The sequence below is a fragment of the Vigna angularis genome, chromosome 10 (assembly GCF_016808095.1).
Source record: "Vigna angularis cultivar LongXiaoDou No.4 chromosome 10, ASM1680809v1, whole genome shotgun sequence".
Lineage (NCBI taxonomy): Eukaryota > Viridiplantae > Streptophyta > Magnoliopsida > Fabales > Fabaceae > Vigna > Vigna angularis.
This window is the reverse complement of record NC_068979.1, coordinates 27,060,390-27,117,573: the sequence shown is the minus strand read 5'-3', so window position 1 is coordinate 27,117,573 and position 57,184 is coordinate 27,060,390. Positions and strand designations below refer to the sequence as shown.

Below are 57,184 nucleotides of genomic sequence, written 5' to 3'. Positions count from 1 at the left end.
CTTCAATTGATGTGGAACAATACAATATATTGTTGTCCAAGGCTTTTGATATGCGACTCTAAAAATTGATAGACTGATGAAACAGGTTGACACCTAAGGTCAACTGAAACATTTTGTGAGATCAATGCATGCTCACTGTTCGTGATTGTTGTTTGAATTTGTGTACAGTGAAGCAAACAAAATTTGGAACTGTGGAATATGGATAAACCAAGACTAGTAGCTAGAGAAGAGTGTGTGTGTGTTTTTCATTGTTAACAGAAGCTCCATGTCATAAAGTTCATATCTGCAGTAAGAGAAGAACATTCAATTCTTGCCAAGTTCCCTTTCATGAAATATCAAATGCACCAGTATTTTTCTTTCCAAAGAATTCACCTAAACTCAGTCGTTGTTGCAAGCAAGCTAACAAAAGAATGCGCGACCCCTTTGTGCCTTTGTTCATTATACCATGTAGTAAGTTCCTGAATCTATATCATTATGTAGTAATCGCATCATCTTCCGGTAATCCCTTAACTAAAAGTATACATTCTCTAAAACCATTCGGAAACTAACCTTATAGTTATAGACAACAAAATTGAATTTGGCTCTTATTCAAATATTACTAGTAACAAGCACAATGAACATGTAAATTAATTCACTGCTATATTGTGACAGAAGCACGTTCAATTCAATTCATGTATAAGTTCCATTTCATGCAGCACTAGTATACTTTTCTTCTCCAAATAAACTCACCAAGACCAATGTTGTGTCAGCTAGAAAATACGTAGTAAAAAAAAAGAAGAAAACAAGAAAACATAACAAAGAACAATTCAAGACCGAATTATATAAAACTACAAGAACAAACACCACAGAACACACAGCTAATGAAAAACAGAGAAGTGGTAATGCCCTGCAGAATTTCCCTCACCGTGGCGGTTGTCATCATCAAACTCGGGAGAATGAGAAGACACTTCATGTTCATCGTAATCTTGTGCATCCGTAACCCGATACGTGTCATGCTTTGCATGGTGATGTTGTTTCACATTGTGACGCGAAAAAACGTGTTGAAAGCCATGGACCACGAGGCAGTCACCGCGAAACATGTCGGGAAAAACGACCTGCACACCATTGAGCAACAAAGTGTGAGTCTTGGACACGATGACATTGAGAGAAAACCCTTTCTCGTAGGTCCCAATCAAGGTTCCGTCCCTGAGCTCTGCAAGTTCGCGCCAGACGATCTTGCAGGGGACGAGGTGGTGGCGAAGAAGCGCAGAGAGATGGGTGAGGTTGTGCGCGGCGTGACTCAGCGCCTTGTCAGGTGGGGCGAAGAGGGTGAGTTTACAGCGGTTGCAGGCGAGGGAAGCTGGAGGTCGAGGAGGGAGGCGACGAGGGAGAAGCGGTGGGAACGGAGGAGGCGGGCGGCGCGGGAGAGGTGGTTGTGGGGAGAAGGGGGGCAGATGGTGGGAGGGTTTGGTTTTGGACGGGGGTGTGGGGGTGTGAGGTGGAAGCGTGGGTCGAAGAAGTTGGTGGTGGGGAAGATGGTGAGGTTGGGGTGATGGAAGACGCGGGAGGGGACGAGGGTGACGTTGTTGATGGAGATGGTGATGGTGGGGCTGGTGGTGGTGATGGTGAGGGAGTGGTTGGGGAGGAGTGTGAGGATGCTGGCGCCGAAGGGGAGGGAGGTGAGGCTGTGGAGGGAGAAGGCGTGGGGGAGGAGGTGGTAGCGGAGGAGGGAGAGGGAAAGGTGGTGTGGGAGGCGTTCGAAGGCGGCGTCGGTGGGGGCGAATATGGTGAGGGAGTGGTGTGGTTGGAGGGTTTGGGAGGCTAGTTCGAGGTGCAGGGCCATGCATTGGAAGCCCGAGGAGGAGAGGAACTCCACGGCGTCAAGGAGGGTGGTGGAGGTGGTGGAGGAGGTGGAGGAGAAAGGGAGGGGAATGAGGAGGAGAAGAGAGAGTGAGGAAGGAGGTGGTGGGAGAAGCCATTGCTCCTTACCCAAGGAATTGTGAGCCAAGAAAGGAAAGGAAAGGATGGCAGGGTTAGTTTTATTTTTGGCGGGAAATATCGTTAGTTATGTAAGATATTGGGATTTAGTTAGCTTTTTTTTTTCATCAAACCTTTGGACTAAGTAGGTCTATGTAGGTGTAAGATTGGGTTAGTTTTGCTCACGTGGCCCAACTCATGTTTTGTAGTTCGGTAATTCTTCCTGCACTTCCAAATTCTTTTTCTTGCACTTCCAAGTACAAGTACTGGATATACACCCCATAGTAAATGAGTTTGATAATTCAGTAAATGAGATTGGTCAACTGCACCAACTTCGAACAACCTTCTTTCGATTTTATACACTCTGTATTCCCAAAATTCTTTGAAAGCTTTGTTTCTTCTTTGGTGTGTGGTCCATTCTACTTCCATGGCTTCCATTTTCATTTGGTGGTCCTTCTTCTTTGTTTCTTCTCTCTCGTGGTGGACCTTCTTTTTTGTTCCTTCTTTGTCGTGGTGGACCATTGAGTGGGAGGTGTTCTTCATTGATGGTTGGTCGTGCTTTGGTGGTATATGGAGTTGAACTCACTTCGTTGAACAAGGTGTACTGTTTTTATATTTGGATTTTCAACTAATTTTGAATTTTATTGAAGGAAATCAAAATACCTTTCAACGAATTTCAAAATTGGTTGGGTCCTTCAACGATATTCGAATGAATTTTCGAATATTTTGATTTTAATTTTTAATTTTTAGTATTTATTTATAATTTTAATTATTTTGGTATTTTTATATGTGTGTATTTTTTTTAATTTTTATTTTTCTTAGTGTATGCATATTAGATAGATTTTAATTATTTTATTTTGGTGTTTTATTATTTAGAATTTATTTAAAATTTGTTATATATTTTTTAATAAAGTTGTAGATTATAATGAATAATGTTAGATAATCATGAGTGAATATTTTGTGATTATATAAAATGGAAGAATATTCATATGATATAGATTCTCAACTAAATTCTAATTTCATATCAAAATTTTCTTCTTTTATGTATGTAGTGGCAGAGGGAGATCTAACAAATAATTTTATCACAAATGAATTTTTTTTCTCTTGTGATGCTTTGATTGAATGGGTAAGAAGGATTGCATATCATTTAGGATTTGTCGTGGTTAGTAAGATGTAAAAGAGGTGGAAAGTATAAGAAATACAAGCCTAATGTTCAACCTAGTATATACGACACTCGAAAATTTGAGTGTCTTTTTAAGTTAAGGGGCAAGTCATCTTCTAATGGCGACGAATGGATATTGAAGGTCATTTGTGGATATCACAATCACAATTTGGCAGAAAGTTTAGTGGGTGACCCTTTTACTGGGAGGTTAAATGAAGTTTAGTGGGTCAAGTTGACTTTATCCAAAGGTTGTTGTACACGAACAAAGAGAAAGCACAATAATCAAGACCAAAAGCTTAGTCTAACGAAAATTTATCCAAAAAGCCTATAAATACAAGAGCTTTCAAATAAGAAAAAAAGAGAGGATAACAAGAGAAAAACTTACAACGAAATATTCATCTTGAGAAGTGTTCAAAAAGAAAAGAAAGAGCCCAAGAAAAAGAATACATCTGAGCAGAAAAAGAGAAGAAGAGAAAAGAGAAGAAAAGAAATACTCTCGAACTTCATTATTATATCGCTTACTGTTTGTAAGAAAGAGAGAAAGAGAAAAGATAGAAACATCTGCGAGTGTTTAGACTTAATTGTATTATAATTACATCCTCTCTATGAGAATAATAGTTTGAACGACTCGTTGATTGCAATTCTGAAGAGAATTAAAACACTTGTTAAACTCAGTTGAGTTAAAGGAAATCTAGGTAAGGTTGTTTAGTACCAGAAGTGGTGTGAATACTCATCCAGTTTAGGGTAATAGGAGATTATTCGTTGACTGAGGATACCAACAGTGGTGAGAATACTCATACAGTTTAGGGTAATAAGAGGTTATTGACTGAGAAGACCAGAAGTGGTGCAAATACTCAGTGTATTGTGAAGATTATAGTGGAACCCTCTACGAAGGAGGCTGAACGTAGCTCAGTTGGAGTGAACCAGTATAAAATATCTGTGCAATTACTTCCTCTCTTGCCTAAACACTTCTCTAACAAAACCTGCAGTGTACATTATTTCTAAACACACGAACTTTCTAAGCTAAATGATTACTATTAAACAAAGTAAGTCCTATAAACCCTGTAGTGTACATTATGAATAGTACAAAAAAAGTATTTCTTGAAACAATCTTTTATTAGGTAGAGTGTCTAAACATTTAAAAGAAAATCATAAAGCTTTACAACGTGCTATATTAGAAGGGTTTCGAAAAGAATTTTTTTCATTAACACTATTCAACCCCCACTCCCCTTCTAGTGTTTTTCAAGTACTTCAGCCATGACATTGTTTGTCATGTTTCTTAGAGTCACCATAGGGTTTTGTTGGTTGTTGAATACTCGGTCTTACAGTGTACACCAAAATGTTTCGAGGTATAGGATCGAGTCCAATGCCTAGTAGATTGCTAAAGGGTCCAAAGTAGTCTTCAACTCCAAGTCCTCTTGTAGTTGTTCGTCCAGACCGTTCGAAGGGTACCTGCAGAAGGTACTCCAATGTCAAAGTTAACTCAACGTTTGACAGTTCAAATATTAATGGCACAGTAAATGCATATCACATACCTTCTTACCTCAAACCTATATATATATATATATATATATAGATTTTGGAGTGGTATTTTGACCGACCCAATTGTTAGTAATCACATTTTACTTTTAAGTTGTTCAGCATTAAAGTTAATCACCTGAAACATTAACCGATTGATCCAACTTCTCTATCATCTAGTCCTGATGAAAGTTTGTTTGTGTTTCAACAATAATTAACCGCCTGATCTATAACTGACCGGATGGATATACGATATAGTACCTACTTGCTCATTTTGAACACCTAGATTCATGGATTTGAAATATATAATTATGCCTCTTTAACCAAATCCTTAACAAATACTTTTCCAATATAGACTTGGAGAGCAAACGAAGACTTGACTTTAGAATACGACTTCATATTCTTCCACGTAGACCAAAAGACACAAAGTCTTTAACTTGACTATATAAAAAAGAAGGATGAAATTTTATTAATATAACTTATGCTAAATTATACTAAATTTTATACAATTTGATTTTTTGGCTTAGTTAAAATTTAGATATTTTTAACTATGTACTTATTAGAAAATTGTGTTATATTAAGTGCTTAAAATATTTATTTTATTTTTATTTAACTATCCTTTTCTTGCAATTAGGTGAATGACGAGTTAGAAAGAAAATTAAAAAGTGAAAAATATGAGTTAAAGTAATTAAATTAAAATAAGAAATGTTTTATTTCAATATAATAATTCTAAAACGTAAATATTTTATTTTGCATTAATAAGTCACATTACAATTATCTCTTATATGAAAATAGTAATATCCTTTTGTGAAAATTGTTATTAACTATTGTAATTCTTTTTCTGTTTCATTAAAAAAATATGAAAAAGAAGTAAAACAGTTCTACTTATGGTTGAAAAAAGGGCATCTATTTTATATATACATAAATATATATTACTTTTGGCTTTGGAAATTTGGAAGATATTGTAAATAATTGAATTTCGTCCGATTCCACGACCCCAAGTCTTTAAATATAATAAACTATTTACTGAAATTATTTAACTCTGGAACTAGAGATGTGTAAACAAGTAAAATCTTTGCAAAACTAATCGTTCTTCATTGACTTGGAAAATTCGAAGTTATAGTGTATGCAACTCATAATTGATCAATCATTTAACTAACGAATGATTAAAATTTTAGAATATTTATTCGTACTAAGTAAAATATTAACCTGAGCTTTCAAATGACAAAGAGGGTTTATTTTAAATGTACAACCTTGTATAAATTATTCGCATTATTGTCAACCACCAAAAATTATTTACTTTTCTATTAATTAATTAAAAATGACATTTTGTCAACATCTATCACGTTACAAAGTCAAGTCATGCTTTTAAATTTTAATAATTTCGATCAAATGACAAGTCACCATCCTTAACTCAGGCTTTGTTTTGTACGGGTGAAAGATACAATAATAAACCAATATGAAATAGATATTTTCACACAAATATTTTTATGCATTAAAATATTGTTAAAAAGTCTATATTAACTTATTATTGTTCTAAGAAAATGAAAAGAAACTTGGTTTAAAATAATACAAAATTATAGGTAACACGTGTTTGTATAGAAGATTTTATAATTTTTAAAACATTTAAATATATTAAATTTGAATTGATTTTATTTGAAACTATTTTATTTTTCAAATTAGATAAAAAGAAATTTAAATTTAGTAAATTTTAATATTAAAGTTCAATTACCATTAAATTCGAAAAATTATTTAAATAGTAAATGGTTTTTAAAATTAAGAAAATATCAATATCAATAATCTTTTGAAATAGATGGGCTAGTCAAGACTAAAAGCTCGAGATAGGTTGACCTAGGTCGAAGGTTAAGACAGGTCGGTCTAAGTTAAAGATTGAGACGAACCTACTCATATCAAAAGTTGGGATACTCGAACCGAAAGTGAAAACAAACTGTTCTGGGATGAAAATCGAGACGTGTCGGTCCAAATAATAGGACGAAAAGGAGTGAATAGATCCAAAGTTGAGATGACTTATCATAAACTAAAGGTTGAGATAAAATGCCTCATATTAAGACTTTTTCATAATAATCATTCATTTTGATAGATTGAGCCGGTTTCACGTCACCAAATTCATTCACTTTTTCACTTAATTTCCATTTTCACTTAATTTCCATATATGTTAAGACTTTCACAAATTATAATGGATTCTAGAATATTAGAGAAAGTTGGATTCATGAAATAACCACATATATTCTTATAAATTTTAAAATATCTCATAATAATCTATATTAAAAAAGATCTTTTTCTTAATATATATATATATATATATTTGAATTAATATATATATTTGAATGGCTTGATGGATAAGTTTGTATGATTTGTTTGCATGGTTTTAACCTAACTTCTAATGTTTTTGTATATATATATTTTTTTATTTTTATACTTCTAATGTTTTGTATTTTATTTTTCATTTTTATGGTACAGTAATATTGTACACATGAGATATAAATACGATTATACGATGAGTCAATGTCGGTATTTATAGTGAAGTAAACATTATTTAAAAAAAACTTATTCATAAATTAAATTGTAAAATTATCCTTGTGTAACTTTAAAATTATTTATGTTTTTACTTTCTAATTTGAATTTATGAAAACTTTTTCTCTGTTGGTTTTCGTTGCCTACATATGTGTGTTTGCTCTCTCTCTTTTATTATAAAAAATAATGATAATAACTATTATATGTATTAAAATAAATGTAAATAATTTAAACAATTTCATTGTAGATATGTACGCACTGTTAGTTATTTTAATTTTAAAAAATATCTAAGTTAAAAAAATGAATGATAATTATTTAAAAGGTAAAGTTAGTAAGAATTATATATATCAAAAGTAAGAATTCATTTATTTTGCTAATGTTATAATTATAATTATAATTATATATGTGTGTGTACACGTACATATTAAAAATAAAGATGGGAATAATTATTTATTTATCTATTTTAACTTTCATGAAGTTCTTTGAGTTTAAAAAAATAATTATCCAGAAAATTTAACTTCCAGAAAGTAGTACGGAGAGAATGAATTGGTCACTGGAGAAGAATATGAATTTGTAAGATCGAAGCACTTCCTATAAATTGTGAAATTATCATGGAAGATAGAACATATATACACATCAATTGCTAAATGATCTTAGAAAATTCAATGTTCACCAAACGATAATCATAAATTTATTTGAACACAATCCCTCGTCATGAACATTTTGACGTGCACACAACGAAACCAAACTTTATCATTTGCTGTTGAAAGGAAACAATGATAAGAAATATATGAATAAATTACTTTGAACAGGAGTCACTGCGGAACTTCTTCCTGAGATACTTGTACCAAATTCCGACCAATAGAATAAGTCCGACCACGCCAACAGAAACTCCGATGATGATGCCAAAGGTCGATGTGGACGATGAAGACGAGTCCAAATCGTCATCGGATGATGCGAAAAACGACGTGGGTGGTGGAAATGTTGGGAAAGATGGTGTCCATGGATTCGAAGGAATGGACGGAGGTGGAAGATATGACATTTATGCAGTGATGTTTCTTTGAATTTCTTTGTGAAACTTTTGGGAAGTTTCTTTGAAACGAAAACTCTCTATCTCTCTATTTTGTTTAGTATTACGAGTCAAGGAGAGGAAATAGTTTTATAGGCAGAATGCAAGTGAGACAAGCATTACATTCAACTTTTTTATTCTTAATTGGTTTATTTTAATGGTCCAACTAGAGGGTATTGACTTTTGTTTGTTTGTGAGTCTTCTTAAATTTATTAAGATTTTTTTCAAGTTTATACAATACTATTTATATAATAAAATTATACTTCACATTGAGAGTTTTTTAATATATATTTAAAAAAAAAACTTCATATAATATAATTTGATTTTATTTCTAAATCTTCAACATATTCTTTATATCAAAACTTCATATCAACTACATTTTCAACATTAACTGCACATTTTTTAGAGCCTTTGAGTCTAAATACTTGTACAGTTTTTACTTTTTAAAATTATGATTCGATTTTAAAACATACGAAACATATATATAAAGATGCAGTGACAATTTTAAAATTTTTATAAACTTATAATTTTCGGTTGCAAAAAATTGAAATCATACACATGTTTGACTTTGGTTCCCTAGTCATCCAGGCTATAAATGTGTATAGTGTTTTTAATTGTTATTACTTCTTTTAATTATTTCACCATGGCACATAGTTATAGGCTTTGGTTTTTGCATTTTGCTCTACAAAACAATGATCGAAAGGTTGATTAAAATTTTAAAATTGTCACTAAATTCAAATATTAAAGATTTAATAAAATTTCAAAATTGTACTGAACTTAGAGGTTTAGACTTTAAGTTTTAGTGGAACTAAGACTTATTATAGGTGTTTCAGTTTTTTTTAATAATCGAAACAAGGGTTAATTTTTGCAAAATTATATATATATATATATATATATATATATATATATATATATATATATATATATATATATATATATCTTAAAATTCATAAATATTTGTCAATTGTATATTGTATTGATATTTAGGTGCATATTTTTTTTGAAATTTAAAATATGTTGTTTGAAATTGATATGTACCAATAAATTAAAAAACTTCTTTTCTAAGATAGGATCACACCATGAATATAAAAGTGAGGTAATAATTCAATAGAAAATTATTAAAATTGTGTAAAAAAAATTCAATATATATACACACGAATCAAGATTAATCATAAAATAAAACAATTATTTGAAAAAAAGATTACATTAAAACAATGATTATATTAATAACTATTATTGTTATCATGTTATGATGACAACTAAAACATCAACCATTGTATCATAAATATGAGTTTTAATTCGTTTTACGATAACCAATATTTTCAGTTTAAGGGGTGGAGATTAAGTCTACTTCTCCAAACTCCAAGCTCGGGTCAAAGTTCTTTCTTCACTTCAGGCTAGTGGTCGTTCAGTCGAACCAAAGTGTTACTTGCAAAAGGTACTCCGATGCTAAAGTCGGTGAATGTATGATAATGCTGACAATAAATGCGTAATCAATGTAACCAACTACCTAAATATCACAAACTTGTATTTATAGATTTCGGGACAAGTTTCTGATTAGTGTTGACCTAATTACGATCCAAACAGTAATGATCTAGCTTATGATTAATATAACTGTCTTTAACACTAATTTTGTTTTTTAATCCGACTGTTCAGTTTCCCGACCAACTCACATGGGACCATGGGCTGGTTGACCACCCAGTTCTTGAGTTGACCAAACGGTCATACTATACACCAATTAATGATCAGCACATTGAATCCATTGGTAAAGAGTTTTAACTCATCATTGATTTCTTCATGAATTAATGACATGCATTAATGACAACTAAAAAAGTGTCATTATTGATTTTTTTCAATTGCCATCACATAGACTCCATGTACATATGCACATGCATGTTTTAGGAAAATAAAAGAGTTAGGTTATTTATTATGTCATTAAAAATTGAGAAATAAAGTTAAGAAAAGTATATTAAAGTTATATTTTACGTACTAAATCACGTTTGCTTTTACTTTCAACTCTTACAATAGTTATCACTAGTGTATAAAATCCTTTTTATATAAGTTAAAAATTATTTTATATATCGGTTTTATGACGGGTATATAAGTATAAAGTATAGAAAGTATTAATTTTTTATACTGGTTTCAAAACTGGTATAGAAAGTAAAATGGGACCGTGTTGTTAGAGGTGCTACTTCACGATGTTGCATGGTGATGCACGGTGGTTGTGCGCTGATAGTGAGAATCTTAGAATTATGTCATAAGGATTTCAAAAGTTGAAGGGTTTGAGTGTAACCTTGTGTTTATAAATAAAATAATAAAAAATTTCTTTCTATATCGGTTTTAATTGGACCGATATAGAAAGTTTTCTTATTCATTACAAAAATACCACTTATTCACTTTCTATACCAATTATTTACAAAAATGTCATTACATCCACTTTCTATACATATTATAACTACAACTGGTTTAAAAAGTGATATCTTATTTACACTTATGTCACTACGCCATTTGTTATATATGATGGATTATAATTAGGTTTAATGTTTTGATAGGTTCTTATTTTCGTCAAGAATTTTAAATAGGTCCCCTTCTTTTTCGGCGTCTCAATTGGGTCCTTATTTTGTGAAAATTGCATCAATTAGACCCTTACCGTTAAATTGGACCTAACGACGTTAATGTATACTTGACGTGGCACGTTGGACTATATTTTTAATTGACGTGGCTAAAGGACGTGGATTTGGGTAATTTTAAGATTAAAAAATTGAGAAAAAAATTGGGATCCTTCTTTACAACATCATCATCTTCAGTAATTTCATCTTCAACAATTTAAAAGAACAACACAAGGATTTCAAGAGAGTAAGTAACACCTATGTTACAACACAATTTCAAAGAAAAGGAAATCAGCAAAGCATTGGATCAGCCTCCAAAACCATAGAGAGTCCTTCCCTGTCTCTTCAGCGCATACACCACGTCCATGGCCGTAACAATCTTCCTCGTAGCGTGCTCGGTATAGGTCACAGCGTCACGAATCACATTCTCTAGGAATATCTTCAGCACTCATCTGGTCTCTTCATAGATCAAACCGTTGATCCTCTTCTCACCACCTCTTCTCGCCAATCACCGAATCACCGGTTTCGTCATTACCTAAATGTTGTCCCGAAGAACTTTCTTGTGCCTCTTCGCACTTCCCTTGCCAATCCCTTTCCTCCCTTACCACGACCAGACATTTTCTCAACAGTTTTTGCGCTCAAAGAGATCTACTTTGAGGATTTAGGGTTTTCTGCTAGTCTGAATTGGAACTAGAACGGGACTCTAGAGAAGGATTTCAATCGAACTAGAAAATTTAGGGTTTTGTTTTGATTTAAGATTTCGAATGATTTGTCATTGGATGGAGAATTGATCGACGATTCATATTTGCGATTCGTGTACTACAAATCCTTGGGATCCTTGTCTTCTTCAACGCATCACCACTGCACACCTCCATCACCTTCGCCAAGCTCAAAGCTGCAAACCACAAAATCAGAAAGAGCTCATCCTAAACCCCAATCGTGATAAACCCTAGTTCGCGAAACGCCACCATCGACCTCACTGTCAGTCGCGAGCCTCCATGGTCACCATGCCGCAACAACAACCATGCCGCCACCCAAACACCATTGAAGCCTCCATGGAAACCCTACAAATAAAAAAAACCACAGAGCCATCAGAGAGCCATCTCTATGCCTTCAAATCGCAAAATGAGAGATGAACTGCGCGAGAATTTCTCTGCTTTGTGATTTATGTGTGTGTGACAAAGAGGGTGGCAGCGCGGAGGAGATGACGGCAATGCCATGGTGGTTGCCAATTTCTTTTGAAAAAAAAATAAATAAAAAAGACATGTGAGAATATAACGAATTCCACGTCATTTAAAAATCAAGATGACAATGCCATATCAACTTAACAATAACACCGTTAGGCCCAATTTAATGGTAGGGATGTGTTTGTTTTAATTTTTCAAAAATAAAGACCCAATTGAGACGCCGAAAGAAAGAGAAACCTATTTGAAATTTTAAACGAAAATAAGGACCAACCTTAAACCTTATAATTAATATAAATAATAAGTACAAAAAGTATTTTTTTTAATAGTATATTATCAATTGCATATTGCATTAGATACACTTCAATTTTCGTTGTAGTTTGAGAAATATTTAATTTTCTCTTAATCTACTTACTAAAAATTACAATTTTTCTCTTAACGTAGAGTTGAACTCGTAATCTTTTCGTTATTCGCTCCTAACTATCACAAAATCAATCCCATAACACTTGAAAGTAAGACATATCTTGATCCAGAAAAGTTGATACTTGAAATAATTTTTTCTTTTTCTGTTTATGAAACATAAGGGACATATACAAAAAGAAAAGAGAAAGTAACTGACATTATGATGAAGAATTTGTTTACATGATAGAACAATGATCTGGGTTTTCATCATCAAAGAGCCTCATAAGCTTCATCTCTGGGGACTTAGGGTCAGCATTGTTAGGGACATTTCTGACGAAACCAGAGGGTGCCTTGACGTCATATGCCCCTTGCACATAAGGAAATGCCGGTAAATTGTAGGGAACAAATGGCCAATTGTCTGCAGTCTTGCCTGTTCTCCTCACTGCTTCTAGAACCTCTTTTGCATCCACATAACCTGTCACACTTACCCTCTGTAGCTTTTGGTTCACATCAAAGGATTCCACTCCTGAAACAATTCTTTTTCTCATTACATAGGTATAATTTAATTAACACTTTATTTTTTATGAATGATAAATAGTAAAATGCTACATTTTAGTGACACTAGTTCTTTTCCAATGTTATAAGACGTTAATTTAGATTTTCTGTTGAACTTTTAGTAATGATTATATTGATATTGGTACATTGATTATTGTTGGTATACTGATTATCTGTTGAACCTTTAATAAAATGATACATGTATAATAAAATAGTTTTTAATATGTTTTAAAATAGTATCTATAAAACCCAACAAAGAATTAGCACCAAAAACGTAGTAGACAATTTGAACTTCCTAGTACACCCAATTTAATTCTACATGAAGTTTTTCTATAATACATAATCATTTCCATTATTACTGGAAATCAAGTTAATTTAACTTAGAGAGGTTTCTTCTTTTAGTTATGTTTTTTTGATCTAAAAAATTCAAACTCAAGAACAATAATATACAGATCAGTTTGGGGACATATAAAGCCACACACATGTTTCTTTATTTTTTATTTCTTTCTTTTTTTCTTCTTCTTTGGTTGGTGTCTATTATTTTAACTTTATAAATTAGAGAGTTGTGTTGTCCTTAGATTGGATGAAACTTCAATATCATAGATTTTCCTAAAGATGACTTTAGTTATTTGATCCTTCTATTATTACATCTTTGATTTTCAATTTGGCTATATTCCCATAAACTAAAACTCAGATAATGATCCATGGGAAGTTGCATAGAAGAAGATCAATATAGTGTTTGACTTTTGAATACATAAAAATGAGAGAAAAAAAATCATCTCAAGCAACTTCGTACCTACCACCTCTAATAATTAGTATATATATATAAGGTAAAATGCTTAATGACAAAGCAGGTTATAACTTGCATTAGTAGTGAATGTTATAACAAGGTAAGATATATTAATGTATTTGACTTTGACATATATATAGAGAGAGAGAATAGTTAAGCATCATGTACAAGATTTATAGTTTAATGAGTTGGAAGAAGAGAAATTTGTTTTTACCAAACTATTGATCTCAAAATATTTATTGCTTAATGCTTTTATTATTACCATATTCTTAAAATAATATGATTATTACCATATTTTAACTTTTGGGTATATCCAAGATCATTGTTTGTACTTTGGTACTTGTGGTACCTTTATTGTATATTTCTTTAGCTTGTGAAAAAAAGTTTGATTATTACCATATTCTTTAAGAGAAAAAAGAAACAATGAATCTAATGGTTCTGCTACCTTCGTGTAATTAATATGCAATTTAACCTAAACCCTAAACACACGATAGATAAGATATTTTGTCTCAAAAGATACTTGATTCAGTTAAATTTATAACTTGTTCAATTCATAAACAAAGTTTCTGAAATACAGCAGCAAAAGAAACATATCTGACAGTGGAAATGCTAATAGACAACAGAATAATAATAAAGAGATAATGAAGAGATGCTAACCTTTTAACTTCTCCACTGCATGTTTAACCTTTCTAACACAACCTTTACAGTCCATTTTCACCCTGATATTAACTGTCTATAAAAACCAAATTCTTCATAAGAGAGAAGAAATGAAACAGCAAGATATATGTGTATGTAAAATGAAACAAGTTAAAAACCTTTTTGGGAACACGTTTCTCCTTTGGTTTGCCACAAGCAGACAAAAATTCTCTAAGATTATGTCGAAACCCCATTTCTGTAAAGTAGCAAACTAAGCCAAGAAAAATGTTTGTTTCTTGGAAAGAGAGAACTTAGATATGAAACTTTTAATTGTTTATGTTCTTCAAGATGTGCTTGGTTATGATTTACTCAACCATTACACATATTTATATATATAACATTTGTTAGTAATTTATTGTTACTTGGGCATCAATGTATTGATATGAACTAGGATCTCACATCAGCAGCTTCTGAATTACTGGGAAACATCTTATTTTATGTATTATTGTAAAAGGGTTGACTTGACTTAATAGTTTTGGTACTTGGTCTTCAGAGATATTTTTCTTCAGTTTTAAAAAAAAAATAAAAAAATCAACTAACAACTTTGCATGTTTTTAAATTTAGTTAATTAAATTTTTTAAACAAAATAGATTACTGGATTTCTTTTTTAATATTTATTCAACACCAGCTCAAATTATTCGAACTAGAACTCAAAATCTTGAATACTTTCAGTGAGATAATTAAAATTCGACTTTTATCATATCTCTCTATATATAATTATTTGTATTGAACTCGTATATGTCTTGGATTCATTTGTTGGCCTTCAGAAGATTTTTAAGAACTGTGTATACATTGTATTTGGAGTGTAATATGTAAAAATTAAGGTTAAAGGTTTGCGTTAAGAAAATTGATTATCTGGTTGTTATTTTTTCAGAACTTGTTTTATTTAGAACTAGTATTTAAATAGAAACTTTTTCAAAGGTATACGAAATTGTGCAAATTCATTTCTTTTTCTAACTTTCTACATTTTATACATTGTTTATATAATTTATCTAAAAATATGCGTAAATTAAAATTGTAAAAATTATAACATATTGTTTATTCAAACTGTATAAAATAAAATAAATATTAAAATATTAAAGACACAACATTATTGTTATGTATACTATGAGCAGCAACCTTGATCTCGTTTTGGTGTAATATGAAAAGTTTAATTTAAACATTTTCATTCAAAAAAAAGAGTGTTTAACTTCAAATACTTTATTTTAAATAATTTTAAGAATAAATTAGGTAAATCTATGAAGGTTTACAAACTACATTCATAGATTACGTATCATATAATAAAGTATATACAGTTTTTAGTGAGAGAACTTTAACTATTGAATAATTTATTCATGTTATTTTTTATGAAAATATAGACTATGAAAAAATTCTTGTGGGAAATATATGATTTGTTGAACTCCTTAGAAAGTTCTCGATCATGAATCATATGGTTTATACAATCATTATTTATAATTCAATCTTTTATAGGTTTGTTGGTTGTAACACATGATGTTATAAGGAATAATTTATCTTTTTATTTATCTTATATAATCTTGATATCTTCTTGAGAATTTTGGGATTTGTTAACAAAAAAAAGAAGATTGACATTTTATTTCAATAAAGAGTTTGATGATGATGACTCATGGAATAATGTTGAAGATATAAATAATGCTTGGATTCAAGAGATACATTGAAAACTTAAGAATTTAGCTGTTGAAGTATTGTAATATGTGTTTTTATTTAAATTTGTAGACCAAGAGTCAATAGGCAAAACATAAGCAAAAGTGCATTTAGGAAAAGTTTTATTATTCATAAAAACCTATGGAATAATAGATTATCACGGCTGGTAATTGAATATCACAACAACAAAATAATTTTTGTAATAGTTTTTAGAATAATCGACTATCAATGATAATTAATTATCAATGACAGTTGTAAAAAGACTCTTTAGTTTTTTAACCTAATTTTCAAAATAAGAGTATATATATATATATATATATATATATATATATATATGGATAAATGTAACTTCAAAGATAACTTATCATTTAGAGATTTAGTGTTGTGCTGCAAAAGAATACACTGTGTTTGTGCAAAGAGGCTTTGAAAAACCTAATGTGGGTAGAGCAATAACTTTCAATGAGTGTGTGTTAAATGATTGAGAGTTGTTATTTTGGCTAGAAAAGTTGTTCATCCTTTGTGTGTAAAGGAGGTGTTGTTCACTCTTTGTGTGTCAAAGGAGGTGTGGTTTATCTCTTAGGTTTTCAAGAGAGATGTTTTCTAACATTTGATATGCTATTTATGATTGTAAGTTACGATTTTTTTTTAGTGACTAATTAATCCCTTTTTAGAGAAACTAACAATTAGGCATAGGGTCTTTTGACCGAAATTGTATAAAAGTATTCGTACAACTTTCTCTTTTCTTACACTCTTTATCTTTGTTGTTTTTATTTTAAAAGAATTGATTTTTTCTATAAAATCATTTTATAAAAAAGAGAAATTTTTAAAAGGCACAATTTTATTAATAAGCCATCATGCAAATTAGATATTCAAGACGTTTTGAAAGAAAATTTTAGATATGGAAAAGAAAGATGTCACAAATGTATAAAATTTTGTTATGTTTATTTGAGTTTCAAACACGTTTCATGATAGCATTTGAATTATTTATATTGTTTAACACATTTATACTTCAATGTTATCTAATAAACTTATTTGAAACATCAAATAAACCTAATAAAATTTAGTTAAAATAACTAAGTACACACAGTTCTAAAGATGGAAGACTAAATTGGTCCAAAATTTTAGAGAGACTAATTTCAATTTCAACTAAAAGTTATGGGACCAAAAACATATTTAATGCTTTCAAAAACCACAAAAATTTTCATCAATGGTTTCAAAACCCAATTATTTATCTTGGTGACCAATTTAGATCATTATGATAGCAACAAAAACAGAAGCATAATAACCCATACCTACCACAACAATAGTATAAGTAAATGCCACCATATACTTGAGGAAAAATATACCATATGAAAGAGTTGAGGGGAGATTTTTGGAAATAATCCAAGTGTAATGTATGCATCTTGTGTCCAGAGCATTTGTAAGCTTTCGTATGATCTTTGCATCTTGAGTCCAAAGTTTTAATATGATTTGTGTTTATCTTCCTTGCATTGTTGGCTAGCCTCTAATATTTGTATTAGATGGACTCTTCTTCATACCGCACCTAAGACTTACGTCCAATCATACATATTTGAGCAATATATACACACTGTAATTTTGATAGATAACCAAAACATTATTTTTTATTATCCTCCAAACCATCGGTGTGTTTGGAAAAATTCTCATATTTAAACAATGTCTAATCATGAGTAATATGTTTGTCTTAATATTAACAACAATCAATGATTGTTGTGTTTCGCACTTATGTGTTTGTATTTTTGCTCAAAATCGTTACACCCTTGAACTAACACATAATATTTATATTATTATTTTTATAATTAGGCATTATATTTCTGCCACTTAAGTATGAAATTAACAATAATGTAATATTATTAATCACATTTTCTTCATTCCCTTCTATGTTTTCACATTTTCCTTCAATTCATTTATTTATATGATTATATAAATTTCTATTACTTTCATTGAAGCATTTGACTTTAAGCTGAGCATGAAAGTATTTTAAAATATTATCATTGGAGAGATTCAACTATTAGTTCATGTCCATCTGTTTTTGATGTTAATATATGCTGCAACCAATTCCCCACTGGTATTGTTTTGTTATTGATAACACGTACAATAGATAATTAATATTAATTAGGTACCAATCTAATTGGAATTGTAATGAACATCATGAAGATTGTTATCTTCATTATTACAATAATAGGTGATGATGGAAAGAGTCTGCCCATACAGTAGATATCTTGGGGACAAATGCATTGCTCTTTCCTTCTCAATCCATGCATAAAGCTCAATTTTGTCTATCATCGTTTTTTACACGATATTGCCATATTAAATCTGTTTCAATAATAAAATCTAAGGCTTCTTCTACATAGTCTAAGAACAAGTTCACATAACATTGCAAAATTGATGTGGAAAGATAATTCTCAATCACAGTGAAGACTCAAACCTATGAAATAATGGTTAACCTTTTCCTAATGATGTAGCTGTTACAAAAATGTAGAGCTGATTAAAATGTGGCCTTTCGCCTCGTCCATGATTTTCAGTTGCCTTCCTACTATAATTTACAAGACGCATCAAGAATAAACTACAGACCTCCCATCCATCTTTCAAAAGCACCCCCGATACAAAATATAAACGGAGCAGGGAGAAAAACTAGGACGATTTCAATAGAGATCATACCCAAGCACAGAGATTCAAGGATCAAGCAACAGCATTTAACAAAGGCAAATGAACAAGGTAAGCTCTTTTAGATATGGAGGTTCTTCTACTACTAGCCTTGAGCAGTAGCACGAACTTCCTCAGGTTCACAATCCGTTGCTGAGATCAATGAAGCAGACTGAATCTTTCCAGCATGATCAAGTCGCATCAAAATAACTCCCCTGTCATAATAAATTCTCATATTAGCATGACCTCAGTACATATTAAATTCCAACCCTGATGTAAAAGAAAAATAAGGGCACTCTAGTGCTATAAAGATCCTGCTATGGGAGATATGTCAACAGAAGGATTCAATTTATCGACATTGCCATTAATTTCACAACTTAGCATCTAGAATAGGTCCAATGAATATAACACCTGTTTTGTAGAAATTACAAAAGACAGTCTAATAAGCTCCTTGCTACAACAGATACATTAATTTAAAACATTTGTCAAACGATCAACACAAGATATGTTAGACCAATAGAGAGGGAACAGGTTAAGGTGTACTATAGGAAGAATTTATATAAGTAGTGATTAGTGTGTGTCGGTGCCTAGGAGGTATGATGGTGTGTGGGTTGTAGGTGTGTTATCTGTAGGCACATTCTTAATGCCACTATAATTTAGTTATATCTCTAGTTAATGTAAAATCTTGAACACATTTTTTGCATTGAAAAATTGACATTTCAGAACATAGAACCAAATATTTGTAGACAGTCCAATATCAGGTTGCCCGATAAGCCTAACAAACCTTTAGAATAGAGGTATCATCAAAGAAAGTGAACTTTAATTCTATCTCAATCTTACAAAATTGACTTATAAAATAAGATTTATATTTACTTATATACTGTTTGATCATATCTTTAATCAATGTGTGATCTCTAACATTATTAAACATGTCCTCTAGTATGAAGCGCTGTTATGCTACCCAGGTACACTTGTCCAAACAACATGGTCAACGAGGTCATATTGAACTCTACGTGACAATCATGAGTTTTTGTCTCAAATAGAAAGGGAAGTTCTTGGTTAAAAGGATTTTTCTTGGTTAAAAGGAATTTATATAAGTTCTTGTATGAAACTAGGTTTTTATGAGCGAGTAAGAACTCTAGGAGAGTTGTTATGGGTAGAAAAAAACATGAGGATTATCATAGGGGTTTAGTTGTAACATTTATACTTCTTTGTCTTGTGTTATTGAGTTTGCTTATCTGTCAACATAATTGTAGGGTTAGCTAAATCCCTCGTTTCTTGGGTCATGATGAAATTCTGCAAGTTATGACGCCCATACACACGATGCAACACAGGAATACAACACGTAAATACGAACATTATTTTTTAAATTAAGATTACATTAATAAAAAATTGAATATTAATAAACATATGCAAATTTCTACCATAAACAAAGTTTTAAAGGCCAAGTAAATGGATAAGGAGAGGAGAAATAGCACGCACAAAGGAGACCATTCTTTTGAAGAGTCAGATATGTTGTTTGTTGTCGGTTGCCTCTGTCCAGCGTCATTCCCCGTGTGGGGTCTGTTTCTACATGCTTTCATGAATCAAGGAGACCATTTTTTTTAAAAGTCAGATCTTCCACCTTCATTGTTTGTCATCGGCATGTCGTAACTTCTGTCGTTCGCCATGAGGGGGAGTCTGGTTCTATATGGTCTAATCTTGTCCCTGTAGTCTATTGTTGCCTGCCACTATAGGCCTCATCCATTATCGATGGCAATCTAACCCCTGCAATCTATTGTTGTCCACCACTATAGGCCATCATCTGTTGTTGATGACAACCAAGTCTGTCTTATGTTGTCACTTTCGGCCATGGCAAGTCGTTGTCCATGATGGTAATCTCCTTTGTCAAAGTTATCTTAACTGATATTTCGTGGTTATCCATAGTTGTCCAATATTATTCTCCATAGTTTTTAGGATTTCACTCTCCTGTTCATCCATGACTTTTTTCATTACCGTCTCTTCTGACCTCTCTTATATCACTAGTGCACTTGACCCGTCCATATGTTTTTTCTCCAAAGACAAGGATGACTTTTGTTAGTTTATTTATAACTGTTAAAATAAAGACATCTATGTATCATCATTAAGTCTAAGGACGGTGTAGTTTGCTAGATCATTTATTAATCGTACCTAGTTTTGCACTTAGGTGTCTAGTGTAGTCCCTTAATATTCCATGTACTCTTGTATTTTCATTACAAATAGAAGATAGTAAGAAGAATCTCTCAATGTACTCTTGTATTTTCATTACCTCTATTTGCAGCTGTCCACTAGAGTTTGTAATCGTCCAACATTATCAACCATTGTTCTCTATTGTTTCGTCGTCGTCCCTTGTCACAGTTTCATCCGACAACCACCAGATCTGGTTCGTCTCTCCATGATGTTGCGGTTTCCCATCACCTCTTTTTGGAAGTGTTCTTTCATTCTCCGAAAGTCCCTCAATTACTTCCGAAGAGCTAAATGGGAAAATTTATCTATCTTAGTCTACTATCGCTGAAAAGTGAATCCTTGGCCAAGAACATTATGACCACCTTGAGCAAGATGGAAGCCAAGTACCTGTTGAAAAAGTTGAATAATGGAACCAAATGTGTGCCCTATTGTCGCAATTCGTGAAACCACGACTTCTGATATCTCTTAGAGCGTTCAAAACATGTCACTCTTTTTGGAAGAAAGCTCAACATCTATGCTAACTATATTCAACATGTCTATGATACGGTAAACAAGCTTGTATGTCTCAAAATGGCAGACCATGATATGGTTTCCTTTATTACTGAGGAGCCCAAGGAGCTGTGAAAGAGCTAAGAATGTTCTTGGAAGTCAAATCTTCAAAGGACATCAAGAAGAAGCTCTACAAATATTATATGGTGATGATCCTTTGTACTTTACATCCAGACTTTAATCATATCAAAGATTAATTCTGACCAGTCTTTAAGTCACTTCCATGGAAACCTTAACCACACACCTTCTTCGTGTCCCGATGCATAAGTCTCAGGAAGCCCATGAACCAGTGGAACTGTCTATCATGGTTGCCACAGGAGGAAGAGGAGGATGTGGCACTAAAGGAGGAGGACGTGGAGGTCGAGGGTGTTTGCAGTGCACATACTGTAAAACATGGGTCACACCCAAGAAAACTACTACTCCTTGCATGGTTTTCCTTCAAACACAATCAATATCTCTAAGGTTGAAACTACCACAGCTAAGTTAAGATCAAAAACAAAAAAATATATTTCTAGAGGGCTTAAGAGATTCCTCGTCACTTCCTACCACGGCTTGTTAGGTTGGCCCATTGCTCTCAGAAAAGGTACTTGTTCCACTCAAAACCCTCATCCCATTTATAATTTTCATAGCTATCACACATTCTCACCCTCCTATTATTCTCTTTTATCCTCAGTGTCTTTGGCGGTTATACCCAAAAATGTGAAAGAAGCACTTGATCTTCCAGGATGGCAAGGCATGATTGCACAAATGCATGCTCTTGACCATAGTAATACTTGGGAGTTCGTGCCCCTTCTCCTGGGCAAAAAGGTCGTTGGTTTCTGATGGGGATGTATGCAATTAAAGTCAACTCTGATGATGAAATTGATCGGCTCAAAGTCCTGTTAGTTATAAAAGGGTATACTCAAGTTTATGGCCTTGATTATTGTGACATTTTCTCTCCTATGGCCAAGATGACTACCATTCGTCTTTGCAATGACAACAATTTGTCACTGGCCACTTCATCAATTAGATATCAAAAATGTCTTCGTCCACGAAGATCTTGAGGAAGAAGTTTATCTGAAGCAACCTACCTCCTGGGTTTATTGCTCAAGGAGAGTCTGGTATGGTTTCCAAATTGCATCGATCTCTATACGACCTCAAGTTATCACCATGTGCTTGGTTTGAAAAATTCAGCTCCATTGTTCAAAACTTTGAGCTAAAACATAGTGAAAGAGATCATTCGGTCTTTTAATATCATACATCTCTCGGGAAATGTGTTTACTTAATAATATATGTTGATAATATAGTCATTATAGGAAATGATACTACTGAAATATCTCAACTGAAGGAGTACTTGTGTAGACATTTTCAAACCAAGGATCTTGGAAGCCTTAAATACTTCTTAGGCATTGAAGTAACTCAGTCAAAAGATGGAGTTGTAATCTCCCAAAGGAAGTAGCCTCTTGATATTTTACAAGAAACAGACAGAAGGTCAGTTATTCTCCAATCTAGAGAGATATAGGAGGCTGGTTGGAAAACTGATTTATCTCACTATTACAAGGCTAAATCTATCTTCTGCAGTTTGAGTGGTTAGTCAGTTCATGTAGGCTCCATGTGTTGGCCATTGGTATGCTATCATTCGCATTCTAAGGAACGTCAAAAAGACTTCTGGGCAAGGGTTGTTATATGAAGATAAATGAAGAATTCAGGTCTATGGATACTATGATGCAAAATGGACATATTTTCCTATTAACAAACGATCTACTACTGAATATTGTGTTTTCCTTGGAGGAAACATTATTTCATGGAAAAGTAAGAAACATAGTGAGAGTGATCTCTTAAGCCCTCTAGAAATATGTTTTTCTGTTTTAATCTGAAGTATAGCCGAGATGGCTCTTCAACAATGGTCATTTTATCCACTAGATGTCAACAATGTATTCCCAACGACAATTTGTAAGAATAGATTTATATGGAGCAACCTTCCAAATTTGTTGCTAAACGGGAATCTTCTGGATTGGTATTTCTTCTTCTATGTTATCTTCACAAATCATTAACAATTTGGTGTCACTCGAGTGCAAAACCATATATTTTCACTAAGTTTTTATTGATTATGTAGATGATATAGTTGGCTCATTCCCATTGTTTTTTCATCTCTCAACAAAAATATCTACTAGATTATTGGTTGAAACTGGTAAATTAGGATGCAAAATAGTAGACAACTATTGAACAAAATCACTAACATAGTGAATCAATTGAAGATGTGGTTGTGGATAGGCAACCTTATCATTGGCTGGTAAGGGAATTGATCCACTTGTCTCATACTAGGCCCAACATTGCCTATGTTGTAGGGATGTAAGTCAGTTCATGCATAATCTAAAGGAGATTCATCTCAAAGTTGTTTATCGCATTCTACAGAACTTGAGGAACTCATGAAAAAGGAGTTCTCTACTTACAAACAATGATGAGATGATCTTAAAAGCCTACCCAGACACTGACTATGCAGGTTCTATAGAAGATAAAAGATTCTGATGCAAGAAAATTTAGTCACTTGCTAAAGCAAGAAAAAAAAATTGTGACTAAGTCAAGTGCACTGGCAGAATTTATAGCCATGGCTTTAGGGATTTGTGAAATATGGAACTTTCAACACACCCCATTACTGCAAAGATATATATATATATATATATATATATATATATATATATATATATATATCTTGAGCGTGGGACTAAGCATTAATTGGTCGTTCAATAACGGCCAGATAACAGGTTGAACAATAGAACTAACAAATGGACTTTAAACTTAACACCACCCTACAAAATTGATTTGTAAGGTGAGGTTTACACGTATTTATATACTATAAATTGATCTTATCTCTAGTCGATGTGGGACTTCCAAGACTATGAGACTATATTGTGACAACAAGTAAGCAATAAATATTGCTCTTATTCCAACTTAAGATTAAAAATAGAGAAATATATTTTGGAGGGCTTGAGAGATCCCTCTCAATCTTTTATTTATAACGAAAAATTGATACAAGAGTACATGGAAGACTAAGGAACTACACTAGACATCTAGGTGCAGAACTAGATACAACTAATCAATTGTTTAGCACACTACACCTTAGACTTAATGACAATACATAGATGTAATTATTCTAACAATATCCATAGAAGATTAAACTTAGGTTCTTATACTATGCACTAAAACAAAATCATGGAATGAATAAATAAGTAGCAACTATGCATACAGGACGCAATTCAGTTTTACCTTGCAAATCGAGACTGTACTGAAATATCGCGAACCTTAATTCTGTTGACTGTACCACTCTGGCTTACAAGAACCACTTGTTCATCACTTTCACCATCCTCTGTTAGAGATAATGATGATATATTACAACTCATAATAACTAAAAATTTAATATCCGTAGAAAAATTAATACTGGTAACTATAAGACCAGTAACTGAAGTTACTTAACTAATCATAGCATTTAGACAATACCTGCTTGTGAGAATCCTACCACAAAAACAGCAGCAAGGCGATCCTCTGCGGAAAACTGAATACACAGGATGGAATGCCAACATTTAAATAAAAGAAGAACATCTATTATTGCCAAAAGAAGGAATTTTCTAATATAAAAAATACCTTGTATCCAACCAAACCAACACGATTCAAAGATGATACCCTGAAACTGCTCAAAGGGACACGCTTTCCATGACCATTCTCAGACACGAACAACAACCACGGGCCTTTCTGGCCCTTTCCACTGGGAATTTAGTAAATGAATATAATAAGGACATATCTCATAAACTGCTCACATAATGCCTTCAAAAGGAAAATACTCATCACAATGTCAAAAGACTTCTCGTCCATTAATCTGGAGTCATGTTCTAGAGCTAAAGAAAGAATAAACGTATATACAATACTTTTAATTATAGCTTATAGCTTCCCAATTTAGATAAAAATATCTTAATAAAGGACAAAAAATAAAGAAATAGATCTCAAATTGCTCAATAAAGAAATACAAGAGGCCTAATCAAGCCGACGAAATTTCTCAACAATTTAAAAATGCTTAAATCTACTAGGAACTCAAATTGGAGGGCATTAGTCATTAACATTAAAAATATAATATGGTCATAGAGGAGACATGGGTATCATAGGGTGCCTAAGAGCATCTCCAACCAAGTTCATGGTTTTGACTTTCATGGTTTTAACTTTCATGAAACCTTTTCTCCAGTGGTTAAGCCCGTCAATATTTGCATTATTCGCATTAAGTCCCTAACAAGTCCTTAGTTTGTAAGCTGAATAAGGCTCTGATAACATCTTAGAGAACTCGAACAAGAGAATGGAGAGAGTATGAATAATAGAAATTGTTTCTTACTTTCTAAACAGTTTGAAGTATGAACAAGATAGGTATTTCTACTAACAGAAACTTACAGCTGTACATATAAAGAAAAGAAAATAATCTCACTTCTGGACAAACAATCTGACTTAAGACAAGTCAACTACGTCAACTATAGTATGCTAACAAGCTGCTTTTACCGTGTCAGAAAAAAAAGTCCTACATCAAGTAGCATGGGATGCATGGTGGTGTACATGAGTTTGGTTCTCACTTAATAGCTAGCTTTTGAGGGTGGTTCAGCAAGTGTTTGGACGCTTCTCATTATTACTGATACAAATTTCAGAAAAGACAGGATGCAGTCATAAAACACATGACAAAGCTTAATCTATTATTTTATTCGTTCAATGCTAAATGTTTTCATCAAGGAAACATGTAGTTATAAGCTGGTAAGAACATGATTCATATAGAATTACACAATCCTATGAGATTGTTCTCATTCAGATTAAATCTAACACCAGACATGAAAGAAAAATAAATTGAGACTTAATACTGACAGCTATCAAAACAACAGATTCAGTATTCAGGATTATATCACTACTACCTGTTATCAGGATATTTTGATAAAGTTTCCAAGTTGTTCCACATGGCCGCTGGTATAATGTCCACACTGGCCATACTATCCCCGTTTTTGAGTCTCATTGCAAGTGAACCCCGTGTATTTCTACTTAGTGTGCGGATCTGCAAGGTAGTAAAAGTCGAGAACATGGTTGGGATCATGAAGTGCTCTCAAGATCATAATTAATTTCTTAGACAGTCTCTGTCCTGCTCAAGCTAGTGGAAAGCAAGATACCTCTTGATATCACTAGTTATAACATATATTGAACACACACAGAAGCAGAGGAGAAAAGCAAGACAACAAAATATTATGGTGCTGAATTTGAAAATTTACTTCTCACACATTGTATCACACTTCATTACTATTTATACTATAGTCAAAATCAATTAGCTAACAACCAGTAAGTAAATTATAAAAAACATTAATCGCATGAGGTTCAGGATTAACCCGTCAAAAAATTCTAAACAAAAGTAGAAAGATATCACTTCAAAGCAGTAAAGTTCAATGCTTTTATTTTTTTAATTAATTTATTTCCATATTTAGTTGAGTTGTAAGTCACTTGTATTTCTATGTTTACAGAATTTGAACATTAACTACAGAAATAGAAATAGAAACTGTCAGCAACTTGCCTTACTGCATTGGCACAGCATGACCATTCCACCGTGTGAAGCCATGGCCACAAAGTCATCATTTGTGCAAAGACGGACCCATTTCAGCTCATCACCGGGAACCTTTAAATTTAAACAGTATGCATCAATAACACTCAGGAAAAGATGTTAACAGAGAAACTTAACAATGTAGTAATGTAAACAGAGGAAATTCAAACAAGGGAACAAACCAACTGAATAGCAATGATTCCGGTAGACCTGATGGATGAAAACAAATTCAAGGATACCCTCTTGATATAGCCTTGCATTGTTAGCATCAGCAAAAACTGATCCTCCACAAACTCACTCACAGGAATAATGGATGTTATTCTTTCACCATCAGATAAAGATAAAATCTGGATCACACAAAACAAACAGAAGATAATTTGTTATTTTGCAATTTCTTTTAAAATTTAAAATCCATAGGTACTGGTGAATTCTATATATAAAAATATAAAATATTTTTAATAGATACCAAACCCAAATTATAAAATGATTAGAGTATTTTTCACGTGACTAGAAGGTAGTGAAACTAGTCTCTTACAATATAATTTTCAGAGATCTCACATCAGCTAGAAATGTATCCAAATTAGAATATTACTAAGATTACTTTGTGGATTTGAGTTAAGCTTAAATTCTATTTTCTTAAAATGTTTCCAGTGTCATTCATACTCTGTCCTAGTAAAATTTATTAGGTCTATGTTATCAGGTTCTTCTTCCCTAGCTCCACACTTGAGATATCTAGTCCTTGACATGATGAGGTGCATTGGAAATCTCAAATCAAATATAGAAATGTAGCCAAAGCATAATATATATATATATATATATATATATAAGGTGCAAACCTCTCATTACTAAGTCAATTTTATAATGTTGAGTTTCATTTAACTTTTACTTTCTTAGTAATAACCTATAATGGGACAAATCCTTCACTAGATCATGCAGTTTTTCAAGCTTCTGGCACGAGCTTCCACCAGCACAAACTTCCATCTTTTATCCAAATGCCGATTTCTTTTTCCATTCCACTGTCTCTATTACAGTAGTAATGAACAGAGGCAGTTCTGCATCTTTCGATAGTTGGTTAACTTTGCTTTTATTACATCTTAGTTTGCTGTTAAATTACTGACACAGGTATTAGTAACTCTTGTCACAACCTAGACACTAGAAATTCCAATTTGTACTCCCTGATCATTGAGAAAATAAGAATTAACTTTTCCCTTTTTATACCGTCCTATTGCATTTTCTCTGAATTCTAAGTCGTCACCCATACCTAAGAAAAAGTTATCTCTAGATGAAAAATAAATTGTAATTAGTAATTCATTGGAATACTTTCTTTTAATGTTCGAATACATTTTTCAAGACTATATGTGAAAACTGTTAGAGATACGATTTTATGCTAGAGATATGACTTTAATACATTGTCATGATATGATTTAATAGGGAAATATCTTGCCAAATATTTTCTATTATTAGATATTGATTTTTGTTCCTTATTATTGTATTTCTTCTCCATTATAAATAAGAATATTCATGGTGTACCCAACAGAGTTCTTCTCTATTATTGTATTTCACCTCTCGACACAGTACCAGAGTGGTACTACCTGTCTCTATGTCACCAATCCTTTCAACAATTATATTAAGTGATTAAGTGAAGACAGCTCATTCATATAATCTCTATTCCCATTTATCTAGCAAGTATAAGAATGAGTAGAGAAAGAGAAAGGACAGATAGATATACATGAACAAGAGGAGTGCCAGCAGCAGTTCGGCTACATTCAGGAATTTTGTATGCACGAGCTGAGTATACTGTTCCCTTATCACTGAAAATTTTCACAAGCCATGTCATATTCAAATTAACTATATCAGCTGCAATATCCTCTAGAAAAAGGTGAACACCAAATTAAAACTAACTACACGTTCTATACACATCATGATGAGAAATAATGTCTATGCATTTTTTTTAATTAATGCTAACAAATATCAAAACATGCTTTGACACTCTCTCCAAGTCCAATACTAATGTTGAAGAAATTCCATGCTGAAAGCCCCACTAATACAGAATGGATCAAGTGCATTTTGATGGATCAAAATTGGATTTCACCCATTAATGAAGATTTCAAAAGTGTACTGTGACAGCAAACCTCATTGCAGATGGTTTAACAATGAAATGAAACATGTATTCCAGCAATATGTCAAGGATTAGAGTTTCCGTACATGGTTGACTGAGTTCTAGGCGTACAAATCTATTGAAACTAAACAATTAGAGGAGATTTATTCAACAGTCTTTTTCATATTCCTACCATTAAACACGCCACACTAAATTTCGAAGCATGGAAAAATATGTCATTCAAGCCTGTTCAGGCCCTGCTAAAAAGTGGACCAACTGGCTGGTCTGTGAGCCTATCAAATTTGAATTTTTTTAATATTTTAATGTTTTAAAAGATATTTTCACAGCAAACTTAATTATGTGATTACTTTATAAGTCTTACTTGGCTAATTAATGCCTCCAATTGGAAGAATTGAGTGAATTGCAGCTTTAACATATTAAATTACTATATTCTAATCATTAATTTAAACATAATTTGTAAGTATTTGTTACGTAAATTACAATTTTATTGCATATTTGGATTTTTTAAATAGGCAGACACTACTTCATTCAAGATTATAAAAAATAACCTGAAATATAGGACATGATCATGTGCACGACAAACAATAAAATCAGACATTGAATCATTCACTCGTAGTTTTCCTACAGATTTTCCAACTGTTCCACGATTTTGTAGGTTAAAAGTGCTTGGCTTCATCCGTTTCAGATAACCTTTTTCACTAAGTGCCTGAAAGTAAAAGAAAATAAAATTAAAAGAGTCCAAACAATACCTATTAATTGAAGAAAAGTGACATACCAATAACATATCTTCATTTGGAATAACATCAATGTCCTCAAGTTGACCATTATCAGTGTCCTCCAACATAGAACGTCTTGGATTGGCAAACTTATTCTTGAGTTCAATTGCTTCTTCTTCTATAAGCTAAAAATATGAGATTGAGGTCACACAGGTCAGCCCCAAAAATGAAAAATATTAGTATCAAAAAATCTCTAATAATGCACAAAAAACCTATCTATGCATATAAACTTTAAGAATTTGACATTTTAGTTTGATGGAAGACTAATGGGTTAAAATATTCAATCTTACAAAAAATTGCAAGAGATTTTCTAGTCATTCCTATCTCAATCATTGCTTCTTAATCTTCTCTTAGTATTAGTGGTCGATTTCTTACTCCACATCACAGTAGATTACACCCAGACGCTTTAGAGACATTGATGTGTGTTCAAGATTGGTTGTGGAACGACACAGAAGGTAATTAAATGAACACTTCAAATAACATATTTATATTCATTCAAATGAATGGTTGGGTATGACAAATGAATTTATTTTCCTTTTTCAAGTTCTTCAAAATTGAAAGTGGATAACATGAAGCTTAATACAATACTAGAAGAGATAATTAATGATGATGGTAGTAGTTTTCTTTTTAATATTTTAATGTAATTTTATTAATAATGTCACTATGTCATTTGTTGGTATATTGGACAGCAAACATAGATCTTAGAGTGTCATTTTTAGAAGAATTATTTTTTAAATTACTTGTATTTGGATATATGTTTTAGGTACTATTAATTTCAATTTATGTTTTAAGTTTTATTTACTTGTCATAAACTTCTACTCAGATGTATGTTTTAAATATTATTTGGTGTTTTTTCTGCAATTTATTTTGAATCTCATTTAAAACTTCATAAAATAATTTTTATAAAAATATTCACGCGTAGAAAACAGGTATCGGCGGGTTGAAAAAATCCGTGGATTTTTTTATGCAAGCATCCAACGTGTAGCGGGATGAGTAGTGGGTACGGTTTTCTTTTGTGGGTCGGGTAGCAGGTAGACACTATCTGTACCCGACCCAATCCGTTGTCATCCTTAACCACAGTGAAAGGATGTTCCAAGTGCACATCTAGAATCACTACACCTCTACCGAAAGGATTGAGTGTGTAATTGATTGAAGGTCAAAGTACACTTCACGATTCTCGAGCATAGTGAGGAAGACAAGTTTCATGTCCACAAAGAAGAGCTTCAATTTCAGCGATGGATGAACAATGTTTCTTGCCTACAATAACTGAAGAACGTTCACACAATCCTCATTGCGAACTGGCATTTCTAAACCAGCAAGTTCATCAACATCAACTTTAATTTTAAGAAGATACTCTTCCATGGTTTTAGACTTCATTTCTACAACACGCATTCCAAAGTGCAATTGCTGTGCATAAGATTTGGTTTGTAGACCAAAATATTCATGAATTATGTCCCAAACTTCATAAGAGTGAGTTGCACCAAGCACAGAACAGACTTTGAGTGAGTTGATTGAACCAAACAAGTAAAGTATGATCTTGAACTTCTCAAGCTTTGCATTCAAGATCGACAATATCAAGTGTTCTATAATGTGCAGTGAGATATTTAGAAGGAATAATCGGATTTACCACAAAACGTTGCAATTGTGAGACTTGAATATTGGTTCCACGTACTGCTGCCACTGAAGATAAATGGTATCATATAACTTTTCAGCAAGGTTGGAAAATTCAACAAACTAGAATTGGAAGTCATAACTGCAGCAGTACGATGAAGGAAACTAGAAGAGGAAGGGCGAACAATCAAAGAAGAAGTATATAGTGTGAAACGAAAACACATAACGAGAGAACCGAACATGAACACAACTACTACACTAAACACGAGGACTGCACCACCGAACGCAAAGATAGGAGCGAAAACAAAGCTCAAAAACAATTGCGAAAGAAGTGTGACTGAACGCACCCACTGCAACAAACCAAACACGATGCATGAAAGCAAAAGCGAAAAAATGTCACTGAACGCATTGATTGCACCAAACCGCTGACAGAAAAAGAATGATTACGATACGAAACGACAAAGGGTGGTTGAAGAAGAAGGTGCCTATTGAAATCACAAAGGAAGGACAAAGCGGCGAACCAATGGTTGAAGAAGCATCGAACAAGATGAAGCCGAACAAGATGAAGCGGAAGCAAGTTCAATGAAAACAACCTCACAATACCAACTTACAAGATGTAGAGTTACAATATGGTCAATTATTGACTATAGTTGACCATTTACCATAGTATAGTTAACCCCTAACTATTAGATACAAATCAACTATTAACGGTGTACACTAACAGCAAGTGAAACAGATTTAAACTGAAACTATACCTCCAATATATTTTTCCTGCTGGATAACAGTTCCTCTAACTTTGAAATTTGTTCCATCAAAGATTTACTTTCAGCAAAAAAGTTTCCACTCTGCACCATACAAAGCTTATAATACTACATATGCTGTCATCAAATATGTATTTAATTATTTATAGAAATATTGTTAAGGAAACATAAGAGTTATTCAAGTGTAGTTATAGGACTCAGTATAAGAACCTCACGAAGGGTCAATCTTCTTAGACTTATGTCCAAAACAGCTTCAGCTTGTTTCTCAGAGAGACCAAATGCTGCAAAGGGATATTCCTTACTCACGTTAAATGGTTGAAGATACCAAATTTCAAGCAATGATTACATGGATTTCATTTTAATAACAATGTTCAGAAGATAGGGATTCAAAATGAAAAGTTTCCAACTGGGTATCAAACTATGGGAAATCAGAAGCATCCTCTTCTTCATATAATGCCAGGAAATATAATCACAAAAAATCAAAAAATTAAATTTAAAAAAGAGTTTACCATTGCGCAAACCAACAGTTGCAGCTGAGTTACTCGACGCTTCACGAATTATGCGAATCACCTCATCCAGATTATCAAACCCAATAAGAATACCCTGAATTCGTGCAAACATAAGATTAGATCCAAAAAAGAAACTAAATTACACTAATTAGTCTCATCATTTCATTCAATCCTAGAGCATACAATTTTCCAAAATCCAATTTGTTTCCATAGCATCTCTTGTAACAAAGGGGTTTATTTCGGCTAAAATATACAGCAAAAACCACTGAATTGCATACTCTATTTATAAAGAATCTAAATACACTTAATATATACACTCTAGACACGACAAAAAACACAATTTCATTCGGTGAGAGAAATTACAAAAGTCACCTTTACAAAGGTGCTCCTAATATAGGAGTATAACAACAATTCGGAAGCTGACTACAATAGATATAGCTATCAATAACTGAACAAGTTACATAATTCCTAAGTTAGTTACAGAATTCCTAAATTAGTTAGAGTCCCAAAAAGAAAATACCAGTGGACGAGAAATGTGATTGTCTATGCCTCAAGCACACTATTTTTCTTTGTTTCTTTTATTCAAATTTTAAGAACAATTTGATGTTTCTATAAACAAGGGATATGGCACTATTAGTGTTAGTTAATAGAAATAGAAGCAGGTAAGGGCCTTGCACCTATAACAAATTAAAAACAACTGAACAAGATATATTCTCTCCTTCTGTGTAACTAACTTTACCACTTTTTTTTTGCAATCTCCTAATTAAAATTAGACTTTAAGTTTCAGTACACAAGTGTACATTTAAATATCCTTCGGTAAAAAACAATAGTTGGGTTCACATTTCATAACAGTTGCTTTGCACATGTGCAAACAATGGAATAATAAACCCAGTGAAAAAAAATTAACAATCAAGGATATAAACTGCCCCGTCGAGATAACGAATCTATGTCTTTAGACTAGTACAAAAAGTTGATATGAGATTTGGATCCCCTTAGAACAATAAACCCTAATGACATTTCCATCACCCCACAACTCCTAATCAATAGAGTGGAGAGTGGACAATAATTGCTTCTACCTCTATAAATAAACTTCTACATTATCACTAAAGGATATAAATACAACGAATGTTTCTGGCCTAAGTATCATTTCAGATCTAGCTAGAACAGTTTGATTTCGAAACAAGATTCGAGCAAAACAATCAAATATGTTCCGTCTTAATGATTAAATGCCCGAGCTAGGTAATGCTAGCTTGTAACCTAAATAGGGGCATTAAATATTGTATATCGGATATGGGGCGACCACTACCCCTCAGCTCTTTGCTTGTCATAGCAAGCTGGAGCCTGCCGGGCTGTGGACTGTATATGAGATATAGGTCAATAAGATACAGGATATGTACCGGTCATAGACAGTTTAATAAGCATCGGTTGATGGGCTATGGATCCCTGGTTCAACTAGGACGATAGCAGTTGGTTGTCTTGCCATTACCCACATTCATCAGTTTACACCACTCCCTATGTCGGCACCGCAAATCACAGGAGACAGTTATTATAATGGTTAATGGGCTGCATAACAGCCTAAGTGGTGAAAAATTAACGGAGGTCGACACCTACAAATATAAGGGTATTCTGAGATAAGAGAGGGAGCTTTTCTTAGAGAGAGAAGACATCAAAATTAAAGAGAGAGATTAGTCTTGAGCGTTTCTATCAGCTCCAATAGCTTAAGCAGGAACATAACCATATAGCATAGATGGCAAGTACTTTAACAATGTTGAGTATGCAATGAAACACTTTCATGAAAATCAAGCTTAGACACTTCCACTTTGTCGTGATAAAGTAGACCTGTTATTAACTACAGTAACCACTATCAGCATAACTAATATAAGAAACAAAACATGCTTCATCAGGGGGATTAAATACAATTTTTTCTTGAACTAGTTTCCACAGCTATTGCATTGACAGTAACTAAACCACAAATAATTTATAATACAACCTCTACCATTGGGACATGTATGAATGTACATTCAATGCAAATGTTAAAAGAGGCATATACAGACATATCTTGTTGTATCTGTAACGTACCTCAACAATATGTCTTCTCCCTCGTGCTTGTGATAACTTAAACAATGCACGTCTCTCAACAACAGAGCATCTGAATTCTAAGAATGCCTGAAAGGTAGAGTAAAGCTAATTTATATCCCTAATATCTATAATAAAATATCATTTTACAAGATCACAACAATAATTAAATTTAAACATTATAAAAACGAGAAAATTGATAGTTTTTAAATAATAAATAATCTACACCTATTTTGTAATTTTCATTACATATGTTTTTTTATTTAGTTATAAATTATTTCAAAATAATTTCAAAAATTGAAAAAATAAAAAATATAAACGCTAGTTCAAATTAGTTTTGGGCAGTTATGTGCAAGTTTCACCTATTCATACCAGTTCTCAAATCCTCCAGGTTTTGTTAGTTAACAGATCAGTCATCACACATTTCCCAATATGACAAGTTAGACTGGGCAGTCCAGTCCGGCTAGAATAACTATGCTAAACCTTTCAAACATATTTTACTCCACACATCTTCTTAGATCCTATTGGTGTAGAAAATCAAGACTAGAGTTTTATATAGACAGAAATTGACAAAAAGACATGAATTATGAATATACTAATTTTTAAAATTGAAATTGTATTCAATTAAAAAGATACTACAGGTTCAAAATGCAAAATAAAGTCATTAGAGCTTAGTAGAGGCAGCCCTTGCTTTGATAGAAGAACTTATGTTGTTGCAAGGGATCCAGTTCGGAGTAAGACCAGAATTTGGTTTCACCCACAAATCACGCTGTGATTCTTGTTAGAATCACATTTCATGCAGTTCCGAGAGAAATAAAACATTGATATTATATTCAATTAAAAAAATATTATGGGTTCAAAAAGGGACATTAATAATAATAAAAGGAAAAGGATGAAATTCAATTTAAAAACTTCATAATCCGTTTGTGGATTTAATAATAATGTAGTAACAATGAATCTATTTTTATTTAAAAAATAAAGGCGTATTAGTTGTTCTGAATCAGTACATGGATAAAGGATTGTTTTTCGTAGGGACAAGAAATTTATTGAAGAATATCAACAAGTTCTTAACAAGAAAACCAATATTATGCTTGATAAAAATCAAGAACGTCTTTCAAAAAAACATTTCAAGAGATGAAGAGAACACCATAGAGTTCTTGGGCAAGTAAGGACTTACCTGGAGTAATTCCTTCAGCCCCATTTGTTTAGGTTGTCCATTTAGAATGCTTCAAAGAAATCAGTCAATAAATAACATTCAAATTAAGACATGTAGCTTCTAAAGAGTAAAAAATAAATTAGAGAAGCAACATAAGAAAGAACAAAACAATAAGATGACCAAAAATTGATTGAATTCAGATTATAGAACAAGAACCAACCATATGCATTTGGCAAATATGTCTTTGCTAATATTGATGTTAATGAATATTAGAGTGCCCTATGCTCCAACAATGAGATACCAACATCATTAAAAAAATATTATGAAGTATTAACAGAAATATCAAATGTATGGTCCAAGGTTACTTTATCAATTTTCTGTTCCACAAAGTGTTTCCAACTCACTCATTCTCTCCTCCCTTACATTCTTCTCTTTCTATAACTATTTTTCCACTTCTCCCCTCCTGCATCCCTTGACAAACTGCTGGCTGCTATGCCCACATTTCATGTTTTTTATGTTGGCGAGTCTCTTAACATGCATCCCTCTTTTTTTAGCAAGATGAATAGAAATAATTATAACAGACGATACTAAATTTAATTAGTTGCACAACCTTCAATCCTTGACTAAATCATATAATAATAAAACGGAGTTTTTAAATATTTGCAAGAATGCAAACGAAATATCTATTGGGAAAAATTGCATTCACATCCTATGAAATCTAGATAAATGACACTCACACCCTCTCTAATTTTAGATCAATGTTTTCACACAAATATAAAGTTTTATATTTCGATAACCCACCCTCAAAAGCAAGCTAGCTATTGAGGGAGAACCAAACACTTACACACTCCAACAAGCATTCCATACAACTCCATGTCGAACATAGGCACCACATAATACCCAATTTCCAATCACACACTAAGAGTTGGTGTCTCGGTGGCTTTCACTCTATAACACTTCACTCAACTCTCTTGCAGGTCAAAACTCTCCTCCAGTCAGAATCCTTCATCATTATTTCTTTTCAAAAAACTGACAACCAGCTCAATTACCAAATCATAAGCACTCGAGAAACTCACTCTCAAAAGCTAGATATTGAACAGGAAGAACCAAGCGCTTAAATACTCCACTGAGTGGGGCGCTTATCAATTGTGTATTGACACTTTCAAAAAAGTGATACTGTCATGTAAGTATAGATTGTCTTATAAAAATATAAAAATTTAGTCTTAGATATTGTGAGATAATGTTAGATATTGTTAGTCACGATATATAAAAATATCTTAAATTTACCATATTTATGTGTATTTTCCATTACTAAGGTTAGAAGGGAAGAATCAAAGAGGAAGATTACGCAAAATACTTGGCAAGATCACAGAGGAAAAGTCATGATGTGATCATTGCAGAAAACCAAGCCCTTATCTTGAATACAGTTCCTGCATTTTCAGTGAAAGTTCACAGGCATGCTGCTTCAACTGATTACCCCAGCTTGAGCTCGGAGAGAGGAGGTATAGCTGTCAAATTGATAGCTGTCCCAAGCTAGTTTAAGTTCCTTCTTGTTAAGCTTTAGTAGTTAGTTGCTTGATCAGTTACAAGCTATTTAGGTTTCCCTTTGCATAAATACTGTTTTCTGTCACAATGTAACTCTTCTCAATTACATAATCTTCAAAAAAATTATATTACTTCTCTCTCTTTGACCTGTAACAAATTTCGACCAACAAATATCCAAACCAAAAATTAAACAAGTTATGTACCAGTAAGATTCACAGGCCTCCAAGGAGATCCAAGACCAAAATATTTGTAAAATATATTTATCTATCCCAATACAAATCTTATAGAGATCCGTCAAAGCATCATAAGTGTCACCACAACGAGTATCATTGACCAGAGCATTTCAGAACAGTATATTCACCATCTAAAAACATGTGTAATAGTGTAAACCACAAACAACTTACCCCACCATATTACAGCTAAACGTAGATTGCAGAGATGTTAAGCGATAAAGATTATTCAGAACAATCGATGGATCCGATCCCCGCTTCAGCTGCACAGTGACAGAGATTTGTTATATCAACCCACCCACCCAACAGTCTCTTCTCCTTTTCTTATTTTTCTCTGTTTATGTATGTGCCTATTCAGTAAGATAACAGGAGTAGAGCCATATTTATGTATAATACCTCAATGACTATTCGCATTCCAGATCGGTCACTCTCATCCCGAATATCACTTATACCGTCTAGACTCTGTTAAATAATAAAAAACAAAATTAGATTACAAAATACGCATAATAGATGCAGTATGCAAGTTAAACAAAAGAATAACTTGGAATAAAAAAAAATACTTCATAAGTGGAAACATAAAACCAAAAATCAAACCTGAGCTCAAAGTAACATATGCTTGCATATAATTCACAAATGAGAAACAACTTACAAGCTATCTGCTTGTCCAATTGTGTGTGTGTGTGTATACACAAGAATGATTCAACGTAAAACCTTATAATATTCAACCAACCAAATCCTGTTCCCACAGGTAAGTCATTATCACCAACAGAATCACTTTTCAAACATATTACATAAGAAAATAAAACCATAACTTCATTAAAAACTCCAAATGATAGTATAGCAGCAGACATCAAAGAAATTGTAAAAAATACAATGATACTGGGAGATAAGAGTTTCTTAAATATCTATTTCACCAAATGGACTAGATATTTAGTCTGATGAGTTCAATGCATCTTGGGAAGTTGTGACACCCTACACTCTTCTGATGTAAATTATGACATTCACAATACTTGTAACATACTTGCATATAATTCACAGGATTGTGGGTGGAAAATACATTCAAAAAAATTCTTTCACTTTTTCTCAATAGAATCAATAAAATACAATTTTTCAAATGGGTTGACTCTATTTCTAGTCCTTACAAATAGGAAAATGTTCACTTTTAGTCCCTCAAAAAATTTCACCACATTTTGGTCCCTCTTTTAGGGAAAAGTTTCGTATGTGATCCTTATTTCAATAAATGAAAGAGCAAACATCAGATTATTTAAACTGTTTAAAACAGTTTTTATATAACCTGTTTTCATATTTATTTAAATTCAAAAAAATACTATGCTTCTTCAACACTAGAATCATTAATGCTACTCAGAAATGTCATAGTATCCAATAACCACCACTATAGATCTTAAGGGAGAATGAGACAATGAAAAAAACAGAGGAGATATTGTTCATAAGGACCATAAAATTTTCAAAACTTTTAAATTAAAAAACTAACCTAACACCATCCAAATGTCTACTCCTAAAGAAGTTTCCAAACACCCCATAATCACCACTCCTCCACCTCTCAATATATCATTCACTATCACAAAAGTATACAAGCATGCAACTTCAAGAAGATAAAAGTGTATTGACATTACAGTATTTTGAGAAAATCTTTTTCTGCAACACGGTAATACCTTATTTTCTACAAGTTCAGCAATCTTCTCAACTAAACTTGCTTTGTTGGTCTGGTAAGGAATCTACTCCAATCATAAAATAAAATCAGTATTCAATCTTCCACAGAAAACAAAGCAAATATAACAAATCTTCTAATGTCAAATCTAGTATAATCTTGTATAATCTAGAACGTCACCTCTTTTATGATTATTGCAGTCCGTTTAGTCTTAGAATCAAGTAATTCAATATCAGTTTTCCCTCTGATAACAACACGTCCTCGACCAGTACGATATGCCTCTAAGATCCTTATGAATAAAGAGAATATATCAAACCAAAAATCACATAGTAAAACAAATGCAAAAAGGAATACAAAGTAAAAGAGAAGAAAAAAAAATGTATCAAAACCAATATCGACAAACTTGAAAGTTTACATAAACTCATGAGGCCTAGTAAACTTGTAAGAGTTTACTTTACATAAAAAAAATTATACGAATAACATCCTAATAGAAATAAGTCCACAAATTATATAACAAAATAAATAAGTTCAAAAAAATGTAAAATCCTCTAATGGCAACATCATCTCCATCCAACTCTTCCCCTCATGAAAGTTGTGCATCTTCATTAGCATCAAAAGTTATGTTATCAAGATCAAGAGCATCTAGAGCTAGATCTGTTGTTGATCCATCTAAGTGAACATTTTCACCATCACCTTGCTCAATCTCAACAACATCATTTGCCTCTCCAGGTATTCATTCATCATCTAATTCAATGTCATGAAATGGAAGAGCAACCGTTTTTCGAATTTGTCAACTTTTCAACTTCAAGTTATGCATCACATAAACTAAATCATTCATCTTTTTCTTATGCAAACAATTTCTTCTCTTTGTATGTGTTAGGATATTTATCCTATTTTATCATCATTATATTGTGTCAAGGTTACCCTTTTTATCATGATTATATTATGTTAAGAGTTACCCTATTTATCATGATTATATTGTGTCTAGGATTACCCTATTTATCATGATTATATTGTGTCTAGGATTACCTATTTATTATGATTATATTAAAAATTTCATCTTTTCTTAAATACCTCAATGAGCAGTCCTGTTTTGGTTTCTATCTAGTCTCCAAACCCTAATTGTTGTCCGCAATTGTCCGGCACTATTTGTCGCTGTCTAGCACAGTTTGCCGCTTGTCGTTTGTCCCTGTCTGGTGCCATTATCGTTGGCACTATTTTTCCACTGTGAGGAGCTGTCCACATAAGTTTGTCACCATCAACCTCTATTTCCTGTCACTTTGACGTTGTCCGCTAATGCTCGCCACCGCCATAGTTTAGTCTGGCGACCAATGGATCTGGATCGCCTCCTTGAGCGATGGTCAACCTTGCTTGTGTCGAGGGCTAGTTCTCATCCAAGCGTCGCCACGTGCGCCACATCTGTCATACGTCTGCCGCTACCGTCACGTTTTCTTCGACAAAGTTAGGGGTTTTGTCGCCTCAAGGAGCGTGACTCATCCTTGGTAGTTGCTGCCTCATTCTCCTCCACACGCACTGTCATGAACAACTTTTCTCCGATCATCTTCCGGCACGTGTTTGTCACAAGTCACCTTCCCAATGTCAGAATCATACCACGTCACTGTCGTTCGTCTGGCTGGACCAAAAGAAAAAAATATTCTTTGTTTCAGCATTGTTCCTTAGCCTCTTTCATAATATGTGTTTAGCTTTGCATATTGTAGCAGTTGTAATGTTCCTGATGGCTTGTGTCATTTATTTACAAGTCTCCAAGGAGAGTCAGTGCTATTAGTTGGTTAACACCAAAGAATTTCAACACCAAAGTCATAGGTTGAAGGTTCCTCATGGCATGAGGGGAGTCTATTTCTATCAAGATTCAGAATCTTAGTCAAACAATTTCATCAGTCCCTTGTCAGATCTGTTTTTGGATCCTTTGATGAATAAATGAGCCCGTTCCACCTTCACGATTTGTCATCGACACGTCGTCATTTTCGTCGTTTATCGTGAGGGGAGTACGTTTCCAGCCACTGCAATATGTTTTCAGCCACTGCAATATGTTTTCAGCCACTGCATGTCCCATCAGTCAGTGATGTCAGTCCCTGCAGTTTTGTCCTTTCAACCATTGTAGGCACACATCACCTCATCAGTCAGTGATGGCAGTTCCTGTAGTTTTGTCGCTTTCCGCCACTACAGGCCTCATCAGTCAGTGATGGTATTTTAGTCCCTACAGTTTGTCGTTGTCTACCATTGTTGGTTGTCATCCACTTTTAATGGAAATCTCATTTATCGAAGTCATCCTTGTTGAAGTTTCGTGGTGTTAGTTGAAGTTCTCTGGTTGTCCACTGATGGCCAATATTATTCTCCATAAGCTGATGTGAGTTGTTTGTCAATATGTGTTTTTGCACATTTGTTATCTGTTGACCATTATCATCGGTTTGCTGCACACTCTTGAAGACGAGTCCTATATTTCAAGAAGAGTTTCTTTGGCTATGCTGGATTGTGAGTTCAATTTGGTTTATAGACATTCTCTCGATGGTCTGAAGCATATGTGTATCTTGTTCGAAGCCAAAGTTACCACGTCTATTGTCTCGACATTTTAGACAAGTTGATTTTGTTGGATTGAGTTTATTTATTCCAAGCTTGGTACATACAATTTGTATGCTCCAGCTTGAGGGGGAGTGTTAGGATATTTATCCTATTTTATCATCATTATATTGTGTCAAGGTTACCCTATTTATCATGATTATATTGTGTTAAGAGTTAACCTATTTATCATGATTATATTGTGTCTAAGATTACTCTTGTATCAATTTATTCTTATAAATAAAAGATTATGAGAGGGATCAATTAAGCCCTCTAGAAATCTCAAGTGTATGAACCTAAAATTAAATATCAAATTTCAATAAAAATATAAACCTAATAAAGAAAATTATAAGTTATAAACCATTTAAAATACCAATTCAAATGAGCTCCAATTACACTCATATCCCGAAGAACTACAGGTCAATCTTAGAATTTGAATAGCAAATCTCTTCAACTCTAGAGTTCCATCCCCAAACATCTCTCACCATTCACTAGGATTTAATGCTTTCATGCATTCCTTTGCATCTACCATTCCAAAAAGTCTTCTACCAAAATGAAATTCAAGAATTTTCAAATTATTTTATATTCTTACTTGTAGTGGCAACTTTTTAAAACTAAAGACCTTATGTCCTCCTTCAACACACTCACTCTCTTCATGGTCTTCATCAATGATATTTAACTTTTTTCTCTTTAACGAAGCATCCTAGCTTCTACAACTATTTTTATCATCAAATTTTTCACTTCTTCCCAAACAAAAGCACAAAGTTCAGAATCCTCCCTCATTCCAACAAGATCATGTTTAAATCTAAATATGTCTCCTCTCACAATCTGAGCAATAATTACATTTAACTTTTCTACCATTGCCCCTAATATCTAACATGTGTTTCCATCCAATATCTAATCGGTTTCTCAGACCATTTTTACTTCTACTTTTAACACATGAGAATGCACTTGGATTAGTATCAACTAGTCTGATGCATTTCCAGAAAAAAATGGTCTATGTTTTCACTACAAAGTGCAAAGCAGCTTACAAATTAAAAACCGTCCAAAAAATTTAAAGAAAAAAACAAAACAAAACACGTGTAAAAGGGCCAACAAACAGCAAAAAAAATTTGCTTACACAAACAAACAGTGCACACACAGGAGCGAAATTTAGACTGAGCGACCAAAGAAGGAATCGCAACCAGCTGTGACAGCGAGATGGTGGCCGACGACAAGCGTGAAAGTCACATACAGTGATGCAACAAAGGACGACGGCGAGATGATCCGCAAAGCGGAGTGCGATGGCCACAGAGAGAGACGCAAGGGGGAGAGGGTGAACGGACAACGACACGATGTAATGTGATGGCCAGAGACAGCGATGCAGCAGCTCAAAAAAAACGAAGGGTCTTAACATCAAAGCCCTAATCAGGTCATGTTTCCCCCTAAAAATGACCCTGTTTTGCTCATTTTATCCCCCTTTCAAGCTCGCAAAAATGTTGCTAACTCATGATTTCACACGATTCTAACGATTCCACACACAATTCTACTGATTTTAGTTGGAAAACATGTTTTCTTTCAAGTTAACTCAGAAGCTTTGTCTAAGAATGTAAACTCGTCTGAGTTAACGAGATAACTCGCAAGTTTGATAACCATGATCATAGGAAAAACTGATAAAACTAACTAATGATATATCAAGTGGTTATAAATGTTTGAAGCCAAAAAGAATGATTAAAAGCATGGTAATACGGGTTATAAAGATTCAAATTCAAAGTGGCATCATTTTTATTATCCTAAATTTCTCATTCTACTACGTAATCAACAATTCTTAATTTAAAAAGTCCATGCAATGAAGGAGCAGATAAATGTTTATGAATTATATCAACAATCCATATACCATTACCAGAACACACCCCATGATGATTGATGTTGTCACAAAAAAGTAAAGAGGAAAGCTAGCAACAAAATATATCATACACTCTACTATTGGCTAAAATATATATAAAACTATAAAATCATGAGTGAGATTCAATAAGTATGGGGTGGGATCCGCATCTCTTGTGATTTCCAACAAACTTTCAGCCGATAAGAAAGTTTGTTGGTAGCTTTTCTAAATGAGTAAACAATTCAAAACTAAACTGTCATCGTCAATGTTTTCAGTAGTATACACATGGTGTAAAATGGCCAGTGAACAATGGAAAAAAAATATAAATAAGAATAGTGAAATAGTTACACTTACCCAAGATTTCCCATAATCAGCCCTCCTGTTGGAAAATCAGGTCCAGGCATGTATTCAAGCAATTCTTGCAACTACAGCACACCAAAATCAATCCAGGTTTGACATTAAACAAGGAGGAAGGGAGTTGAATATTAAAATCAAAAAACACAGAAATTCCTCCACTGTTTTGAGAAAATTAGTACTTATTAACTTTGAACTGCATCTGTGTATTGTATTAGAATCCCAGGAGGATATTATGGACAAAGTATATGAAGACGGAATATTCAAGTGAGGAATTGGAGGGAGAGATACAAGGCCCCTCAAAAGTCCTGTGCTATTTCTGCTCTCTCAAGTGTCAATTTTGTCTTGCACTGATGTACTCACAAATGATACTGAAATCTCGTAACAGCTTACACAAAAAAGTTGACTTACAAAAGAAAATTGAGTTCCACTAACTTTCGCATGCATGTTTCAAACCAATTTCAGGGAAAAAATTTATGAACATTGTAAAAGATTTGACTGACAATGACAACTTCAGTGTAAGAAAAAAACAAAGGCAAAAATACCTTTGATGCAAAGATAGTAGTACATTTGAGAGAAAGTTTCTTGATATGGGTGATTCATTTGATTCAATTAATGAAGGTTTGCAGGGTTTTTTTAGTATAATGTCAAAATTGTCATTGGGTTTATTTTTAAAAATATAAACATTTTCTGGTTAAAAAACTTAGTTGAGGAAAGAAAAATAAAAAAGAATATCTTACAAAATATTATATATTCGAAAAAGATAATGTATTAATAGTCAGTAATAAGTATAAAAAATTAAAGAAAAATACAACAAATAGAATTATATTAAAAATAGAACATTAGATACAAGGGTAATATCTATCACTTACTCCTCACTTCATGCTCCATTTTCTCTTTCAAAATTTTCCTTACAACTCATCACAAATCACCCAAAATTAAATACACACAATTCTCAAAAATCTCATCAATCCCTGCAGAACCCACGAATAGTGAATAACCTTAACCTATAACAAATAATGCATTAGAAGGGAAGGGAAATGAGGGAGCTAAAATCCCCCTTTACATTTTCTCCCCTTCAACAATGCCAGATTTGGTTGGACGCAGTGAAAATGATTTATTATTTTTGGAGTATTTTGGAAAAACTATGCTCCTAGATATTTCCTAGCCCCCTCACAGTTTATCGTTGGTAAATTTATTTGCAAAACCAAAGCTCGTTCAGGGATTGATAACTCTTGTCTGGACAGCAGTACCAGAGAAGATTAATAGTAATGGCTGCTGCAAATTCAGAGGATAACTCACATAATATTTGGGTTGCGTAATAAACAGTTTAGAGTCAGTCACACGTCTGTTCTTAAATTATCAATCCCTTGGAACTTGTTGGAAGTCCCACATTGACTAGAGATAAGGCCAATTCATAGTTTATAAGTGAGTGCAAACCTCACTCTACAAGCCGGTTTTGTAGGGTTGAATTAGGTTTAAAGTTCACTTCTAACATGGTATCAGAGCCATGGTTAGAGCCTATCCTAGCGATATTTGTTGTTTGTTGGACATATTGTTCCACCCGCTATCGGACCACCCATTAAAAATGTCTAGTCCCACGCTCGAGATGTATATATCTCGGCGTGAAGGGGGTGTGTTGGAAGTCCCACATCGACTAGAGATAAGGTCAATTCATAGTTTATAAGTGGATGCAACCCTACAAGCCAATTTTGTGGGGTTGAGTTAGGCTTAAAGTCCACTTCTAACAGAACTGAACTCATTGTTCTGTTGAACAACCTTTGTATTTCCTGTCTTAAGAGATTCCATTTGAGAGAGAGAGAGAGTTAGCACTCACAGTAGCTTCTGGATTATGAATCAACACACGCAGGACATCTACAACTTCCGCAAGATTATGAGGAGGAATATTAGTTGCCATGCCAACCTGATGAACATAAAAGATGGACAAATCCACATGAGTAGATGTGTGATTTGTCAAGAAAACACATGTTTCAGGTATTTGAAAGAAAACCCAAAATCACCGCAATGCCAGAAGAACCATTCAACAATAAAGTTGGAAGACGAGCGGGTAGAAGTGATGGTTCTTTTTGGGAATTATCAAAATTTGGAACAAAATCAACCTGCAATCAGGAATATAAGAACATAAAATGCACTTCAATTAGGGATGTTAAATTAATTAAGAAAAAACAGAAATCACAGTGCAAAGAACAGCAGTGACAAACTGTATCTTGCTCTAGATCTGCCAACAGCAATGCTTCAGTCAGATCCTGAAAATTCAGAACAAAAACAAAGTAACATCCATCAAAATATCTTTCAATTTGTCAAATCAATTCAACAAACAAGGAAGAACAGAACGAAAAAAAGAAAAAAAAAACATGCTTAGATCAAATCAAACATCATACTGATATCTTAACCCCAAATTTAATTAATAACTAAATCAGTATTCACAGAGCACTTAAAACGGCCCCCATAGAAACGTTCCAACGATGAGTACATGTTATTGGGTTTTGTTGAACACAAGGTGCTTCTAAGTGATATATTATTGTAAATAGCTTCCATTTGTCCTTAGTGTGGGTAGCAAGGAGTTACTTATGGCTGCTGTCACTTAGTTGCTAGAGTGGGTAGTTGGAAGACAGCTGTGACAGCTACCAATAGACAGCTGTCACTAACTGCTTTCAAGAGTAGCTATAAAGCTCACTGATGTAACAGATTCAAAAAAAATAATGATTTCAAACTTTTATCTAAAAAATTTCTTCTTTTCTCTTAGGAACTGTAACATGGTATAGATGTTATCCTAGATTCAATAACACTGGTCACCTGCCATGTTATTACCCATATACGATACCAAATAATGCTTGACATGAGTCGTGTGATGGGAAGAATCCAAATCTCCCGTCTGCTAGAGATAAAGCCTAAAAGAAGAGTATATTAAAAACCAAATTTCGGATATAAAGCTACAAAGCTTTATACTTTTCTCTCAGCTATCTAAGAGTAGCTGTAAAGCTCATTGATGTAAAAGATTCAAAATAATTAATGATACTCTAAGAAATTATCTTCTCCTTTTCCTGTATGAACTGTAACATGGTATCAAATGTTATCATATATTCATTAACAATGGCACCTGCCATATTATTATCCATATACCACACCGAATAATGCTTGACACGAGTAGTACACCGAGAAGAATCCAAATCTTATATCTGCTAGAGATAATGTCTTAAAAGAGAATATAAATGGATAACAACCCCACTTTACAAGCCAGATTTCTAGTATGAAGCTATAAAACTATATACTTTTCTCTCAGCACTCTAAGAGTAGCTATAAAGCTCATTGATGTAACAGAGTCAAAATAACTAATGATATCATAGAAGAGTTTACTTCACAAGAGTTGACATAGAAGAGTTTACTTCACAAGAAAAAAAAAATTATATAAATAACATCCTAATTCAAATAAGTCCACAAAATTATATAACTTCAAATAAATAAGTTTATAAAAATATTGTAAACCAAAAATTGAAATGTCAAAAATGTCTATGTATAATCCTCTAATCCTCTAATAATGGCCTCATCATCTACGTCATCATCTTCATCCAACTCTTCCCCTCATGAAAGTGTTGTAATGTTCCCAAATGTTATGTTATCAAGATCAAGAGCATCTAGAACAAGATATGTTGTTGCTCCATCTAGGTGAACATTTTCACCATCATTTTCACCTTCAGCTTGCTCAATCTCAACAACATCATTTGCCTCTTCAGTTATCCATTGATCATCTAATTCAATGTCACCAAATGGAAGAGTAACAATTTTTCGAATTTATCTACATTTCAACTTCAAGTTATCCATCACATAAACTAAATCATTCATCTTTTTCTGAAACAAACGATTCCTCCTCTTTGTATGAACCCAAAATGACATCAAATTTTTAGTAAAAATATAAACATATACATTGCATGGACACTTTCTGATATAAAAGCAAGAGTGATCTAATTGGACAGTTTAGATTAAAAATAATAAATCAGATGTTAAAACCTACGTCCAGTCTGCACTCTGTATAACGCATGGCAGCAGGCGGATCAGCATCAATTGACCCAAAATTTCCATGACCTTGGATCAAAGGACTGCGTAAGGAAAAATCCTGAAAGAAATTGAAAAGCATATACATTATGACAACAGGAAAAGAGAGTAAACAAAGACTTTAAAATGGAATACAACACTTCAAATTAACAACTGCCCATTATATCCCAAAATAAACTACATAAAATAATAATGTCAATGGTTCCTTCAAAAGGGAGAAATGTAAAATAGCACTTTAGGTGAAAGGAACTTCATCATTTCCAATTTAGTGGAAACACATATACAGATAGGTAGGCTGATCAAGAAAGCTTGTAATGCTAAAATACCATGACAGTCTCAGGAAAATTACTTCCTTATTGAACAATATCAAAGAAAACTAAAATAACAAGAATATAGAGCTTATTTATAATAATTAAACTATTGCACCAAAACAAACATTTTAGAGACATATTTTAGTAAATAGCTATCAAGTCTTCAATTGAGCATCTGATGCAATGGAAATGTAATCAACTGTTATCAATAATGGCAGAGGGCCAAATATCTGCCACCCAAACAAGCCATTGCAGCTTATGGCATCTGCCATAGTGGACCCCTTAACAAATTGTCTAAATTGGGCAAAAATTTGCAATGCCATTCCTCCATGGAACCAACATTTAACAACAATAACTTCGATAAAAATTAACTACAATCTCAAAAAGGTTAAGGTCGTAATCATACAAGAAAAACCCAAACCATAGGGTCTAATCCATCTCACACTCCAGAGCAATGATAAATAAGATTTAATTAGTAATTTGATCCTTATGTTTAGGTCTTTAATTCATTTTGATCCCAATATTTTTCGTATTCAATTGAGTACCTACTTTTTAAAAGACTCAATTGAGTACCAACTTTTGTAGAAAAGACTCAATGTGACCCCGTCACTTAGATTAACGTTGATGTCGTTTGGAAGTGCTTCATGTCATATGGGTCAATCACGTGTAGAAATTTGGATCACCTACTTGGAAGGTTCCACATGTCAAAATCAAAGAGGTTCCAAGGTAGAAAATTACTCAGATTTTGACAAGTAGCAAACCTAGAATTTGGCATGTGACACTTTCAAACAATGTTAACATCAATTTCACATAAGAGACCATATTGAGTCTTTTTACACCAATTTGGGAGCACAAACAAGTTTTCCAAAGTATTAAATCATTGGGGTTGCAACTCATATCATATTGTGAGATATAAATAGTGTATCATGCACTACTTACTACCATGGTCACATCACCATCTAGTGATAACAAAGAAGATTTTCAGAAAAAAAAAAACTAAAATTTACACGGACCATAAATAAAGAAAAAAGGAGGAATAAACCATTTTTTATCAAATTTACATGGGTTAAAAACAAATTTCATCCAAATAAAATAGTAAGTTTTTAAAGAAACAGGTATTGCCAATAATGGGAAAATATTTTCTTTTTTTGCAACTTTCTATAGAGAACTTTTCAAAGGGAAAAATACTTAATTACCATAAGTTATCAGTCATCGAACACCTTAACTGATACCACAGAAAACATTCAACGGCCCAGAATATATTAGCATGTTCATATGCACCTATTTCAGGGGAAGAAACTGATTTTGCAGAATAACTTTTAAAAAATCTGATGTTAGGAAAAATTATCAATATAATGTGTACCAAAAAAATTATACTATTAAAAAAAAAAAATTCTGTAGAACAGGGTTTTTTATCACATGCAAAGTGCTGGCAATACACTCTCTCTAACACACACTTCACTATTCCTAAGAAAATATTGGAAACTACAAAATTAGGAGAGTTGTTAAATGGTAAAAATTAAATGCTTTCCAATAAATTTCGGCCATTAGTATAGGATGTGTTCAAAAGAGAATGTGAGAGAGTATGTTCCCAGTATTTCTCTTTATCTTTTGTTTTCTCATTGTATCTTCAAAATGTATTTTTTAAGTACAAAACTAAGTTTTACAAATAACTCCATAATGCATGCCCTTTACTATAATTTTACATAAAAATGAAGTTCTTTTTGTTTATAATCTTGTAGAATCCTATATTATACATATAGTAACTGATATAAGAATCAATTCATGAGATTAGGATTAATTAGATTAATTCTATATTTATGTTATTAGCCAAAAATATGGTAACTGAAAATTTTGCAATTGTTTCCTTCCATAGAAATCAAATAGCTCCTTAGTGGTCTTAACATAACATATGGAATTCATCATATGCCTTCTTGGTTTCTCCAATTCTCAACACTTTTAAACAATCTCAACACTTTAGATTTAACAATTTATATTAAAATCACCTTTTTTATTTTTTAACAAACAAAAAAATGCTCAAATTAATGATTATAACAATAATCGACTATAACATACTTAATTATTGAAATGTTTTTTCTACACAACTAGGCCATACGCAACAATATATTAAGTATGAAGCTCAAATAACATGGAAAGTGAAAGGCAAATGTATACCTGGGCCATTCGAACCAAGGAATCATATACAGCAGTGTCTCCATGAGGGTGGAATTTTCCCAATACCTACAATAACAGCATCATATAGCACCACAACAAACAAAAAGAAAATAGCAATGGATAATAATTTGATGAGTAGTCCGAAACTGCTTCAAGACAAACATATTAAATCATTCAACAACATTAAGAATTTAACATCAAGGGCTACATAGTCACCTCTCCAACAACTCTCGCACACTTCTTGAACGGTTTTTTGGATGAGAGACCAAGCTCGTGCATTGCAAATCTGAATTCAAAATAGTAGATTATATTGAAATCAAATCTCAACTACAATTGTCAAAATGCAACAACTCAATATTAGAATAGTGGAATGATTCACATTCCCAAATATGTGTATTCAAGATCAGCCTTAATTACTTAGGATTACATTTCCTAGATTTCACTCGATTCAATAAATTGTGTTCAGATAAGCATAATTAGAATTTTTATTTCTTATTCCCATTTAACTGGCATAATTCAGAAAATTAATATTAAAAGTGGCTAGTGAAGACAGAAGAGTACAATTAGACAATTTGGAATACAACCTATACTTTGTTAACGCTACACTTTAAACTATAAGTGACCATCTCAAAAACTTCACATAATGAAAAGAAGTGATGATGGGCTTAAACTAAACGTGAATCAATGCAACATTTAATACAAATACAATTCATGAAGGAAAAGCACAAAGATGTTATGATTGAGAAAATTCACTACAAATGACAAAGACCTGTTTCAATAAGTATTAAAATTTTGAACTGCATTAATATTGTGAACCAATAATTCACACAATAGAATTACTCATGGTAAAAGCATAATAAGCTCCCAAATGGCAAAAGTCAAACAGTGACAGACTAATGCAAGTGACAAATTTAATACCGAATTCCAAACACAATCCACCAGAGACACGAGGAATACAGGCAGAAATGCATTATAAGTCTGTCTCTTCCCCCACAAAAAAAAAACTAAATTACTTCTGTTTTTTCATCCATTGTTATTAAAATAACCAGTTACAGCAATGTTCTCATACATAAGGTGAGGGAAAGAAAATTTGGAAGTTTAAAGAGTAAAAGAAAACTCGTAAAATTCTGAAGTACGAAGTATCACCAATGTCAGTCAAACATGTTTCCGACCCCGACGGAAACATGTCCCGTTAAAAATTTATTTTTTGTTAGCAGGAGCGTTTAAGTTATTACCTCTAGCCAAATCAGACACTTGACCGATGGACACATATCAATTTATTGAAAAATATCTATATTTTTACTTTTATACGAGCTAGTTTGAATATAATAAATTAAACAAGAAAAACCTCAAATGAACTAATTTCAAATTATTCAGTATCTTTCGACTATCAACCCACAAACACGCTTCAACTAAAAGACTCAAAGCCAAAAATAAATAAATTTTGAAATTCCCGCTTTATTTTATAAATTAAGAGAAAAATCAAACAAGCAAAACATTAAATGAACAAATTTCAAATTCTCCAGTAACCCTCGACTAGTAAACTACAGACGCTTCAAAAGAAAACCACCGAAACCCAAAACCAAATAAATTTTGAATTTTCCCCCTTAATTCATAAAAGAAGAGAAAAAACGAACAAGTAAAACATCAAATGAACTAATTTCAAATTACGGACGATATAAGGACTACTAGAAGAGAAAGATATGAAAAAATAATTTCTCGAACTAAAATTAGTTTACATGCACAAAATAAAAATAAAATTTGGAGAAGCTACATAAGCTTTTTAAGAACAAAATTTTAACTTGGTGAGAAGCTAATTTCCTCTCTTTTTTTCTTCTTGGTCAAAACAGACCCTAAACCACAACCCTTCGATGAAGACAATGAAAACATTAAAAAAAATGCAAAAAATAAAAACTTAAAACAGAGAACTAACAGAATCCTTCGGTGCACGGGCTTCAAGCCGTCGCGAACATCCGGCAACGCCCGACCGAGAAGCACCGACATCGCATACGACATGTAAGCTTCCGTGGCCTCCTTGTGAAGTTCCGTGGGCACGACCCTTCCCTCACTACCGTTACCGCTATCCGTTATGGCCGTCACACTGTCATTCCCGTCGCTGCGCCTAACGGCCCTGGCCGCCGCCGCAGGAGGGCGCAAGGCGCGGGCGGATATTAGACGATGTTGGAATGGGGAGAGGAGACGAGGGTGGGCTGGGGAGAGGAGACGAGGGTAGGATGGAGAGAGGCGGAGGAAGCGGAACGCGGAAGAGAATGCCATGGAATAGAAAGGGTTAGGGCAGAGGAGAAGGTTGGGGTTCTGGAAATGGAGGGGGGAGGGTTTCATAGGGTTGCCGTTTGAACCATTTGAAAGTGAGAGTGTGTAGGGCTTTAAGGATTTTGAACGATAACAGGAAGTGTTCTAAAGGAGTGTACTGTTACTCACTCATACTTTGCGCCAAAGTCCCGGTTTTTGGATAGTAAATATTTCAAGTTATTGGCTCTCACGTCATTTGATTTTCTTATTTTAGTAAATTTTAATGAAATTTAGTAATCAATTAATAGAATGAATTTTATTTTCTATTGTAATAAATTGAATAGAAAATTTATTATTTATTATTTATGTTTTATTTTTAAAATACTTTTAATAAGATGTTTAATTTTTAAAGACTCTTTATATACTAAAAGAATATTAAACTAATGAGATCAGATTGACTTTCTAAAAGTAAGACTTGGTTTGACAAGTGTTTGTTTTAATTTATTTAGGACCATTGATATATTAAATCATTATGGTACATTGGTGTTATATATGTGATATGTTGTTTAGTCACTTCAAGCTTATGCAAATAATAGTTTTTCCTATAAAATGTAGTATATGATCAATCAAGTATCAATCTTTAGATATAACAATCAATTAAATATAGTTTAAGTTTGTGTAATATAATAGTTTAAGTCGTAGTTATATTTTAAAGGATACAACTCAAAGGTTAACAAAAATAGTTAAACCTCATAAAAAGTAATTGTAGCAAAACAATGGACACCGTTTATTAATAGCACTCCCTCTTAGGTGTATATTGACTAGAAAATGTGTCTCATTAAAACCTTATTAGGAAGAATCTTTTGGGATAAAAATATAGTAAAGGAAAGAGTACATTATTCTTTATTCTTCAATTGTTCATCATATATTTTATTTCCCCCTTCGTATGTAAATTCACATCACTAAGATGACAGAGTCTAATCTTGTGAACCAATAATTCAAAAGGTCTCCTTGACAAAGACTTTGTAAATAAATCTGTCAAATTCTCACATGAACAAAACTTTTGGATCTCTATATAACCCTTTCAATTGAATAAAGCATTATTGACTTCATATATGGTTATTGATTCCATTTTCCCAATGATAGACCACAAGTGTGTCACACATGTTGAATAATAAACCTTAACCAAACACATTCATGACTTACCTCATATAATGCTAAAATTTTCCATGATTTTAACAATGTTATTATTATGGTTTGTTTCACAAACTGCCATGAAATCGTTGTGCCACCACATGTGAAATCATGGCAACCAAAAGTTAGTTATGGTTTGTTTCATAATGATCCCACTACTTAATGGATTTTTGTAACTGAAAATCATGGCAACCAAAAGTTAGCATCTTTAGGGTTTAACATCTTTAGGGTTAAAACTTTGTAGGAAAATTTGGAAAATTAATGGGAAGGTAGATCGTAAAGTGGCTCAAACATTTGGTTTAGACAATATTTAGGAAACATTAATATCTAGAGATGTAAGACTCCAATTGAGGTGATTCAAAAATAAAGTGAAAGTTCTCGTTTTAAACCTCAATTTAGGCTAAAAAACCACTTAATTTGGTCCAGTTGATACAAAGTTATGATCATAAAAAAAATTGTCTAGAAGGTGGAAGAAAAAAATCACTCTTTTCACGGAAGGCAAGACACAAAGGATGAGAAAGTCCTTTAATATAGCCAAGGGGATCTTAAATTACTCAAGAACTTGGGAGAATAACTCTCACTAAGATAAAAGAGATAAACTCTAAGATTTTCGAATAAAACTCAACTTCTTCTCTATTTAATCAAAATGGTTTTGCTTATATAAAAGCTTAAGCCATCAAAATTACAACATATGATTAATTGAAATTGCATTCCTCTTAAACTAATAATGATACCTATGAGTTAATAATGATCTCGTTACTTATTGGTTGATTGTAATTAAAATTGTGGCAACTAAAAGTCACCTAAAAGTAATGAAAACTCAACTCACCACATAGAGAAGAAGTCTCATCATTGTTAAGACAAAATCATTTATGCGCCTAAACGCTCTAATGTTTTGAAGTTTAACCAAATAACATTAAAACGAGAAAATAATCTGAAAGCTTATCGTACCCAAGGATATTCAATTTAGCTCTCGAAAACAAACAATGTCAAAACGATGAATTTGACAAAACACTTTGAAAGATTAAAAGACTAAAAGATAAAATATAAAAGAAAATATCAACAAGTTAAACACTATCTATCTAAAGAAGAGACAAGAATCAAAAGAAGCGTTTACTGGCCTAAACGATACCATGAGCTAAAATGATACCTCGTCCAACAATGAAGTTTTTCTCAATGTTTGGTATATTTAAAAGAAAAGCTTAATTGTCAAATGCTACCTTAATGGTAGGAAATAAAAAAAGCACTTTGTTGTTTTGAGCAAGCATTAAATGACATTAAATATTCAACGTTCAAAAATAACAAAAGTGATAAGAAAAGACGTATCTAGTGCATGCATAATTTACTCTACTCTTTGCAGATAAGTTATTCTACACACATCTGCATAGCTTCAGATCAAATATCAGAAAATGAACGTTAGAGACAAAAAAGATATTCACACAATATTCTTCACTTGAAGTCATGCATAAAAGGACGTACTACCTACTTCAAGCAAAGTACTAAAAAAACTTGCATGCTCTAATCCAATGACTTGTTGTACACGAAGAAAGAGAAAACACAAAAATCAAGGCAAATGCTAAGTCTAACGAACATTTATTCAAGGAGCCTTTAAATATAAGAGCTTTCGAAATAGAAATCAAGAGGATAAACAAGAGAACAAGAAAATTTCACAACGAGATTTCTTTCCTGAGAAGCGTACAAAAGAAAAGAAAAGAAAGAGCTCAAGAAAAAGATCATATCTGAGTAGAAAAGGAGAAGAAAAGAAACACTCTCAAGCTTCATTGTTGTATTGTTTACTGATTGTAAGAGAGAGAGAGAGAGAGAGAAAGAAAGAAAAGAGAGAAACACTTGTGAGTGTTTAGACTGCTTAATATTGTATTCAAATCCTCTTTGCGAGAGTAATAGTCTAAACGACTTGTAAGTAATCGTTGATTGCAATTCTGGAGAGAATTAAAACACTTGCAACTGAACTCGTTTGAGTCAAGGAAATCTCGGTGCGATAGTTTAGTATCAGGAGTGGTGCGAATACTCAAGCAAATCTAGGGGAGATTGTCTAGTACCAGGAGTGGTGTGAATACTAAGGAAATCTAGGCGCGGTAGTCTAGTACCAAGAGTGGTGCGAATACTTAAGGGAAATATTGGCGCGGTAGTTTAGTATCAGGAGTGGTGCAAATACTCAGACCAGGAGTGGTGAGAATACTCAGTTGTAATCTTGTGAAGATGATAGTGGAGCCCTCTACGGATGAGACTAGATGTAGCTCTGTTATAATGAACCAATATAAAAATAATTGTGTATTTATCTCTTCTCTTACCTAAACGCTTCTCTTATAAAAACATACATTTGTGCTTTTATTTTTAAATACAAGAACTCTCCAAGCTAAACAATTATTCTTCAACTAAGGAAGTTCTTATAAAACTCTATAATGTGCATTCTAAATAGCACGTCAAAAGTAACTATCGTTTACAACTTATATTAAGTCGAGCGTTTAAGCTTTTATAAGGTACATTCAGAGCATGATCACATGTTATATCAAAAGGGTTACGAAAAGAATTTTTCCATTAACATTCTTCAACCCCCTTATAGTGTTTTTCAAGTACTTCAATCATAAGAAGCATGACCAAACAAATACAAGAAAAGTCAACCAAAGAAGGTGAAGTCAAAGTTAAGCTCTTTTTTCTTGGGCCATCATTGAATAGTTTTTGGGCTTTGTATTTAGGCCTAGTAGTGTAGCATTTTAATTGGCCTTGTATTTTAGGTCAAGTAAAGTAGGGTTTTGACCACCT

At 32.9% G+C, this 57,184-nt stretch overlaps 2 protein-coding genes and 1 pseudogene across 2 annotated transcripts; all 3 read right to left on the bottom strand.

Moving 5' to 3' along the window:
- Window positions 1-11,054: 11,054 nt before the first annotated feature.
- Window positions 11,055-11,588, bottom strand: LOC108335412 (histone H4-like; annotated as a pseudogene).
- A 953-nt stretch (window positions 11,589-12,541) lies between these two features.
- Window positions 12,542-14,763, bottom strand: LOC108335577 (heavy metal-associated isoprenylated plant protein 20). The gene is made up of 3 exons (XM_017571611.2): window positions 14,596-14,763; window positions 14,438-14,513; window positions 12,542-12,961 (listed from the first exon to the last, which is right to left on the bottom strand). Exons 1-3 carry the CDS (start codon window positions 14,668-14,670, stop codon window positions 12,672-12,674), a joined length of 441 nt encoding a protein of 146 aa, XP_017427100.1. The 5' UTR covers window positions 14,671-14,763; the 3' UTR covers window positions 12,542-12,671.
- Window positions 14,764-18,512: 3,749 nt separating this feature from the next.
- Window positions 18,513-53,400, bottom strand: LOC108335759 (DNA gyrase subunit A, chloroplastic/mitochondrial). Its single transcript, XM_017571896.2, has 27 exons — window positions 52,887-53,400; window positions 51,170-51,239; window positions 50,954-51,019; window positions 48,427-48,528; window positions 46,616-46,660; window positions 46,415-46,513; window positions 46,231-46,317; window positions 44,394-44,464; window positions 39,779-39,887; window positions 39,603-39,665; window positions 38,326-38,391; window positions 38,104-38,192; window positions 36,176-36,224; window positions 35,002-35,088; window positions 32,923-33,016; window positions 32,624-32,694; window positions 32,408-32,497; window positions 30,041-30,166; window positions 29,814-29,971; window positions 28,876-28,957; window positions 27,329-27,493; window positions 27,120-27,221; window positions 26,476-26,612; window positions 25,178-25,298; window positions 25,034-25,088; window positions 24,803-24,902; window positions 18,513-19,017 (listed from the first exon to the last, which is right to left on the bottom strand). The coding sequence occupies exons 1-27, from the start codon at window positions 53,294-53,296 to the stop codon at window positions 18,909-18,911; spliced, it is 2,823 nt and encodes a 940-aa protein (XP_017427385.1). The 5' UTR covers window positions 53,297-53,400; the 3' UTR covers window positions 18,513-18,908.
- Window positions 53,401-57,184: the final 3,784 nt, after the last annotated feature.

Excerpts from the sequence above, each read along its gene's own strand:
- LOC108335577 (XM_017571611.2), bottom strand. The coding sequence starts at position 14,670 with ATGGGGTTTCGACATAATCTTAGAGAATTTTTGTCTGCTTGTGGCAAA. Across the intron at positions 14,514-14,595 it reads AGAAACGTGTTCCCAAAAAG|ACAGTTAATATCAGGGTGAA; the intron begins GTTTTTAACTTG and ends TGGTTTTTATAG. Across the intron at positions 12,962-14,437 it reads TGCAGTGGAGAAGTTAAAAG|GAGTGGAATCCTTTGATGTG; the intron begins GTTAGCATCTCT and ends GAATTGTTTCAG.
- LOC108335759 (XM_017571896.2), bottom strand. The coding sequence starts at position 53,296 with ATGAAACCCTCCCCCCTCCATTTCCAGAACCCCAACCTTCTCCTCTGC. Across the intron at positions 38,193-38,325 it reads GAATGCGAATAGTCATTGAG|CTGAAGCGGGGATCGGATCC; the intron begins GTATTATACATA and ends GTCACTGTGCAG. Across the intron at positions 33,017-35,001 it reads GGAGAAGACATATTGTTGAG|GGTATTCTTATTGGGTTTGA; the intron begins GTACGTTACAGA and ends GCACGAATTCAG.